The following is a 72089-nucleotide window of genomic DNA, read 5'->3' on the forward strand; positions in this document are numbered from 1 at the left end:
AATATGCAACTACTGTCCATTACGTGTGGAGGATATTACGGGTGGAATGGTGACGTTTACTTTCTGTTTCTGTGTGGAGAAAAGTAACACCATCGCAAATAATCAATTACAAATTGTTGAGCTCAACAAGAATATAGAAAACCGTTTTTAAAAGATGAAACTTCTGGTGAACTCATGTTCTTTTCGACGTGGGGTGGCATTTTTATTGAAAGAAATCGGAATGAAAAAACAGATAAGGGTGCTTTTTCTTGATAAAACAAGAACAGAAGCGTTTTAATATAACAGGCGTCATGTATTATTTAATTATCAATATTATCATAAACGTAACTTAATATTTTATACATTTAAACGTATTGCGGTACAAATTTACGGGGCCAGTTCCTATGGAACCTTAAGGAGACACGCTGAAAGCGTTTTGTTCGTAGAGAGATAAACAACATTTTTTGAAACGTCAAGTGTCAGAGGAGTTTACCTCCCCTCCCTTAGATGGCAGCTAGGAGTCCTTGGACCCTAGCGGCATCTTCGGCTTGCCTGATGACCTGTAGTTGGTCCTCGATGTTTGAGCTTAGCAGCGCGGTCTCCCACTACTCCGTATTCATATACGTGTTATTTGGCCCCTTCACGATGCAGATACTTATATGCAGGTGTCGCCTAGCCACACAATATGTAACATTCTCATGGGCAACGGAGAACCCGCTTTAATGATGCACTTGAAAGCATGGGCGTGCGCAGTGTTCCCCTTCAGGGGGGGGGGGGGGAAGGTTCGTCGCAGCACCACCCCCCTCCCAATTATGTCAATGTATGGCACCGACATTGCGCCCCCCCTCCCCGAGTCGCAGCACCCTCCTCCCTAATATGTCAATGTGCGGGGCTGACCTTGCGCCCCCCCCCCCCCGTGCGCACGCCTATGCTTGAAAGGATTGCTTGCAAAACATCGCTGTATAGATACGTCGGAAATTTTACGCTGTGTTACGCTTGCGAAAAAAAAAATGCCACAGTTTCACCAGAAGGGCGAAGGAGTCAATGCGAAAGAACAAATTGGAACGTTATACGAAGTAAGGCTAGCAGCTCACTCCTTTAGCGTGCGGCCTGGCGCAACCCAACAAAACAGTGACGTAAGGAAACGCGGCCGCTGCAGCAAGCGAAACGACTTTCATGCTGTTTATGGCTTCAACGCAAACTTCGCGATGAGAGCACAACACGTGCAATGGTATATGAGCCCTCTAGTGATCTTCTCTAAAGATACGGCGCGCGCGACTGCGGGCGCGCACGCCCGGCCGGTCAAAGTGCGCATTTCCTTCCGTGGTCATGCTGCGCCCCTCCATGCGCCTTTCGCGTGACGGAGATGGCCGGTGCGTTTCAACTCTGCTTGAGCCGCGACCGTCGGAAGCCCTCGCACGCTTTTGCTCGAACATAGAACATACGACGCCCGGGGCGTTGCTATCGATTTGGACTTTATCCGGAACATCACGGCGACGGCAAAAATGCGCCTGGAGTGTCCATATCATTGCTATGGAAATAAAAACCAAAATGTGCTAATGTTTCAGCAATATTACATCAGTTCAAGGATACATTCACCGGGCTAGACTTCCCGTCTCAACAGCGAAGTGAATCATCTTTAAAAAGTTCAAATATAGGATCAGAATGGGTTTTGAAAGGTGAATGCACCGTGAAAAAAGGGGTAAAAAAATAATGAAGTACATAAGACTGTGCATTCGAAGCTTGGAAAAAAAGAGGCGCCGGGATTTCTTGCGTAATGCACAGAGTAAATTTGCGCAGTGCTTGGATAATGATGTGCAACATCTAATCGTTCAAGTGCAAATACCTAAGAATGTTCAGTTCCATGACAGCGTGACTGCGTCAGTTCTGAGAAACTGTTACTGTTAAGGCGTTTATTGACGGCGGGATTGACGGCGACGATGCACAACGACAGAGCGCAGACTCGCAGACTCTCACGAGCACGAGCACGAAGGGCGTGCTCTCCGAGAAGAGGCGAAGAGGGCGACCCACTAGGAGGCGCTCGAGAAGACGACCCATTAGAGCGTTCCAATGCTTCTCTACAATTACCGCGGGTACGAAAAGGGAGCCGCCTGGCGACCTAACAGCTGGTCACTATGAGCGGGTCATGGTAGCGCTTGAGGCGCTCCACGTTGACAATGTCGCGCCCTCGACGGCGCATGTCCGAAGATGGTTCAACAGGTTCAATCAGGTATGACCGGGGATGTGCGTTCGACGACACGGTAGGGGCCTTCGTATTTGGGTAGTAGTTTGGAAGAGAGGCCAGTTCCAGTGGTAGAAACCGAGAGCCATACGAGCGCTCCAGCGAGGAACGTGAGTGCAGAAGTGTTGGTGGCACTGCGAATGCTCTTCTGACGCTCTTGGTGCTGCGTAGTAAAGGTCCTGGCAAGCTCGCGACACTCCTCAGCAAGTCTGGCTGTGGCAGAAATAGGTGCACACTCAGATCGATCCGGCTTGTATGGAAGGATTGTGTCGATTGTGTGCGACGGGTGCCTGCCGTACAATAAGAAAAAGGGTGAGAAACCAGTGGTGCTTTGAGGGGCGGTATTGTAGGCGTAGGTGACGAAAGGTAGAATGGAATCCCAATTTGTGTGATCGGCGGCGACATACATCGAGAGCATGTCGCCGAGCGTGCGGTTAAAGCGTTCCGTGAGCCCATTCGTCTGCGGGTGGTAAGCAGTAGTTTTGCGGTGAACAACGTTGCACTCTTTGAGGATGGCTTCGACGACTTCCGACAGGAAGACACGGCCTCGATCGCTGAGCAGCTCCTGGGGTGGACCGTGGCGCAGCATGAACCGGCGGAGCAGAAAGGAGGATACATCGCGCGCTGTAGCCGCTAGGAGGGCCGCAGTTTCGGCGTATCGCGTAAGGTGGTCTACAGCGACGATGGCCCAGCGGTTACCAGCCGACGTCAGAGGAAGTGGCCCATACAAATCGATGCCAACGCGCCCAAACGGCCGGTCAGGGCAAGGTAAAGGTTGTAGACCTGCTGGTGACTGATGCGTTGAAGTCTTACGGCGCTGACAATCGATACACGAGCGAACGAACTTCTGCACGTAGCGGTACATCCCTCGCCAAAAGTACCGTTGGCGAATGCGGTGGTATGTTTTCGATACCCCAGAGTGCGCACACTGCGGATCAGCGTGGAACGATTCGCATATGTCAGGCATATGCGAACGATTCGCATATGCCTTAACATTACTGTTAAGGAAAATGATCGGCAAAGAAAGAAGAAAATAAAATAAGTGAGGAAATGGCAAGTCCTGTCTTACTGCAGTACATAAAGTTTCGCACAGTCAAAAAAAAAACAAGAAAAAACATACTCAATGAGCAAAAACTCGAAGTAGTGTTTTCAACACCACATATGCCGATTGAATTGTGTAAGAAATGGAATAGTTGCAACGGACAAAGTGCGAAGGATCGTATTCTTCGAAAATTGAGTTAATTTATAACATTTCACTGTCTTGCGAGAGATTGTACAGTGGACAGACCGAAAGGTGCATTAACACAAGGCTCCAAGAACATCGAAATAACTGTCAACGGAAAAGCCACGTAGGTCCAGTTAAAAAAAAAGAAACGAAAACACTTTATCATCACATGTACTCCGTGTGCATGACCGCGACTGAAAGAATAATGAATAAGAGTAAGGCTTATGTAATTGTGTTGGCGATCGTGTACGAGAATACGTTAGCGTCTTGTCTAAAGCTTCCATAGAATACATGCTGGGAACGTAGCAAAAGCAACTGTTCATCATTCTCATATACTAGGCTCGGTAAAGCGATGTGCATTTGCACGGCACATGTACGTACCAATACATCTGTCTTCAAGTGCTCACATTTAATGCGAAATCGTTACATGCTCATCAAGCGGAAAATCTGGCGTTCGGCGTTAGCATCCGATGATGCCAAAACCCACATGACCAAGTGGTGATACCACGTTTCAACGTCAATACAAACGGACCTGGCTCACACCCAAAAACTTGACTTGGCCCACTCCCAAAGTTTGGGTGGTCCACACCCACAAAAATGACTGCCCAATTCTAGCACATGACCAAGTGATGACGTCGTGCGACAATGTCAAGTGTGATGACGGACGTCGATATATTCCAAAAATTGGGGGACGCTTAAGCTTCACCTTTAAGAGTTGAACGCGATAGCGATATCCTGCCCCTAGTGCGCACTTTAAACACTACGAGTGTTTAACAGAATGCGCGCACTAAGGTGTGTGCCTTAGTAATGGGTAGCATGCTTTAAACCAGGAGCAATTATGCGCGAGAAACTTTTTCGAAGTTGCGATGCGCCCACTACGTGATCTTGAGGGAGTACGCGCAGTAATGTGTGGGCCTTTTGTAATGGGAGGCTATCTTTAAACCACCAAGTCGTTATGATATTGACATGGCGTGACGCCCGATGGCAATGTACGCTTGTACCACGCAATATTACTGCGATATTACACTTCGTACTGTGACACCTGTATACAGGACGCGTATTTTTGGGAAGCATAAAAGTTACTTTCAGTGGAGCTCCAAGCAGAGGCGTGGCTGTGTGGTAGAACGCCTGCTTGGCAGGCAGACGGCCTGGGTTCGATTCTCACTCGGACCCAACATTTTTATTATTTTATTTGCAGCTGTTTCGATTTTTCGGTCACGGACAAGATGATGATTTTTCGCTCACAACCAACGGCGCCGACGCCGACGGCGGAATTTCTGCGATACGAGCTCTTTAACGCTATCGCGTTAATATAGTAGACTATGCCAGCACCCTGCAAAAAGGCGCAGTCGTGCGTACCGGACATCTGAAAGCGTCGTTTTCCCCGGAGGACCCGCGGCAACGAGGAAGAGAGTGCAACGACGGCCTTCCTGAGAGACACGAGGCTGATAGACACCTGGTGACACACCCCTACAATCAACTTATGACATTCTCAAGCGGAAAACATGCCAGTACTGGCTGCTGCACCACCACCACCACCCAGATACGCTGTGACCTCGCCAGCCGCGTCAGTCTGCTCCGTGTATATCCGTGTGCTCAGCACTGCTTTAGCATTCAATGCACGTTAGGAGACTTAAGTGGCTATGTAAGTTGTTTAACATGTCTGTTTGAATAAGTACCAACAAATCGCGCAAAATTTGTTTCAATCATTGAAACAAGTGATCCGTGAACTGTGTTAAAACAAGCGATCTTGCGCTTAATTCTCTTAATTATGAGGAGATATGCGTGGTGCGCCTCCAGCTTTGTTCCTTGACTTAATAGCGCGTTTATCTACACTTGCAGCTCTACTATAATTCACCTGTGCGGCTTTCAGCAATGATTTCGCCAACAACTATTTACATGCGTATGCGTACCATGCTGTTGAACCATACGAACATCAGCGTTCAGGTTCACGAAGATGAGCGTATGCAGTCAACGTACACAAGCAGTGTCGTAAGATCCCTTCAAGCGCATGCAAACGTTTGAAATCCTGAATGTGCGATCGGTTGAGCGCTTTCATAACTGAAGGTATATGTTAAATCCGGCGTGCAGGAACCTTCTGTATTTATTCTCACGAATGCATGACGGCACTGACATTCTTCATGGTAATCCCATCTTTTACACATTACATTAAAGTGGAGTTGGGCGAAAAATAAATGAAATTTAAGTTTAAAAAATATCTATGCCCTGCCTGCACCCCCTAAGTATCGCAGGCCAAAATCGGTAAATTAGATGAAAGAACAAAATGTACTAAAATTTCGATTAAAAAAGAGAAAATAAAAAAATAAAAAATGAGAAATTTGATCCCACCACCTAGCGAAACCACAGTAGAAACACCTTGCAATGTATAACATAGCACACGTATATAAACCACGCGTAAACATGCAAAATCAATGCAGAGAAGGGAGCTTCTCCTTATCCAAGCTATTAGTGAGGAGAAGCCAACTTTGACAAACAGCCTTCAGCAGTGATCTTTTTTTTTAACAGGTACATTTTCTTTCTTTGTAAGCATTGCTTGATTACCAAAAAAAAACAGAAATATTTAATACATTCTGATCACTTCATCAGCATACAATATGGCGCCATCTCCTAGATATAGGACATCAGGGGGCCTGGTGGTTGCTGCAAAAAGCAACAAGTAATATGAAGTAGCAATTTAGGTCTAGCTTGCTGACACAATCAGTTGTAGTAACACTCTAAATATACTAGACAGTTCTGCTTGCAACCACTGTGGCTGCGAAGAAACGATCGAACACGTTCTTTGTCGTTGTCCTCACTACAGCGCGCACAGACTGCCGCTAGCGGCTGTGTTGGCCCGCCTTGACGACAGGCCCCTGTCGGAGCAGTCAATACTATAGACTGTCGACCGGAACTTTCGTCACACCGGAAGTCTAGTAAGGCCTTACTGAATACTTACTAGTAAGGCCTTACTGAGCAATGTTATATTGGATAGGTTATAGTACTCCCGCTCTGCACCCTGCTCTTTTTTTATTTGTTTGTTTTCGTGCGCCTGCTCTTCTATCCGGTCTTCTTTCCATATTTCTTTCCCTTTGCCCCTCCCCTTAGCGTAAGGTAGCACACCGATGTTATAATTCTGGTCTACCTCCCTGCCTTTCCTTCTCGTTTTATCTCTCTCTCTCTCTCTCTCTACTATGACAGTGCATGACGATGATTAGACGTTAATTAGCGGGACTAAAAAAAGCCAGGCCTGCGCGGAAAGCGCAGCACAGTCACAGCGAAAGCTGGAAGAGCGGGATTTCTAGAGCCCGCTGTAAACTCACTTGGGGCTACTAATACAAGTACACTACTAGCAAGGTACCCACTAAGCCATAAATCATAATTTTTGTGAACTTGGGAAGCACCCACTATGCCATTGTTCTTCATTCTGTGGAGAAGCGGGGTACCAGCTACACATCTGTAAGGCATCATGTGTACTTTGTTGATGCGATGGCTTATGCCGATGAAGAATTATGGCTGATCCCTTTGTAATGGGTTGGAAGCTTTAAACGACCCACTAGTTACGTAATTCGCATTGTGTGATGCCCGGTCGTTATTTCACTCTCCCACCACGCTATATAACATATGTTAACGTGAGAAAGAGAGAGAAAGATGGAAAGAACTTCATTGAGACCCTGTGGAAATGGATCATGGGGGCCTTATGGGCTTCCTGGGCAACCAATACAAGGGCACTTGCGAGGAGCCCACTACGCTATAAATCATCAATTTTTCTGAAGTATAGGGAAGCAGCACTGTCATTTTTCGTCATTCTGCGGAGAACCGTGGTACACGCTAAGCACCTGTAAGGCATTATGCGCACTTTGTTGATGCTGTGACTGATGACGATGAAGAATTATGGCAGAGCCCTTTGTAATGGTTTGGAAGCATTTAACAGCCCCCTTGTTGCGCAATTCGTATTGTGCGACGCCTGATACAGAATGCGCGTTGTGTGATGCCTGGTTGATATTTTACTCTCCTACCGCGCTATGTTATACATATGTTAATGTGGTTCCTTCCCGACATGAAGCCTGTATAGGGTCTTTGTGCAAAGGAGTTTCAAGCACCGGCATGGCTCTGTAGTAGAATCCTTGGCTCCCACGCAGAGGGCCCAGGTTAGAACCCCGTTCTATCCTAGATATTTTTCGCTTATTTCGCGCGATAGCGGTTACGGACACCGGCGGCGGCGGACAACTACGGCGCCAAAAACGGCCTTGTGACCTCATAACAGCTTTCGCTGTAAAAAGTATAAAGCAATATTTTTGTGGAGTCATGCCCACACAATTTCTTATTGCACTTGAATGGCGATCCAGGGGGGGGGGGGGCACACCGGGCCCGTGCCCCCCCCCCCCGAAATTTTTTCCATGGCATACAAAGCACAAAATGACAATCACATCTGCCTGCCGGACCCCCACTTCAGATCAAGGAGGTGCCCCCCCCCCCCCCGAAAAAAATTTCTGGCTACGCCCCTGACTGGTGGAAGGGTCCTAGGTGGCTGAATCAGCCAAGATCGACATGGCCTACAGAACCAGGAGGACTTCCTATTTCCGGCAAAAACGTGGAGCCAACGCGTGAATCGCCAAGCGCTATTTTTCACGCACAACCACAAGAGGAGATCTTGACATCCCTAAGTTTAGCAGTCTGCGAAAGCTTCTGCGTGTCACAGCTTGGATCTTCTCATTTTTGAATCGAAGTCGAAGATTGTCTGTAGTGAATGCGGCCACGATATCACCAGAAGAGAAAGTCAACTTCGAAATGTTTTGGATTTGTCGCCTCCAACGAGAGGCTTTCTTTACGGACATAAAGCAGATCTTGAACGGAAAAGCTGCTCATAAACTCTCCGCTTTAAGAGACCTGCACCCTTTCGTCGATGAGCGTAAACAACTTCGACTCGGAGGGCGACTGGAACGAATGGACGCTACATATGAGGAGAAGCATCCCATTCTTTTACCAAGACGGAAGCACTTTACGGTGTTGGTAATTATGGAGGCGCACAGCAGAGCGTTACGTGGAGGCATTGCGAGTACCACGGTACAAGTTCGCCAGCGCTTCTGGATTATTCGTGCTCGTCAGGAAATCAGACGAGTTATAAACGCGTGTTCTCTGTGCAAGAGGTATCGCACGAATCCAGCGAAAGTGCAGTATGCTCCACTGCCACTCGATCGACTTGTCTCTTCAAGGCCGTTTGAAGTAACTGGGATTGACTTTGCAGGACCTCTTCATTTAAAGCAAAGGACCCTCACTGATACAACCTGGAAAGGATACATCTTATTGTTCACGTGCGCCACCACCCGAGCAGTGCACTTGGAATTGACGAACGGGCTTTCTACTGAAACCTTCCTTCTGGCATTCCGGCGATTTCTAGCTCGAAGAGGAGTACCGCTGACGCCACACTCGGACAACGCACTGACCTTCAAAGAAGCTTCACGAGACCTGAAAGAAGTATGGGAAGTCATGAAAAGTTCTCCTTTTGCGTCCTTCCTTGCCACGCACTGCATACAGTTGAAGTTCATTGTGCCAGGAGCGCCTTGGTGGGGAGGTTGGTGGGAGAGGTTAGTCCAGTCAGTCAAGTGTTCACTATGCAAAGTGCTTGGCAAGAGCTACCTCAACAGCGAAGAAGCCGATACAGTACTACTTGAAGTGGAAGCAGTGATTATTTTCCGACCTTTGACCTATTCGTATACTGACGCAGCAGAACCTTTGCCAATACGCCCCGTCGATTTTCTGGTCGGAAATTCGTTGGGGGCCACATAGCTCCGAGTATGAAGCCAGGTGCTCCATCGCGTACTAGCGAGGGCATAGAAGTGGACGACATCGTTCTTGTCGAGAAGGCCCGCGTTTCAAGGTGCATCGGGCCCCTTGGACGTGTGGTAGAAGTTTTTCCAGGTCAAGACGGTGTAGTACGGGCCTGTCGAGTCAAGACGCAAGACGGCAACTTTGTGCGGAGACCAGTGCAGAAGCTCTACAAACACGAGATAACCTGCAACTCTTTGGGACGGGAGGATGAAGAAAAATAATAAACGAGCGTATCCTAGGACTGCGAGAGAAGACGAAGTTAAGAATGCTTTGGGAAAGATGGCTTCGTGTCTGATTTATCGTGTTCGCTCATAGTTTTCTTTACAGATTATATACAATAAAACTGGAACCTGTTTTTTTTTTTTTTTTTTTGCGTTTATCATATAATTCCTTCTTATCGCAAGTTATATACGCCTCAACACGCGGAGAACGGTAATTTATGACCGCGGGAATTTTTTATTATTTTTTTTTTTTGTGAAGCAACGTTCGGTGCAGGTTTCTTGGCTGATTAGTGCCAGTATAAATTACGACAACCGGGGAGGTTAGATCAAGCAGAGTTCTCGTTATTGCGCTTCACGGCTTATATCTCAAGGCTCGGGCACGTAGGCGCACCTTCGTGGAGCTCCGATTTTTTTTTTTTTTGCGATAACACCGCGAACGGTGTACCAAACGTCAGCTTGATGTACGGACGCGACGCCATGCGAATTATAGTTGGAGTGGGGCGTGCGAGCTGGGAGATGTCCGATAGGGCGAGGGGAGCGAGCGACGTCCTCCCGAGCGCGGATAAACTTCCCAGAAGCTGCCCTTGGTAACGGGCGCGCGACAACGACGACGTCGGAAGTCGACGACGCGGCAACGCGCCGCTGCGGGGCCGGAAAACGCGTCGTAAGTTGGCCCCAAAGTGCGCAGACGGGGCGACCACATTTTACGGGTGCCCGGTTCCCGGAGCACGACAGGAGCGGGCTCATTTGTAACTCAAAACGCACTCGGCGCCCCGGAAAGAAGCAAAAGAGAAGCATCGGTGGCCCTGCGGGCCCCCGCGTATCGTGCCACAAAATTTACAGGCCTCCATGAACGAGGAGGAGGAGGCGCTTAAGCTCGCGCGTGCTCCCGACGAGCAGGGACTGGCCTGCAGGGAGCCAGCCTAGCGGAAAAGAGAAGAGATACACGGCACGGAACGGCAGTGCGAGAAACACACGTCCGCCTTAAGCTGCTCGTATATATTCATTCGTCATACAAAAGTGAGGAGGACCGCCTACACCCTCCTGGCCGAGTAGCGCGGAGGAAGCGAGGGCCGGGTCTTATAAATAAGCCAGGCTGCTGGATTTTCTTGACCGTTCCGCCATTCTGTACGGTCGTTTCACAGTGGCTTGCCTAGTTTACGCCCGCGCGCGCCATGGTTCTCACCCCGCCGCCGGTCGGTTTATCGGCTGTAAATATAAAATGTGGGGTGTATAAATATATATACAAGCCCAGACAGTGATGGCTGCATAACGCCGAGAAAGATCGGCGAGACGGGGGCTCCCGCGGGCGACGGTAAATTGCGTACAAAAGACAACTCGGACCGTTCCTCGTACGGCTCCATCTGCGGCAGTGCCGCGCGCGCATCGCGTGTGAGAAGGCCACGGCGGTGGACCCGTCACTCGAGGCCCTTTATGCCGCCTCCCGTCTTTAGTCGCTCATGTGTCCCGTCCTCGGCTCTTTGTTCCACTGCCGCTGAACACGGCTAGAGAAGGACGCTTGTTTCATGAGCCATGCGCGTATTTATCTACGCGGGAGCGGTAGGGCGGCCTCGTAGCAATTCCTTTGAAGCCACCCGGCTCCAGTGTTCCACCAAACGCGCGCCTCGGCCGAAGACGGCCATAAAGTTCCTCTGCCGCGATGGCCGGTCGAGAGTTTACTGTTTCCCTGAAGCACGGGGCGTGCAAATGCGCGCATGGGGCGCTGTCCACGCCTGCTCCGTGGTTCCTACTTGCGGACAAAGAACATAACAGTGTCGCTCAGCCGACTTTTATTGGCAGTTTGGACGGAGCCAGCGGCATCAGTGCCATCTCTATACACACCTCTCCTTCGCCGACAGACAGATATAACGCTTTCTGTTTCCCCGCTACAATCCCTCCCCTCCACCTCATTCCTGATTATACAAATTCTTGCTTGGTCGACGCATTATGTTTTCAAGTGCTTTGTTAAGCTGGCTAATCGTTTACCGAAGGCATACGTGCTTGAGCCGACAGATATGCGAGTTGATTACCCGTGCACTTGGCTTCGCCATTATACATGGTATGCCTCGCCAGAAGTCGAACGAGCATTGTTAAAAACGAAAGAGCCGAGTTTTGTAGTTTCGCGATAAAAAAAAGTTTACGCATGCCTTTCCTGCCACCGAAGCTTACGGTCACGTCACCCCCCCCCCCCCCCCCCCCCCCACAGCGCACCCTTGTTTAAAAAGCCCCTCGAGATTTTATTCGTGATAAAGCAAGTCTCAAGTTTTTACCAGTATAACTTATAGAACTCATCGACACTTACATGCGCTCTCTATTTGCAAACCTTCAATTCGCTGATTCACTTTACATGCCTTGGAGACGGGCAGAGGACGGTTGTAAGCTTGAATTCTTCCCCACTAAAATCAGTAAAGAGATTCTTGTTTGAATATTTCGCGTTTTCCTGCCAGCGTTGGTTAAATATACTCTCATCATTCTGCCAATCAACTGTCCGACAAGGACACCTATAAATATTCGTATAAGCCCATTGTAATGTGACCATGAGTAGTTGCACATTACCCTGTAAGCCTGCGCCTTTCCTCTGTTGCATGATAAAAAGCGAAATCTAACCACTATGCAGCTGTCCAGACATAATAAAACTTTTTGATAGATTACTGGATTACTTAGTACTTTATTTTTTCTTCATGCACGATCGACTTCATCGCTACAAGCCCCCACGACTTCCTCTAAGGCAGCTGCATGTCAGTACAGCGTTACGTGAACATGCCTTCACATTTAATTGAGCCTGCATGTGAGGCGAGTATACTGCTAAAGAAGCCCGCCGCAGTGGGTCAAAGCAGGCTGCCGGTTGTCTTGCTGTCACTCTTACAAATCTAAGAGAATTTCGCGCAAAATTCGGAGTTTGTTTCTCACTTCATTGTATTCTTTGACCTTGCACTTCTTTCACCGGTCGTCTTTTCTGTGTCCATAGCCGTTCTTACGCGCAGTTTCATAACGGATCCTCTTTTTAGCCAATAAAGGTTTCGCGGCTACTACATTCAGAGACCTGCCTGTAAAGCGCCTGTAGCGGAACTGGCGTCAGCTCTAACGCCCGTTCGAATCTAATAGTTTATGGGCAGCCGCACAATGGCAAACCGTTCTTACAGCCATCGCTGGCGCAGAATGAGCGCGTCAATGAGAGGCCCCTTACATTGTCTGCGCCGCCATTATAGCAATGTCTCCGCTGACGCAAATAACTGTTTTCAAAAATGTCTCGCGCCGGACTCCCTCGGTGGGGCGCCCTTGGAAGCCTTGTTGCACAACGGCGCGATCTCGGCGGCGCGCATGCCGTGTGCGCTCCATTGTCGCACCTTGTTAGCAGTTTTGTCGACTCGCGCGCCCGTGCGTCAGTGCATGCTCGCGAGGCTCCGGCGGTACGCGGCGGCATCCATAACCTCCGCGCTGCGCGCGGTCATCTATAAAGATGCTGCCTCGCCGAGGTTCAAAAGAGGAGAACTCGTTTTTCAAACTGGCGCTCCTGCCGCGCCGCCGTTTGTTGCTTTTTATCGTAGCCGATGAAAAATGATATTCCTACCGTCGAGCCGGGAGATAAATGCGGGTTCGTATAATGCAGCCCCGCAGAACGAGGCTGCCGCGCGCGATTCTTTTCGCCGTCGAGTTTGTTGGCGCGCTTTCCTTCTTCTCATTGCTCCGCGTTCATAGCGTTAAGCCAGCCGAGTCATGATCGATGGCAGCGCCGTAAAGGACTCTTCTCGGCGACGCCGCCACCGTCTAGTGTACGCCGGATGCAATATGATTTTTCAAAAAAAAAGCCTCGTTTCTTCTTTCGCCGTTCCGGAGTCTCGACGGGAGCGCTTCTCCCGCTGCTGCCTGCCGGGCGGCGTCGACTAATGCTCGACGTCACTCAAAACACAGGGTCCGAATATCTCTCTGACATCTCGGCGGTGCCCTGTCACAAAAAGTTGCCGCCGATGTCGGCGTATATATCCTGTCATCCATAACGCGCCCGCGGCTCGCCTGCTGCTCTTGCGCCCGTCTCCGGCGTCTTTGTTCTCTGGATGCGCACCGGGCTCGCCGAGGGCGGCCGCATTGTCCCGCGTCTCCAGCATAGCGCCACCGATGGCCACTGCCTGGGGCTTCGCGCCACTCGGCTCACGATGTTCGTGCCGACTGACACGGAAACCGGCCGTTTACAGCAACCCAGGCACGTAGGCAAGGGGGGGGGGGGGGGCGGGCCCCTCCACCGAAATTCGTCCGGCCTTCTATATTCCCGGCAACTTTTGTTTTATTTTTGTCATGGAAATACTTTCTTTCGAACAATTAGGCCTTGCCCCCCCCCCCCCCCCCGAAAACAAATTCTGGCTACGTGCCTGCAGCAACCCTAATAATAATTGCTGGGATTTAACGTCCAATAACCACGCTATGATAACTATAGGGACGCCGTAGTGGAGGGCTCCGGAAATTTCGACCACCTGGGGTTCTTTGACGTGCACCTAAATCTACGTACACGGGCCTGAAGCATTTTCACCTCCATCGAGAATGCGGCCGCCACGGCCGAGATACGGTCCCGCGACCTTCGGGTCAGCAGTCAAGCACCTTAACCACTAGACCACCGTGGCGGGTGTTACAGCACTCCTGCCCACCATACACATATATAGGTCACTCTTACACCATGAGCCAAAAGCACTTCGGGTAAAGCAGCCTATTGAGCAGAGCCTGTAGTCGTAAAAAACGTCTTACGCCAGAATTGTTCGTAAGGGAAATTTTCAGCCGACTCTGGGCATATAATCAGCGAAGCCTGCATGCTGGCCAATGGCGACCAGCACTTAGGAACAAAAGCTTTGTAAATTCAGCCGCAGATTATATCACTGATGTTCTCAAATATTGTGTACATTGCTTTTACATTGTGCGGGGTTTTCGCGCTCTGGAAAACGATGCTTTGGTGATAAACGCCTAGTTTCACCCTTTATGGGTCTACGCGACAGCTTCCCACGACGTCATAGCTCTTTGAACTTTATTTCAAGCAACAATAAGAAAGAACAGCGCCTGAATTCGCAATACCCTCGTCCCCTTGAACTGATTGTAAGACAAAATTTCTGCCAATCCTTACGCATATTAATAACAAAAGTAGCCAGCCAGTGGCTTATGTAAGTACAAAAAGCATTTACGAAAGAAGAGCTGCGTGAATTTGGCCCCAGGTGCTACAGGGAACCGGCGAAAAAGCATAAAGCCTGAGAATTTCCAGCTGGCATTATATAATCACAGACTATAGTTGTAACTTTCTTGCAGGAAATTCGCAATACACATCCTGACAATCAATCATCAGGATGGCTCAATGTTTATGGCGTTCTGTGGTTGAGCGCGAGGTCGCAGTTTCGATCTTCAACCGCATTCCATGGCGCCGAATTCAGAAACGCTTTCGTTCGTAAGTGCTCTTTTTTATTGACCAGCCGAATTGGGCTACAAGCAGATGGTATTCAAATAAATCCCTGTCACATGCGTCGCACACCTTTGAGCGCCTTGCCCAGCACGTGTTTTCAATATCTGCTTATATATGAGAAGGCGTTTGTCCGAAACCGTGTTACATAAAAAAGGAGGCAAAAATGATATCGCTAACTAAAGGCCAGTGTCATAATTACGGATATCTTCAAACAGTTTGGAACAGCAATTCTGTCAAGATTGTCTCGCTTTTGCGATAAGCACGAGATAATACATACTATGCAATTTGGTTTTAGGAAAAAAAAAAGCGCTCAACACAGCTCGGTCTATAAGAACCAAAGGAAAGGAGTTCATTTTGAATGCTTTTGACAACGGCATTTCGCACTGCGGATCTATGTGAATTTTACCAAAGCCTTCGTCTATTTTAAGCATATTATTTTTAAAAAATGCGAGAAAAATAGCGATTTCGCGGCAAAGCCTTGGCCCTTCTCTGTCCTTCCTAAATTCTAGGCACCAGTTCGTAAATAACACTAATTTCATTTGGTGTTCTACAGAGAAGCATGCTTGGCCCATTTCTCCTTATAACCTGTGTATAGATGACATTGTACACACAGATAAATCCGCAAAATTTCCAATTTACGTAGACGACGCTAATTTGATTTTCTCCGCCATATTATTTGGGAATGCTATCAATAAGGCAAATCGAACATTAATGCAGCTAGGTAAGTGGTCTGATTGCAATGCACTGAAGACTAATGTTGCCAAAGCAAAAGCTTTTTCCGGACTAAAAATAGGGAAGTGGTCACCGATACAGTTTTAATATGTGAAGCCTGACACAGATAAAAGACTGACACAGATAAAACAATTAGGATACTCGGTGTACTGTTTTCGGAAACAATGCCTTCGAACGAACACGTTAATATGTTACGCCGAAGTTATCCAGTATTATAGAGATAACTTATTTTAACAAAAAAACGAACTTTCCCAATGAACGTTAAACTTCTCATTTATAACTCGTTTTTAAATTTTTTTGTAAAAATTCTCATATATCTTATTATCATCTTGCATGGAGATCTACTACACATCCGCAAACTTACGACTGGTATACACTTCCTTTAGAAAAATTGCTAAGACTGGAACATAGCGCAGCTTTTGATCATCCCTCGATCAGCATCGCTTTTTTCATGCATGTTCCTTTACAAGTACCTTATCTATATTCTTATCGTCTTTCCATATAGTATACGCATTAGCAATAATAATAAAAAAATGGACTTTTTTACGCTCAGTTAGCCTGCTTCGACTGGAGGATTCACAAATATTCCGTTCGTTATGCAGAAGATACTCGAAAAGTACAATTACATGGAACCAATTGTGGGACACAAATGGTAAAACACAAGCTTCCGGAGTTATTAAACTTGCATTTAATACCAGTGCTCCGAAAGGGTCACCCAGAAAAGAATTGCGTGCTTTCTTTTCAAATTTCCAAATCATGTTTTAGAATATTAGTGTCGTAAGTTATTCTCCTATGATGTGTGTATTTTTTAAAATCTTCTTCAACATATTATGCATTTTAAGCATAAGTGCTCCATTTCTTCATAAGTGTGACGCATGCTACTCTGTTTTCAAGTTTTGAAGTTAAACACAACCTTCTGCAGTTATGAATATGGTTTATTTTTTGGTTGTAATCTCAGTGCGTTTTTAAACGTTTCTTTCCAATGAAGATGATTTGCATTGGTGTTGATAATGCTGTTTTTTATTTGTATTTTTGCTCCACTCTTATTCGCTTTTTGATTTCTCTTGTGTGCTCTTCAGTGTGCTGTACAAACGCCAGAGTGTTCTATCGCCGGAGCTAGTCTCAGCTTTTTGACCCGACATCCCTCATCTTCATATATGATGAAAAATAAATGTGCTACTGGGAATAAGGGTCCCGGCACCTTATTTCCAATTATTAATTGGAAATCCTAACGTCAAAATTATTGCGCTAGGATTGTTCGTAGCAAAACATTTCAGCCAGTCCAGAGACCGGTCATATAATCAACTAACGCGGTTGTCAATAGCTAATATCATTTACGAACTATAAGACCTGCTGTTTAGGCGCATTACTTGGACCGGGCAGACGATTGCGCAAACAACCGTCGGCGATACATGGCAATCTGTTTAACCGTTCGATAGGCAGTAATCTTGTCGCGCATTGTAGCAACTACTTCTGACAGCCAGATGCGCATATATAGGTGCGAAAATGTACGCAAATATCGAGAGCAGGGCACCTCGGAAATGTTTGAGGCCTACCCTTGATGCACAAGAAAAGTAGACATGTGCATCAGCACTTCGATATCACCTTCCGAATGAGAAGCAGGTATATATTCCAAGGATATGTCGATATAGGTGTATAATAAGTTTGCAACACCTGTTTACTGTCACACCTTTGCTATTATTTTTTTATGTATAAAGTCCAAAGGAAAAGGCAGTAAACTCATACGGCTGACAGAGATCGAGCGCAATAAATGGGCGTCGTTTCTGTGTCTAAGTGTAGTATCTCCACAATTTGATGAGTAGCAGCGTTGGCGAAAGGACTATATAAAAAAGAAGATACAGAGATAGGCAGATTATCAAGTGTAAGTCCCAGAAGTCCATCCCAAGCTGAGGAAATGGGCAACAGAATATCACACAAAGAGCGCCAACGTAAAAAAAAAATCATACTGGTTAATTGATTCTATAACTTCATGGTCGGCGACATGTGTTGCAGGGCTCCTTTGATCCAAACCGCGACAACGCGTATGCAGATCTGCTGCGATGAAGACGGCGAGAGCCGTATTCGTATATTGTAGCAGAATGCAAAAGTTGTAGAGGCTACACAGTGTACTTAGGTTTCAACATGCGTCAAGCAACACACGAGACCGAAACGTATCCGGAAGCCTCTACATCCCCTTCTTGGACCATTGTGCAGCTTTGGGACGCAAGATGTCGTTCACACAAATCACCCTAACGACCGCCACTGAGGGCAATCCCCGGGGGTGTGCAGTGGCACGCCGTTTTTCATCTGCTTGTGTTCGCGTACCTGACGATGTCGACACGTTTCTCTGTTGACACCGTCGTCACTTTCACGTATCGTCAATGAATGGAACCAAATGTTCGCCGAGTTGTCATAAGAGAGTATGATGGACGCATTCGTCTTCCATCCTCCGCTGGCGTTTATACAGGCGCACAGTGACGCTGGCGACGTGCATTTCGCTTCACCTCTCTTTCCCAGCTAGGCCAACCGCCTTCCCAGCTGCGTTCCCTAATTGCCTCCGGTGTCAGCATAGAAATGGACGCTCCCTGGACGCGGTTGTGCAGCTGCACTTTTATAGCCTCACCCGTCGCTCTTTCCATCTCACGGGCCGTGCCTCTTGCCCCGCGCTTCTTCCGTCGTAAACCAACGGACTGCTCGCGCCGTTCATTTCTGCAGGAACATTACACGCGACATGGCTGCCCCGCGGACGGGCACAATGCAGTATACGTACCGAACGCTATTAACGACACTAAAAGCAGAGCTCGGTGCTCCAAATAAGGGGTCAGTGCTATTTAATGATGCTTTTTTTTTTACTCACTCTCGCTCCATCAGCATTGCTGCGGAATTCATTGAAGTCAGCAGTGATACAGCTTTGAGCGTTTGGCCAAGTGGCAAAACAAACGGACATCAGCGATCAGTTTGAAGACTCGCGTATTGTACTGTATGCTTTTTTAAATCCACAATCTAACGTCGACCTGAAGGTGCATTTTGCGAGCGTGTTAAATAATAAGGGCGCAAAGGCTAAGAAAAAAAAGAAGAAACGTCACCACTGGAAATTTGAACTGTAAACATAATGAGCACGTAGATACAGAAACAATAAATGCTGCTGCCAGTGTTCGTAGCATCCGTCCCTATATAAACTGCTTCTGTCCAGTTGACACAAGCATTCACACGCAAGCACTGCGACAGGCGTCGCAATGCTTGCAAGGAACTGAATCGGTCAACGTCGTCAGTTATAATACCTGCGAGAAGTCATTCCGCAACATGGGAACGTCGAGAAGCTTTTTCTATAGTTTGTTGTGGAGGGCTCTCTGCACACGGAGGCGCAGTTCACTGGTCGGTATGAGAAAATAACTTATACGAAGATGGGCCTACACCTAACAAAAAAAAAAAAAAATTAACGACTTCCAAAGTGTTTCTTTTTAATATAAGAATTGTCTAGAAACATTTGGCTAGATAGGGTCAATTAGGGTAATGGCTTCGGCGTGCTTTATGAAGGTGAAATAAAGTTTAATAAATTCAGGGCCAGGTCAGTAATCTTCATACGATTAAGGCTGGAAATTGATGGAGCGTTTCGAGTCTGCACAAGATCACTCGGTTGCATTTACGCATGCTTACAATACGTGAGAATCGGAAAATATGTCAGTGTAATACCAGAATGAATCCTACTATACTATTCAAATCGGCGTTCAAGAACGGCGCAATATGTGCACTAGTACACTTATCTGTAGGCCAATTACACACATGGGACATTAATCATGCATGAGCAGGATATTTACAAAATAATGAAAAAAATTTTTAAAACTAGCTTGGAACGCGTTCGACAAGCGTTACCAAATAACGATGGGCAGCTTCCCGCTGCCATTGAAAAGAAGAGTGTGCAGTCATTGCATTCAACCGGTGTTAACATATGGATCAGAAACTCGAGACGGAAATAATTAGGAACCGATGGAAAGAATAATGCCAGGCGTCACTTTGAGATACAGAAATGCAGCGGTGTGAATTAGGGAGCGCGATATCCTAGCCGATATCCTAGTTTACATTAAGAGGGGGGGGGGGGGGGATGGAACTGAGAAAGCCATGTAATGCAAAGGGCGTAACGACGGTCTCTTAGAAATTACTGCATACTGGAGACGAGAGAAGGAAAGCACAGTTGAGATTTGCAGAAAGCTAAGTGGTGCGATGAAGCTAGAAAATGTGCAGGCATAAGAAGTGGCCAGTTGATCCAAGGCAGGGGTAACTGTACATCCCTGGCAAATGCCCTCATCTTGCAGTGTACATAAATAAAGGGAGGACTTTGGATGAAAATAGTGGTAGTGATGGCACTCCAACAGCTGTTATACGTCCTCGAGAGCGAAGAATACCGCTTATTGAAAACAAAATTTAGTTTCAGAGATAACTCAGTTTTGACAGTTGATTTTGGAGGTATTAATGCAGTGTTTTACTTTGCAGTGCGTCGTCCTAACTTCATGAATATCAACCCATGTGTGCATGTGCTCGAAAAGTGAAGAAATGTTTACGCCCAACTCCCAACTGGCAAAGTAGATAGCAGCAGAGTTGCAGTACTCCTCTCCAAAAGACAGTATTGTGCAGGTTACATAAAAACTAGAGACCGATTAGAGTTAGAGTTGCGCAAATAAAATGTAATTGATTAGAGTGACCGGTTAGTGTCCCAAGAATGCAATTGAGCGTTTAATAAAACGTGATCGATCTCTTACACCTTGCTTTGTTTCCGACATTTTAGCATTGCGCAAACACAGTATGCAAGAGAAGAATAAAGGGAAAAGCAGACAGTTTAACCAGAACGCCGTGTTCTGTTCGCTACCCGTATTTGACGGAGAGACAAACTGAGAATACAAGAAAAAGAAATGCGGGAAGGTTGCATCTGTCCCGACGTGGGAGCGGCCCGCTACGTGCCATATAGTTCGCGCCCAGACGGAACTGAATAAAGTTTTTTTCCATTCCATTCCATCCGTTTTACCTCGAGCTTTAACAACTTCGCAGTTAAAAAAGCGGATAATAGGAGTGCACGAAATGAGGGGGTCCAAACACATGCGCGAAATGAAAAACGCGCTGAAGTGTGTATAGTTGCTCAACCAAGCAGTAGACCGCAGGCAACGCACGATTTTCTGCATTGACGATCGGTGAAGGCGTCTTTTTTTTTTTTTTTTTTTTTGCCAGAATGATGAAAGATACTGGAGCATTGCTGTAACATTGGAATATATGCACTGTATACTCTACATTCGGCGCATCAAGCTTTGAGCAGACGTTGCGTGCTGGTTGCATAAAAGGGGGCACGTATATGATATCCGCTAACGACATATTGCGGATATCACCGGTCGATCTGCAGCTGGTACCCCATTACTATGTGTAGTGCGTGCTAAGGTAGCAACAGTATGCTCCGAATCATTGACATTCTGTGAGTACGATCGTGCAGGCCGTTCTTCTGGAGAGTTAGCGTCGCTTGCATTGGTCTCCCATACGCCCTCACGCTCGGATGTGTGCAGCGCTGTACTGGTATCGGAAGTACAGGAGGTGTAGAAGTCCCCTTGGCAGCAGCCGTAATCTGCCTTTAGGCCGTCAGTGGTGACGTCCGCGACACCGGATGATTTCAGTGGCTTGTATTAGTCAGATTTCCTTTGACCATTTCAGTGATGACAACATACTCGTTCCTAATTTGTATACACAGTCATTGAAAGTGCCGTCGTGAGAAATTCAGCAGTTCGAACACTTTTGATTATTGCACAAGCGTATTTCGTGTGCTTCTCCGAAGACCGGGCGCATGCCACTTGGACATATCATCGCCCTGTGTGCTGATAAATGTACCGCAAGTAGAACCACAGCCACCGCATAGAAAGGCACACGATGTGGTTTCTACCCAGCGGCGAGACAAAACTATGGATGGTCTAGCTCTTTCAGCATCTCGTGGAGCACTGAGATGGAAAAACGAACATTGAGCGCCAGGGCTTGAAAACCTAAACGTATAAACCGTATGCGCATCCGCAAGGCTGCTGCGTGACACGACCACAGGACCGGGGGCTCTCTCCTGGTGAGCCCCAGGTCTGGCGGCAGAGTAAATAGTTCCAACCTGACCAATGTGTGGCCAGGTTGGAACTACTTTGACCGGGGGCTCTCCAACAGGGAGCGTTCCCACCTCTTATCGCTCGGGTGGTGGACGACATTTTCAAAACAAACCTGCCTTGCGCACACGTTGCGTTCTTTGTGTTCTATGTTAAGTGAACGGAACTCCGAAATTGTCTTCCTAATTCATCGTAGAGGAAGTAAGGCGTGCAAACACGGACACAATGTAAGAAAAATAGACAACACAGGTGCCTCCTGCTTCTCTTCTCTTGTATTCGTGCATTTCTTCCTTTTTTATTCTACGATGAATCCCTACCAATCAGCTCAACATTCCATCGTTCCAAATCTGTCCCCGATTCCTTTTTTAAGGGCAGTCAGTATGATTACACCGTAAATTCATCATATGAAATGTATTCGCTGCATACGTGACCTATTCGAGTGATGTGTGGCGCATGAGGTATGAAAGCGTCTCTTTTCTATTTTCCCTTTTTTTTTTTTTTTACATGGAGCGAATCTAAAAAGAAGATGTAACGTTAGTTGAACCTCTTAAATTTTGACGATGAGGCTCACACAGCTAAGACGCAAGCCTAGAAGCGGCAAGCAAAAACCACCCGCGCGATGGATTCGCTATTACAGAGCCACTGCTTCCCGGCAAAAGCAAGTGCGATACCCCGCGCGCGTGACCGGTGGCTTGCGGCGCACGTCACCTATAGGCGGCTCTAGAGGAAGCCGCTTGATGCGAGCGTGTTCTTCCGGCGTGGCGTCAGCGCGCTGTCGGCACCGCAGGTCGGAGGCCAGCGCGACCTCCTGGCGTCAATCAGAAGGAGCTGTCACTGCCACTCGTTCTGCGCTTGCTTGCCTGCTTCCGCCCCCGGCGGGCAGCCACGACCACCTCACGGCGCCGCCGAAGTGCAGCCCGCAATCGACGCACGGTGCGCTGGCGGCTTCGCGCTGGGCTTTGCAACTCGACGTTAGATCACCGCGTATGGCTGGCCGGCATCGCTGCACACAGTTCCAGGCACGGCAACTGTGTAACGAGTTTCCTTAACGGATGTGATGCGTACGCGAACCGAATTATGGAAGTCATAAGGGGTCATATAATGGTGTGCTGAGTACTTTCCCGTTAATTACGGTTTAAGGCGAAAGGCGTGAGAATGCATGCACATATATTGCAGTTCTGAGGCCGACGATGTTTCTGTTTTCAGGTCGATGAGCGCCGATGATAGTTAACATATCAATAACGATGACGCTGGCGTAGCCGGGCGGGGGAGGGGGAAGGGGGAGGGAGGAGGTTGAACCTTTCTACCTCCGAAATTGTTCAATTTTACATGTGTATATATACACGCACGAACATGCATAAAGTATAAAAAAGGTATGGCTACGCTACTGGCTGATATGTTTAGTATATGTTTAGTATGGGGATTTTGTGAAACATTCCCTTGCGAACTTTTTTTTAGCGTATGGCGCTTTCCTGAATATAGGCTCAGATTCGCGCAAAATACAACATACGTGCAATTTATGTAGGCTGGCGCACACACGTTTCAAGAAGTTTCGCAACCACTTCACTGAAGAAGTCTGGCGCTGGCCCCTGTTGCAAAGCTACCTGCATGGTGCTCCAAAGTTAGTAAAGAGAAACGTACTGGTTTTTTCACATTTTCGATAGCTGGAGTTTTAAAGCAACAAGACTTTTTTTTTAATGTCCCTTACGCAGCTCAGCAACAGGACGAGTTGCGCTGCACTGCGGCTCTCATACGGCCTTCCTGAGAATCACATGAGTGGGGTTTATAAACTTTGAACAGCGAAGCTGTTTAGCAAATCGTTCCTTGTGAGTCGATCGCAGAAAACTATCATCATCTTAACGGGTGTGTGCCACCGTGCGGCTACCTGAGAACGAGTACAGAGACATAAAGAGAGAAACAAACAGAGAGACGGAAAGGAAGATATAAAGAAAGAGAGAGAAAAAAATTCTTGCCGGAAAAAAATTATTCACGAGGCGGGATTCGAACCCGCGTACCCTCGATCCGAAGGCGAGCGCCCTAACCTTTCGGCTATCCAGGCACGCTAGCATAGCATAGCATAGCCTTGTAAAGTATAGTGTAGCAAGGGGGTGCGAAAGGGAAGTGAGCGTGAGCAGGAGAGATGTAACGGTGAGTAGAGAGTAAAGCGTAGCACAGAAAGAATGAGAAAGAGGGAAATAGCGAGAAATAAATGCAGATAGAAAAAGAGAGACAGAGAGAACATCTACGAAAGAGAAAGAACTAGAAAGAGGAAAAAAAGATAGAAAGAAAGAGTAAGCAAGCATCGCGTCGTCTAGCGACCAGATACCGCACCACTTGGCCAAGCCGCGCATGCGCTGTAGCTAAGCCACACCGCCACACCGCGCGCAACCTCCGCTCAATAGTGAATAGCCTGGCCGAGTACTCCCGCGGAGGAAGCCGCGCACGTGTCAGTCGACGGGGAGTACCAGCGGCGACGGGTCGATGCTTCGCTGTGCCACGCTTTGCGCGACTTAGTGCAAACTGCACGCATTTTTTTTAAGGGGCTCACATGCGTATCTACTTCGATGCACATATAATCTTTAGATTGGATGGATGAAACTTTCCTTCATCTATTATATACTCCTTGCACAGCGAGTTGGTTAATACTGCCCTGATTGATGTCCGAAACGAAGACGAGGACTACATCTGTATACATAGGCGTGTTCAGGGTTCTCCATTAGGGTGGAGGGAGGCAAGTTTCACTGCATCGCCCCCCCCCCTTTGGTCGACCAAAGGGGGGGGGGGGCGATGCAGTGAAATTTCCCCTCCCCCCCTTCGGTCGAGTCCGAAAGAAAACAAGCTCCGCAATTGATGCAAAAATGAAAATGAAGCGATGACTTGCTTCTCACAATAGCCTGTTCTTGGCCCCTGGCTTTCCGGGAGTAAAGATGCCAAGCAAACAGTTCTTTGGATTCAACATCAGGGGTCCTTGGTTGCCATTATCGTCAAAAAACATTCATAGCCATAACCCTGCGCATTAAAAATGGCATGGACGGTCCGACTGAGTAAAGGTATGGGGCAGAATTGGCACCCCCTTTAGATCATAAGGGGGGCGGGTGCTGCCCCTGCCCCCTCGGGCGCACGCCTATGTCTGTATGCTTGTTAGTACATGCGGTCAACGACGGTCCTCATTTAGCGTTAATTCAATCTTTTTCTGTACGCCCAACTCAGTCGGAAAAGCCTTCAGGTAGTATTAAACGCACAAATGCGAAAATCAACAGCTTAAAAGAACCCATATAGACCCTGCCCAAAGGGGTGTTCGCCTTCCGACTGCTGACACAGAACTGTCGACACCTGCCATTTCACACTAGATTGGTGATTAGTGGTGTTTTGTGGCGCAAGGGCCATGGGTGGCCAAAGAGCGCCATGTCTTTGATGCAGTGTTAGCGATGACCGAGGGTTGCAGTGATGGTATATTTTCGCTGTATAGGGGCCTAAAATCACGCGCTATAAAGAAGCGTAAAAGGTTTGTATAGAGTATTAAATTATGGCAGAATGACACTAGTTTGTGTATACACACACTAGATTCAGGGGCGTAGCCAAGGGGGGGGGGGTTGGGGGGTTCAAACCCCCCCCACGAAATTTTTCAATTTTGCTTGCGTATATATACACGCACACATACAAACGCACGCACGAACAAACATAAAGTATGGTTGAACCCCCCCCCGAAAAAAATTTCTGGCTACGCCCCTGACTAGATTGGCTTCGCATGAACACCCTAATGTCAGTGGGCGAAAGTGACTTGTGTTTCATTGGTTTGCATTCAGTATCGCTCGTGCTAGCAGATATAGAGGGACCTTGGCAAACTATATGCCCACGTCGAAAAAGGCATATAGACATTTTCAACATGAGAAATGAAATCTTTGAGCCGCTTCCTGGTCCGTAAGTGAATGAGCCGAAGCGCTCTGTAGGCGGTATTAGTACAGAAAGGTTGATCACGAAGGGGGTGGGCGAGAAGGATGTATGCGTTTAGGCAAGGGAGGCAGGATATTATACAGACAAATGCTTTCAGACGCTGCAGTCAACGCTGCGGGCTGAAACGCAATGAGATCAAATCGTGTGTGGGCAGCTAACGATTGTATGCGAAAGATAAGTCGGCATCCCAGTTCGTTTTCTTTCTTTACGCGTTTTGAGCGTCTGTATACGTATAGCACACGTAAAGGCGTTATTCAGATGCGGAAATACAAGGCGTCTCATTCAAAGCCGTTTGCATGCGCGTTTCGCCGGGCACACGGGAGCCTCAAGTTGAGTGATTCAACGTCCGCTTAGCGTATACAGAAATGATAATCGGGGATTAAGAGCGACGTGCCTCTCACGCTGGCGGTCTGAGCGTCTTGACGCTGGAAACTTATACAAATAGCGCAATAGTCAGTCCTATCTACGTTCCGCCATGCTTTACTGCATCGACCTTGCGTGCACGCACGAAACCGGCTTTTTATAGGGAAATGAACGATCTGCAAGTGATAGCGAGTATACGACGGTGGATCCCCTCCTATACTATATTGTCTCCTGGCAGGTTATTGAGGCTAACCTCAATAACGTATTCATCTCGCGTGCGTACTCTTTTTAGAGTTTATACGTGCACACGGCATATAGCGCATGCGGTTTGGCTCTTCTTTTCTCCTTCGATTCCCTTGGTTGCGCCCAAACAGATATCGCTTTGTACAGCTCAATGTGCAGGGGTACTACAGAAAGAATCGACACGCCAGAGTTCTCGTCGCATATTTTTGTAGTTTTATTCGCTTTGTGAACTTAATAATAATTGTTGGGGTTTAACGTCCCAAAATCACGATATGAATATGAGAGACACCGTAGTGGAAGGCTCCGGAAATTTCGACCGCCTGGGGTTCTTTAACGTGCACCTAAATCTAAGCACACGGGCCTCGAGCATTTTCGCCTCCATCGAAAATGCGGCCGCCGCGGCCGGGACTCGATCGCGCGACCTGCGGGTCAGCAGTCGAGCGCCATATACCACTATAACCCCGTGGCGGGTCCCTTTGTGACCTTCCCTCCCCCTCTCTCTCTCTTTATCGGCAATGATTCATCACGTTTGCTTGTTCAACTTGTGCTCTGTCGAATATATTTACAGAAAGTATACAGGCGAAGGGTCATATTTGTATATCGCAACGAACTACTGGCAATAAGCTAAATTATTTACGGTTTTCTAACGATTCGATTACCTCTATTTTTTGCTCGGTAACGCTCACTGTAACTTAATTTTCTGAGCACTCGAATTTGACGTGAACTAAACGCAACATAGACTCCACCAAAGCGACCTTGCCATGAAGGAGCCTTGCAGTTGTACACACGTTGTTACGTGGAAGCAGACAAAGGCCCAAAGTGTATTTACAATGCATTTTCGGCCAAGCGTGAACAAGATGTTTGAACAAGAAGCCCCAAATCACGTCGTCTTTCTCGACGCCGCTCTCTGTACTTCACTGTGAGAGTAATACAGCAATATATACACGACGCATATGTATTTCGAATGTAAGGGCCGTTTGAATATATTTAACTATTGATGGGCCAGAACAAAGCTGTACACATGCAAAGTCATGTATACTAGTTCCTTCTGCGGGAGCTAAGGTTTTTGTTAGTATCCAGTTGTCAGGTTCTCGATGAATGAAGACGACGATGTCCGCGGAATTCGCCATTCCCGCCAGTTGCCGCGGATGCGTGCTGTGCTTCGATATTTGTGTGCGAAAGAACCACCAGCCGTCGAAATTCGTCGAGAGTAGTCTAGCTTATGAGCTTACAGCAAAGAGTGCAGGAAGATTTACACAAAGACTGTAGAAATGGCAGCGCGAAAGCCTACTATCAGCAATACTCAGTTCGCCAAACTTATGAGCAACATTTTGGCGAAAATAATGAATTATTTCCGCTGTGAAAATGCCGGAATATGTTCATCAATAAATTCATATTCAAAAGTAACCAGTTACACCTTAGAATGAACAGACTTAGTTCTTGATATTTTTATTTTGAAATCACAAAATGCAATGTAAGTTTGAAGCCGCGCAGTTCCGCCGCGGGAACGACTTCCTTTCCGCTAAAGATGAACAGTTTAACTTACTCATCATGTGTCAGCCAAGCATTCTGTTGGAGGAACACAGGCGTGTCAGCTTTCTTGCCCTTCAGCATATATATACCACTATACTGCTCCGCCATACGTATGCCACTTACTCGGGGAACCAAGTTTATGCTGCAATGAGTTCGCGTGGTTGGTTTTATACTATTGATAGTGCTATCGAGTTTACTATCGCTAGCGCTATCGATAGTTCGATAATGACTCGGCTATCGATAGTATTGATAGTGTAGTGAAGAGAGGACGACGACGAAGCACACGAGCAAGCTAGCAACATCATAGATAGTTCTGCATCACTAATCGCTATACCAATATGTGGATTTCTTAGCGGACTTGTGATTGTATGGAAAATGAGCAGTGTAATAGCGTGACAAAATACCATGGCGATTCTTTTTATTTCCCTTTTCTTCTTTTCACCCTGCGTCAGCGGATCGCATGACAGCTGCTCCGGTGGGCGGGACGAGTGAACTAAAATGAATGGAATACAACTGAATTGAATTAAACACAACTTTATTCGGTCCTGCGCAACGCGACAGGGTCGCGCACCCGGCTCAAATAGAATCGCAGAAAAGGTATCCTGACAAAATATGGACCCTGGCTCCCTAACGGCGATGCACGCGGTCTGTTACTGTCAGCATGTCACAAGGTTAGACCACGAAATAGTTCAGGAAGAACGTCATAAAGGCTAGCTCGTTCACTTAATAAAGAATAAAGAGAGGGTCGTACAAGCAGAAGATAGCCTGCTCCATTCACAGGGACGTATGTATACACCATTTTCCGCCTTTTCCCGCAAATGCTTATCATCCGTGCGTGCTGCCAGAATCGGAAATCGGCTGGGCGCGCCTACAACGTCCGTTTCCACTTTCACTAAAGAGTAGTCCGCGAGTGAACTTACACTGCACTGCTGACGCCGCATCGCGCACTTCCCAAGTTTGTACGGAGAAAGTAAGAGCAAACAACAACAACAAAAATGTTGCCGGCTTTCGGTGTGGCCACGCCGTGAGGAGCCCTACGCGGAGTCGTCAGTGGGCTTGTCCAACGTTCTCAAATTCTGTCAGGCAGTCGAAAGGAGGAAAATGGCTTGATTCATTTGCCCGTAACGCGAACTTTCTATCGTGACGCGGCTCGAACTCTAAATGCCGACTATCGAGGCACCACCGTTGTTCGCGGCGCTTGTCGTCGAGATAGAAAAATACAACGTGCAAAGGAATCGGAAAGCGAGGGTTGCGGTCATTTGCAGTTTCCCCGCGGCCGGCACTCGCCGCACGCGCAGCTGGCGTATCTCTTGCCACCGCAGCGTGGGAGATAATTAGGGCGACTCGCGCTTGTCGCGACACGACTTCCTGACGGCGCGGGCCGAGCGAATTGAAAAGTTCGCGACGGGATGGCGCACGCGGTTCGATTGTGTTGTCGCGTCCCGATCGACGTTTTCGAAAAAGCAATCAAGCGGTCATTACGCTTTTTTGGCTAATCACCGCGGGAAACGCGAGTGTATAAAGGAAGGGGAAAAAAATGTATAGAGGAAGGGGAGTGGAGGATAGGGAGAAGAAATATCGCCGTTTCCGTCGGCGCTCTCGTGCGACTCGTCAAAGCCCCTCTTTCCCGGTTCCGTATCTTAATTCATCCGCGCGGCGGTCCTTCCAGCGCCCCTGAGCGACGGCTTCCTTTGAAAATTGGTCGCTTTGTCCTCTCGCGCGCTGTAAGCGGGCGCGACGACGCGGAGAAAGGTCCTCCCGAAGCGCCTGCGTGCGATAATCGTTACCGTGCGCGTCCTGATAACTGAGCTAGACATAGTTCATGTGGCATCTCTGCACGTTTGGAGGGGAAAGGAAACGGAGAAGGAAAATGCTCCGCAGCGAAACGTTATGCCCATGGGTACAAACCAATCAACGTTTGGACACAAAAAAGTCGAGAAAGAGTGCGCCAGTTCGGTTCACTCGCTTCTAGATTCGTTTTTCATTTTTTTATCTCTTATTTTCCCTCTCTGTATGCGTTTATCTATTGCGACCCAGTTTTAACCACTAGAGAAGTCCTAATTTGGTGTAGGTAACGATCGTTCGCAGTGTCTGATGAATGCTTATTGTTGTTTGTTGTGTACTTCCCGGTTCGCTTACTAAAGTCAGGAGCACAATACGGGAAAACACATGCGCAAGTAACACACGCGTGCGTGCACGCAGACATACGTGTGCCTGTACGCGCACGTTAAAGTGTTATCTATTAGATGCGAAACAGCTTTTGCTCGGGGCTGTGTCCGGTGGCGGTGGTGGCGTCCGCGCTCCACTGCGCATGCGCCTACTCTCTCTCCCACTTTCCTCCTTTACGCAGGTGTGCGGTCGCCTTCTCCCCTCTCCTCCCCCGTGCTGCAGCCGCGGCGCAGCCTCTCCTCCCACGTGATGCAGCTGCGCCGCAGCCAAATGCAGCCTGCAACCCGCTCTCCTCTCTGTCCCCCATTTCATGTGTATATAAGCGCGTGCGCTCGGTCGGCTTCCGTCATTCTCGCTTCGCTCCCGTTCAGATGAGTTCTAACGTCAACGTCGGCGCCACTCGTTCACTCGGCGCTAACGGAAAGCAATGCACAAACACAACGTGATGATAACACAAACTCTAAATACAAACCTCACACACTAACGGAAACGCCGAGTGAACGTAACAGAAACTTGGTGTGCGCCCCCAATGCTGCTTCGCATCCCCTCATGGTTCCCTTGAGTGGGAGATGGTGTAATTTTCTCTAAACTTTCATTTCGCCAATAATAGCATAAACTGCAACCAATTATACTTCTCTATTGTACCATCCACGTGCAAGGTACGATACCTTGTACGATACCTTGTACGTAGGGATGACCACTAATCACTAATCTGAACCATCACCGCCCTTTACTAATCTGAACCATCACAGCCAGCGCTATGGTTTATCGCGTAAAACACGCCACACGATCGTAAATCCTATTACACTGATGCGGCATTTTATCTTACTTGCAGTTAAGAGATATTTTTGCGAGTGAGCAAAGTCGGCGCATGCCGCACTACGCGATAACGAAACTATACATGAAGGCGACCGAGCGGGCAGAGCAGAGCTGGATGAAAACGAAACTTTTCGACCACCCGGGTTGTTGTAAAGGGTAACGACCCAATGTTCCGTTTTTCAAGAAATTGATAGAGATGCAGAGGTGCCATATCTTCCGTCTTACGATACAATGCAATGATTATTAGGAGCGGTTGTGTACTAAGGTGACAGGATTATACTGTTGACTTGTACGGTATCGGGATCGTATACTATACTTGTTGGTCCCGCTGTAATCGCAAGTAGCGTACCGCAATTACCTTAATTTCTCGATCACCAAAGCGTTGTTGTCGATAATACTGACGTTTGCGACGTTCTGAAGCTTCAGTCTTTCACTGCAATCTAAATTGCTTTTATTTTTTGCTTTTTTGTACCTATATGAATCACTTGAATTACCTCGCCGTCTCGCCGATTCCAGGCTACTCTTAGGTAATTCCGTGATACCCCACTGCTATCGAATGAATGAATATAATACTTTCAGTGGGAGTTTCTGTTTCGGGAGTTTGGACATCCGTGTCGTGTCTGTGACTGTCTGTGGTTTAAGTCGAACCTCTCTGCGCTGAGAATCAACGTAGAAACAACTTAGCATTACCTAGCTAAAGCCTAGCAACAAAGCAACCCAAAAACAAAACTCATAACCTAGGCCTAGAAACAACTTAAAAGCAACCAGAAAAGTCTTCAGAATCGTCCAGTTTCGCTGTTTGAAGCCTTGCGCGGCTTAGTGCAAACTTCGCCAATTTTTTTTCGTTCACTTTTATTTCCGTGAAGGCTATAATTCCTACAATCTACGCCTCAATTAAAAATCAACTTCGTTCATGCTTTATTTAGCTCGGTTACTTGTTCACTTAGTGTGATGTTGATGCCGTTATGTGGGCTAATTCTAACTTTTCTATCCAGAAGAAATGCTTTCGAGCTTTCTTCCCTGTTTTATACAGTTATTGTTTACTTTATTTTGTGTCATAACTATCGCTATTTGTCACACTACGCCTGCCTAACTTAAAACGGGCCCTCTAACAATATTCAAGCCTCCATTTTTTTACTTCCGGGCTGCGTAGACTAAAGGACGGACAGCTTAATGCAGGAAGAACGTCAGCAACGCAGTCCGAAGTACGTTATTCACCTAGAAAATTGAAAATACAAAAAAAGCTTCCCCTCAATTAGGTCTTAGCGGGTCCCATGACCACATTTCGCTCGCCACTGATGTTGCGCGGCGCCGCCAATAGAATGAGCTGAAAGCTATATATGTTGGGGAAGCTTGCACACTATTGTTGCCTGTTCTACCCAACGTAATGATGACGCTTCGCCAATGTAACAAACAACGTGGTGCCTCACCACGCCGCTTTGTTTACACAGTCGAACAGGTAAGGCTGTTGTCAGAAATGAGCTTCCCTGAGAAAAAGTAAACCTAATAATAATCTCTTTTTCGAAGTAATGCCCCTTGTAACGTTGCATTTATCCAATCATAGTCTTGCGCTGCTTGCCGTCACTTTCGCCCTCAGTATATAGAAGTTCTGGCTAGCGCCAATGCGGTTGGTGCGGTTGCAAAGATGTAGTAATTTCATAGGGTGATTAAATATTAAGTCTGTTGATATCTGTGCGTTGACCTTTGCTAAAATTATCCCCAGCCATCAGTCTGTGTTACCTAATATTAAACAAAAATACTTGCTGCATACTTACTAACCATGCTCCTATATAGTCTGTCTGTGCCAATGGTAGAAGAGCCAGGGCCACGCTTGTGTTGTCCCTGTTGTCCCGTATCGTTCTTTCCTCGTCCACTCTTATCCTTGTAGCGCGCAAAGTTTACACTTTGTGCCAATGGGAATCTAGATCTTTTTTTATGCACGAAACACCATTTACAAATTTGAGCCACGGCCAGTGTCACCATTGCTCCTTACACACTCCGTTGGCTGCTTCCCCACCTGTTATGTCCCCATAATTTCATGCGCTTAATTACATTTGCGTTTCTCTTGCCTCTTGTGTTAAGTGCGTTGTTCAGTATTCCATTTACGCTCCCAGATTGCTGTACTCATTTGCTGAGATAATTGAGAAACCCTGATCTGCACTGGCACTAAAAATACTGAGACCTGATTAACGTGCCCTGAATGCTCATTCCCCTGTCGAGATAACGCAAGCTGTTTCATATCCCTCCAGCTATGTGCTAACAAAACAATGTCGCACACGTACACTATAAGCCTGGTAACCGTCACTTACCAACACTCCATTCTGTTTATGCGGAACCTGTATAGTGCTCTCTAACTTCCTCTCCCTGCCGTTTATAAGGATCATCAAAAGCGGTGACAATGGGAGGCCGTAACGCGAACCTTTGTTAACATGTACTGTGTCCTTGAAATTAAAGCCTTGCAATTATATTCGCACTTTATTCTTCCTGTATATTCTGCTTTAGTACAAAGTTCTACAATTCTTTCAAAAAGTGGCGTCTCGAGGGATTGTATAACTGCACGAAAAAGCACCCTTTCGGAACCGAACCCCCAACATTCGAATTACGCGTGGTTGTGGAATCGGATCACGCCGACGGAAAGGGTGCTTTTTCGTCCACTTTAATTCCTTGCAATTTATGTCATAATTACTACATTACAGTTAAAAACCACAAATAGTATCCCCTGTGCTTTCTTTGGCTTAATTCTCTGTTGGACTCATTTGGCTGTTGTCTAGTATAGAGAGGAATGCTACACTAATCGTGATAATTTCATGCCCAGAAAACTTCGGACCACTGCTTAGACGAACAACTACAAACTTCAGCTTGTCTTTGACCTCTCACATGCGCTTTAGACTCCCTGGAAGTCTTGTTTACATTGTTTTCCTCCCACTTTATTCTTTATCCTCTCTTTTTTCCTACCTCCCAACGCAGGATGCCAAACCAGATTCCCCCTGTCTCTCTTCCTTCACAGCCTTGCATCTTAAATCATTCCAGCAAACACTGCTATTAATATTGTTATATGCATCACTTATGCCCGGGAAAGATTTGTAAAGTAGCGTAGTTTCATCCTTTGCCATTTCTATTCACCCCCCCCCCCCCCCCCCCGTGTTAGCACAGATAGGTCTTATTGCCCGCATACCGTCTCTAAAACACTTGTCTTACTTCGTTACGTTCCACTCACGTCTCAAGCTAGAACTTTCTTGGCTGCATTGCAACCCCATGCAGGGTGTTCAAAGCTGTAAGGGTAATCTTAATAGAAACACAATTCCGGCTATACGCAAAATATGCTTGCCTTCAGGTTTTATGCGCTCTGGAGCACTATCGTCGCGAACAATTAGTTATCAAAACGCATTAATACCAAAATTTCTTAATTAGGTGCTTGCTATCGCGATTAAAGTATATGTTTATATTTGAAACGTCAAGAACAATCATAAGGACAACTTCAGTTTGATTCAGCTTCGAGAGATGCATCGTGAAGCTAGGCACTTAATCATTTCAACTCGCATTCAGGGGCGTGGATATCGATACAACGTCAATCAGCGAATGCACGTCAACACGAGGCCACTGGAAAAAGTTAATCGTTGTTTATGCCCGCGAGCCGGAATAAAAAGAGCGCAGCATCCTCCCAGCTTAGAGACGATGTGTCACGCACGTGTAGTAACGTAGTTGCTACGTCACAAGAATGGCGTGACGGGCTAGTTGGTGCGTATTCGTAAGAACTTTTCTGCGCAAACAAGACGATACAGGACAGATTCCTACCTTCTGTCGTCATCTATGGACTCGAAAACAATTATCTAGAAACTACGTCACAAGGGGGCTTAACATACATATGGGATCCATGCTCCTGTATGTAAAACTGGCTGAAAAAAGAAGTAAAATTTGATTATTATTATTATTATTATTATTATTATTATTATTATTATTATTATTATTATTATTATTATTATTATTATTATTATTATTATTATTATCTCAGAACAAAAGCGCCACGCAAGAGAATAAAAGTGAAGTAAGGATAATAAACTGAGCAAGCGTTATAGAAACATCTAGAACTCGCTATCTTCAATAGAACTTACTATCTTCAAGTTCTATTTCTATCCCCCTCTTTCGTAAAGAATAGGCAGGCGCTGTACTTCTCTCGCTAGCTGTTGCCCGCCTTTCGCCTCCTTCATTTCCCTCTGTGTTCACGGTATATACCGTATTTACACGATTATAAGGTGAACAAGAATATAACGCTAAGGGGAATAGTTTGCGCTTTTTAGAAAATAAGAAAATAAAAGAATCTACGCCGAATCTCTTTTTGGGAGTTGTATAAGTGACACGTGAGATATTTGCCGTAGGAAAGTCGATGGTTGCGGCAAGCTTCCCTGGAACGTTGTTTTCAGACGGCATCGGCATGGCGTCTTGTTTCTGTAGCGTTCGTCATCGTCTGGATCGGTCCTAGACGGAAAGCCCAACCCGCGATCATAGAAAAACGCGCTTTTGTCATTAAATGTTCGCAAAGCCAAAATTCTCCTAATGTGCACAACAATCCATGTCGCCTTTACATGTCGTCCTAGACAATGGCTTTCATTCCACCAGCACGAAATACTTCAACATAGCCTTCAAAGAAAGTGTTCACCCTCTGCATTTATTTTTGTGTCGCCGGTACAACGCATTAATGTGGTGCAGATATATTCACATTCTACGAACGTCGATGTGTAGCCCAGTTGGTATGAGACACTCGCCTTCTGAGCGTGGAGTCCTAGGCTCGAAACCAAGCCCCGTCAAGAAAATTGATTTTTTAATACATTTATTTCTTAATAGCAATTCGTCTATTACTACTGTTGCTGCTATATACTGCTAATAATAAAAACTCCCGGGGTCCCTTGTGTATTCGCCTAAGACTACTCGAAGGCGAAAGCCATCTTCTCCTTCTTTTTCTTCTCAGTTGATGTATTGATGCTCCCCCGCCCCCTTCCGGAAGCTTGCTGCATCTATAACGTGGTTTTGCACTGCCTTCAGGATCGGATGCAATGTAAGCTTTCTGCACCTCACCTGCTTTTGCCCTGCCTCCGTGATCAGCCCACCTTTGACCAAGCGATGATTGCGATGACGTCATGATGACCTCACAAATTTCGGCGATCTATGACGTCAATTGGCGACGTCATCACGTGATGATTTTTTGCATCACTCGTGGTGACGACGCCGACGGTCAGTTTTCGCGTTTGATGAGACATCTAAGGCGTTCGCCTTAATAATAATGCGTGCGTGAATTACACACCGAACAGGAGATTAGGTAGATTTCACCCAGTGCCCTTCCCGCGCCCACTCAATGTGACGGTTCTTTTCTAAAGAAGTTACAGTTAAATTCCGTTACCTATGTAGTACACTGTTTGCGATGTAATTTGTATGCGTTGTGGCCACAATGACTAGTAATATAATTCTGTTTAATTTGCCTCGTAGATCGGTCCCGTATGCATGCGTGTCTAGGAATTCTAGACCTCCAAGCTTCTGTTGCACTTCACCACAAAGCACCAACGTAATTCGATCAACAGCATATTCAAACAAAGAGGGGAAAAAAAAACCAAGGAATTTCCCAGGATAATCTAAGTTTCAGCAACGCGCCGAGAGTGCTATAGTGTAGTGTTTATTGCACTGACAAAAACAATGATATAATTAAGGAGACCGTATGACTAAGTACAGTAAATGTACATTACATGAGAAGGGAGTGCCCTCGCGACGTTGATAACACGTTGATAAGTTATCGTTGCTCAAGTCCGGCTCATCTTTTCAAATGCGATTTGAATGCTGCGCTTTCAGTTACTGTGGTACATTCAATTTCAGAAGGTAGAAGGGTAGTCCAGAGTTCCTAGACATGGCGACATGCCTTCTTTTCTTCTTCAATTTTTTTTTCACAAATCAACTTCTTCCAAGCTCTTATCATGCCACATTTATTTCTCATAGGCCTTCGTGGCCCCTGCCGCCCTTCTCGAATGGGATTGCATGCGTAGGTCTGTTATAACTCGGTCTGCGCTTTGAGAACACTGTCAAAATTGTCGCTAAGTTCATGGTTCCCTGAGCTTATTAATCTAGGGCTTGTTATACTTCATCTTCGAAACACGAAAGGACACATTCACAAAGTTGTGGCCAAACACGTATACGTAGAAATAACGCACTGATAGCAGTAGAGTTATTGCGGTGGTTCAGCAGATAAGGCGTTTTCTCGAAATCTCAGCGTGGGTGTATTAATTATTACAGAAGGAAAGCTGCCATGCCTTCCTTCTGTAACCTGTGTGCCGAAGTTTTCAAAGATTTTAAAGGGCCCTTAACAGGTGTCGTTGCAAACTTCCGTCTATTACAGCTAAACATTGGCAAGATAGTGACGTTGTCAAGTCTGCGATAAAAACCTCAGAAACACGGCAAAGGTGTCAGTGGCAGCAAGTTCTACGAGTGTGGTTGTACATCGGCATATATTCCCCAACTTGGCTTATACGGTGTCGTATAACGTTCGTTAAAAATCGTCAAAGCGTTTTAACAAGCGTTTTCCGCTTGTTAAATTCGACCTCAACGTTTATTGGCCATTTCGTTCAAGGACTTTAGAGGGTTTGTTGACAGTTGTAGAGAGCGTGCCAGAAATTTTACAGCCCCTGCCATCTCCCCGTCCTCACACACATGCAGGGGCAAAAATAATAAGAAAAATGTAACGGTGGCAAGGTGCGCCGTAAACGAACGTACCCGGTCCTCGATCGTACACCGGAAAGGCATGAGAGACAGCATCCGAGAGGATGTGGAAGTAAAAAGGCGTAAGCAAGGGAAATAAACCCATCCGATTTGCGAGAGCTCCTTTCGCATTTCGAAGTCTGCTCATATCCGAGAGCCGGAGAAGAGGAAAAAAAACAAGCGAGATAAAGAAGGCAATAGAGAGCGTGGCCCCGCTCGAGCACCAAGAAGACCTTTACGGCGCCATTATTTTGGACGCCATAATTCCTTATCCGACAAATGTTTAAAACAGGGCGTTCGCCGCGGCCGGCTCAACGCGCGTTAAAAAAACGCGCGCCGAGTGGGACGACGCGCCTATAGTGTATGCGGCGAACGCGCGAGCGCTGAATCGCAGACAGTTCGCCGGCCGGGAGCAGACGACAACACGTCCCGGTGGAGCGCCATAACGACGGCACTTTTACGACCCGGGGTTATAAAATGTCCCTCCCGCCTCGGCGTATATATCCGTGCGCACATATATATTTCATCCGCCGGTATCTATCGGCCGCAGCAGCATACGGTGCATATGTTTCCAAGTTATAAACAGGGCCGTTTGCCAAAACTCACGCTACAACCTCGAGCAAACCAGTAGGCAACGCTCTCGCCTGCCGCCGCGCACCTGGCATCGAGAGAGAGAAAGAACTTGGCCTCGTTTCTAGCGCCCACCCGTAGATGGCGCGACGCGTCCTGCGCCGCGCGCAAAACGACACTCGGCGGCGCCATTACGGGCGCTCGCGGCGACGCAGCAACAACTATACGTACTCTCCGGCGGCGTGCGGACTCTTAATTCGAGATTTATAACCGTGTTCTCACCAATCGCGGCGGCTTTGATGCCCGCGCTGCTCCGGCAGCGCGCCCTCTCCCTCTCCTCGCTCTTCATGGCACCATAAATTACGGCATTCCCGGGCTGCAGATATGACTTACATCGAAACCCCTAAGTTGTATATATCGCTGATAATAATCCCTGCCTCGGTGCGGCAATAAAGCGCCAGATTTATGTCTCCATTATATTTCACTCTCGTTTCCTTTTCTCGCGCGCCCGTATGTGTTCCATAAAAGGGAGGAGGGCCGGCCGTGTCTGGCTTGTTTTTGAGCATCGCTGCCTGTGTGTGTCTCGGGGCGACGGACGGTGCGAGCAGCCCAAGACGTTATGTGGACGTGCCCTCTGGGTCCCCGCGGACATACGCCGTTTTCGCGTGCTCTCTCCCCTTTACGGCCGGCATAAACTGCGCCGGCGACGGGCAAGCACGCATTTACATAACAGTCGGCGGGCAAGGTATACTGGACGAGTTTATGTTACGGCGTCGCCTTTCCGGCGAGAAAAACAGGCGCGCTCGCTGTCAGTGAGGCGGCCGTTAAAGTCTGCGCCGCCACTGCTCCTGCTATCTATCGTCGCGTTGTTGTACCTCGCCCTTCAAATCCCGGCGCAATGTCAATAGTGGCTTGTTTCGCCAGCCCTGCTCTCGTGATTACGCCATTGGTGCCGTATACATTGCGGAGGACTGACACGCCTACTCAAGCAGGGAAACAGAGTGGACAGGAAGATAAAGAGAACGTAGTCGCTCAGTATTTGTAAATATGAATGTGGTACACGCCTTTGTAGTAATGCAATGTGCGTGTCATAAATAATTATGAAGAAAGTATTAAGAATGCCCCTGGATTAGACCCTACTCGTAGCGTGCTGCCCAAAAACTTAACCGTTTTTATGGCAGAGAGCGGGATGCCGTGCCGGCTAGACCTGCCCGGTACATAATAGGTAGCTCAAAAAAAAAAAAAAAAAGAAAAACGCAAGGTGCTACTGCATTGGGGCGTGCGTCCATTTACATATCCAGTTCTTGCTTACCCTTCGTTTGTCGAAGAGGTTTATCACACCCTCAATACAAGGTTTATGTTACTGATAATAATAGAACTACTACGTGTGCACATCAGCTTCATTAGAAAAAAAAAATAAACGGCGACGTTTCTACGTACCACTGAATTCGCCTTACATTAATGGTTAGCTTGATTTAAAAGGTGCACGTCAGCAACGTATACTCGGAACAGACTAGCCTGATTTTGATTTACGTGTATTTCCCATGTTTACAAAGCCTGTACACTTGTCATTATGATTGATACGCTCATTCATATAGCAAGGCAACCAGTTTGTTACTGCCGTCGTTTTCAACGGTATTCGGCAAGGTTTTACCTACGACCTAGACGCACGTTGAATGATTAAAAAAAAATAAAAGCTTTTTAGATGTATGTACGTAAGCAGGATTGGAGTGTGCAATCTTCAGATTAAAAAAAAAAAAAGAAACAAGGATAGTCACAAGAATCAGTTCTATACAAAAAGATATATATACGCATTTTAGCAGTTGACGTATAGTCTAACGACTCACACGTATCTGCTCTGGGCTCGCACAGCGTCCCCATGCCTTAGGTGCAAGTATAACGGTCTGTGAATGAAAACTGTACGGACTGTCGCTGTCTTTCCTTACAAAAGAGGACGCGGCAACGAATCACATAAAGCAAAATGGCACTTCAATACAAGTGAAGTGGCAAGGCGCCTTATTCTCTGCAACATGATGTCATGAGGGTATCTACATACACTCGCCTTGTTATGTATCTTAAATCTTGTGAATTTTCGAATGGCGTCGCACATTTCACTTTTGTAGCGTTAGCTACACTTGCCTAGCCGGAGCCGATTTCGCGTGGATCCTCATGAGCCGTGCTGCGCATGCGCGAGGATCAGTGATGTCATGCAGCTGGCTCACCGAAGCCGGCATCTCACGCGCTCTCCGCCACCGCCGCGCGCGACTCGTCGCTGCTGGTATGCGCGTTCGGGAGGAGCGGCGTCGTAGCCGCGCCAGACACACTGGCGCCGGCGCGCGCGACTCGCCGCTGCTGGTCTGCGCATTCGAGAAGGGTGACGTCGTAGCCATGGCAGACACACTGGCGTCGGCGCGTGCAGCTATTCGCCTTCGCTGCGCAGTCGCCGCCTGACACTGTGCTAGAGCCGCTTGATAGCGCCTCTGACTGGCGTTTGCAGGTGGGTAACGCTATGGAGAAGGAGAGCACAAATGCTGCTCAACGGCGCAGAAGAGCCGAGAAGCTTATCTCATCGGATCCCGAAGTAGTTGCCTGGCAATTAGTGGTTCAGCGTACGAAGAATGAACAGAAGAAGGCTAATAATCCTACGCAATCTGGAAAGCCAAGAATAATCAGCTGAACCTTTGCTAACGCTACGTATATCCTGGCATAGCCGAGCTAAGCTACTGCAAATGTTTTCCACTGTGCGTGAGTCAACGCTCTTCCTATACAAATACCGAAATACTTCCTCTGCCCATACTGTCATTTACATTCTTCAGTCTCGCTTCGAACCTACTTTTGCTCTAAGCTTCTCTCACCTCAACACTTGCGCAACCCATGTCCCCGTTTGGTTACAGTAAATCCCCATTTGGTTACAGTAAATCCTGTTCATAGAGCTCTACCTTCCCGTCCGCATACATCAGCCAGACGCTGTATATGAAGTTGTTACGCCGCCATCTAGGAGCGATTTACCGAAAGAATGTTTCTTTATCAAAGCCGTACATTACTAGAGGAGTTCGATAAAAATGAACTGCCCTGTAGCCATGTCACCAGGAAGGGAGACACTGTGAGCAGAGACTTTTCTTCCTTTGTTTGCGTACGCAAGCGGTGTAAGTTCCCTTCGTGATCCGTGACGAACCCCGCTTCGTTTCGTTCTTTTTTCCCATCCCTATATATTTTGCTTCGCAGCGAATCTGCAGTGGCGGCATTAGACGCTCCGCATTGGGCCATGGTCCGGGATCTTCCAATAACGCCTGTGGAGGAGGGCACGCGTGCATGCCACTTTCACCCTCTCGTGAAGGGAGTGCGACCTTTCATTTGAAATTTCGGCCGTTTTCTTATACCATGTAGTCATTTGATAGTTTGCAACACAATGACCTCCGAGCGATCTACGCGCTGGGAAGTTTTCGATGCGCCAACCTAACGAGAGGCCTTTAAGCGGACGGTGAGCGAATTTTCCATAGCTCGAAGGATGCGATGGACAATGTTCGCCCGTTTTTACCACCACAAAATGCCTAAAAAGTGCCTCTTCGTGACAGGATTCGAGAGAAAGCGGTTTTGTATATAAGAAACGTCTCGGTACTAGCACAGTATCGCACAATGACTTCAGTTGAGTTCATATTTCTCAAAAACATTATCAATATTCGTCCATTGGACCGAAAAGAACTCAAGAAGACACCACAACGCCACAACGTATTGAACACAACAATGACGCCACAACGTATTTGTTGTGTTCAAATAATTGTTTACGATGACGACGACGACTAAACGAACTTCGATAAGTAAAATGAAAGGTTTCAAAGTCAAGATAGAATAATACCAGCAGCTACATATAATGCTACTCTAGGGGGCGAAAGTGTCTGAGAGACGACGCTGATCTGTTGCGGAACAAAAGTGCCGTGTGGGCGCGGTCTAAGCAGGGTGCTCACCGACCCTCTGTCACAAGGACAGCGATCACACGCACCGAGGGTGATCCCCCGGATCACGAGACCGACACAGGAAGGTCTGCTTATCCCGCTAATCCGCGACTAACCACCGCGTCCGGCGGGGCCGGAAAAGCGCGCGCGCGCGGTCATTAGGCGCGCGCACAAAGGACACCTTGCCGGCGCGCGAGACAGCGCCGCGTGCTCAAAGGAGACGGGTGGATCGTCTCCGGTGGTCCGGCGCGTCGCGCCCAGCCAGCGAGGGTCACCCTTCGCTTCGGAGCAACGGTGCGCCTTTTCCTCCGGCCACTCGATCGTCGCCATGACAGTCGCGTCTGGTTCTTTCTTCTCCGGCGCGAATGATGCGATTCTGAAAGATTAGCGTGACCGAAGAGGAATACCCGGAGAGCGGACAACTCTCTTTCTCAATTCGACGCATTCATCCGCGAAAGAGAGGAGCAGCCGCGGCGGCTGTAGACACTCTCCTCCTTGCCCACGGGGAAAGAGAGAAAGAAAAGCTCCTCTCCCCTCCTCTGCCACAACTCGCCAAAGAAAGACCGCCCCGGCTCTGACAACAAAAGCTGACATAAATCATGCCTGATTGGCAGCTCTGACAACGGGCTGATGGATAGCGTTGTAAAAGTTGACAGCTGGCCCGACGCCAGATCATTAGCTCGACCGGGCTTCCATTGGCCGCGCCGACCGCGGGGAACCACGAGGGGAAAGGAGAAACCGGAAATTGATGGGCGTGACGTCACGCGTTCGCTCCTCCTTCGGCACACCGGATGTTGGGGCTCCGCGCGCACGTGACGTCCCCGCCATCCCCGCCCGGAGAGGCGCGATCCGGCGAACGCGTCGCACGCGCAGAACTCGTCGCGACTCGCTGGTGTACGGAGCGCAGTCGACTTCGCTGTACGACTTCGCGATCTCGTAGCTCTCGCGCCGTTTTTTGCTCAGCTGAGGCGCATCGTAGAGCACGTATCTTCTGACTGAAGCACCGCTCGCCAGGACACTCGCCTCCACGGAGGCTGGATTACTTGGCATTACAGCCGCGGATTACTCTACACCGTCGGCAACCGCTCATCGCGTTTGGACCAAGTTGCTCATTGCTTTCGTCTGGGTTCCATGACCCATCACCATGCTGACCTCAAGTAATCAGTACCTGAGGCCAGAGTTCCTGTCTCCACTTCCGACTACGGTAAGTGACATTCGAAAATTACCAAGTGTCTTTAGTTGATAGTCGGTCTCCTACGGGCCATTCTCGTTGTGGCAACATCATCAGGTGTGCCGACCCGATGACGTTGACACGGTCCGTTTTGCTTGCATCGCCAGTGTCAGTCAGATAATTTTAATCGACGAACACAGTGGCGCATTCTAGCTGTATTATCACGTTATTTGTCATGAGTCCTAATTCGAGTTTTCCTAACGATCACTCGAATTACGACCATACGAATTTACGTCCCCAACTGGTTTCGTTCATGACGCTGTGCCTTCGTGATGTTCTCCCGGATAGGTATATGCTGGTTCTGGCTCTACTGCTATGACCGTCGCTGATGTCAAGTGCACATTTAAAGATCACAGCGTGCACATTCTGACTAAATTAGCACCGGTGAGGTGACGGCACGCCGGCGTTTGCGAAGACCGCGCCGTGACCGTCTGGTGGCGCCGTCGTGCGGTGGCAAATAGTACTACGCAATGTTCTTTCGCTGTGTGCGCGTGCCTTCAGCATTCGGCTTATTTGTCGACAGTATCATGATTCACTTATGTAAAGATGTAGACTGCCCCCTGCGCTACACCGTGTGCTGATAATGTTGCCCAGAATTTCCAGCAATTAAAAACAGCGTTTGCTTGGCTGGGTTACATATATTGTCGGGATACCCCGACGCCTTTTAGACGTTGAGAGTAAGTACAAATGGTGTCAAACCACAAGAAGAATAAAATTTTTCCGCGTCCTGGAATATACTTAAAGGTATGATATTAAAAATAGCAGTGTCCCAGCATTGGCGAGAAAATTTTTAGATCGTGATGAACGTTATCTACTTTAGCAACGCTAGTGCGGTTGTTGCTAACATAGAAAATATGGTATGCCGGTTATGTAGCAAATTGCGGCACTTATGCAGTAAAAGAATGAACAAAAAATGCACACAGGGCTGTCGGTGCCAGAAATGCCTCGCAACTTGCATCAAATTTAATCGCCGGAACTTCGGCAAACACGGCTCTTCTTCTTCTCCTCCTCCTCCTTTTGTTTATTTATTTATTTTTTTTAAAGGCGCGCTGTCTGAGCGCTGAGTAGCTACGCGGACAGCATTGGCGCACTGATTTGCGTTAACCGTCATTTAACAATGTTCTGCAAAAAAAAAAAAAAAAATGTGGCGCCTCTGACAACATATTTTGCATGGCATTGTTAATGGCGACGACATTACGGGCTGATGCGGCGTTGGTGCACGTTGGTACTCCTACGCTTCAGTCTGCGAATGAAAGATGTGAAAGTTCATGCGCGGTCCGGTTGTAGTCGTAGCCTCGTACTGTATTTAGCAGCCCGGTCATCACGCGTCCCTGCAGAGGCGTGAAACTGAGCGTTATACGGAGACGTTCGTACGACGTTCGCAAGCGCCATCGCATGAATCAAGCTACCGCGCATGGTTTTAAGCCACGTACCAAGAGCACGCCGCGCCTGTCGCAGTTATTGCGTCCCTTTTTATCCCTACTGTTTGCGTACAGCGTGGACTCTGTGCGTTCTCGCGAGGCTTTGCGCGGTTCTCGTCGATTACTTGGACCTGTCCCTAATTTACTTACGCTCTCGCTAACCGTCAGCTTCGTTACGCTAGTCACGTGGTCACAGCCAAGCGGGGAATGTTCGTTATGTTGAACAAACATTGCCCGACGAGTTCGGAGGTCTGTAATAGCCAAGAAGCCCATTGTCCCGTTTGCGATCAGGGTTGTGGGTCACAACTGAGACACTGGAGGTTGCTGTATTCTATAGAGCGCGACTTCTAAAGCGTTCGAACGGCATCTCGAGCGAGCTCGGCAGTTTGTCGCTCAAGACAGCGTCGAGCCCGTTGACGTCACGCGCGCTGACGGAGGTTGCGTATTTTTCGCCGGTCGACGTCCGATTATGCCGCGCTCAGTCGGTGCGCACGAACCTGTCGTGGCTGAATTACTGCCGGCTGCGGAGCAGCAGGCGCGAAAGGGTGAGCAGCGCCTTTTCGCGAGCCGTCTGTAACGACGCCTTTTGATGGCGCCTGTTGTACCCCCATCTCGGGCGACTGAGTGTGTGCCCGAATAGGCGAAGCTCTGTGGAAGATCGCGCCCACAGAATGATACGCTCCATCTTGGTGCGACAAAGAGAGGGAAAATATAACACTGGAACGGCTGTCAACCACACTATTGACCCGCCCAAACGCGCTGGGAGACGCGTTCGAAGCGTTCGTCGAGCACACGTAGTGCTGTGGGCGAGCGCATATGTCTGCTAACAAGGCGCATGTATCTTTGCTAGTGCATGACTGGAAATATTTGCACACACTTGAATTTTAGAACGACCAATAACAGATATCGTCGCCGTTGCTCTAAAGAGTCCGCCTCTCCGTTCTGTAGCATTATTTGTAAGAGGACGAACGCTGCTTGTTTAGGAGGTAAGTGGGGCGCATCAATGGAAACTATGCGTATGGACTATGTCGCGATACGCATGAATAGTGAAACGTTATCAAGTATGTAAATTCCCTTGTTTAACGGACGCATAGTGAGCGGCATCATCTATGGTGCTGGGACCTCGCATGTGCTATGAAAGATCCCAACAAGGCCCAACACCAAAATTGCTGCTATACGAGATATCAACTGAAGACTATCTAATGATACTTTGGTACGTGTACCACGGCTATGAAGGTATTTTACTTGTTGACGTAGACAGCTGAACGACTACAAGTGCAGGGCCTATCGCCGTTGAAAACTAAAGTCGGTTATCGTTCCTTTTGTACCGACGAGGTGAGCGATGCCTGCATGTAGTATTGAAACGGCGGCCGGGTGGGTGAGTCACAGGCCATTCGCGTTCAAGGATTGAAAGCAAATGAACTCTGAGCTTATGCATGCCAGTTCTCGAGAAGCTCCCAAAGGACGTGAAAGCGGCAGTCGCTGCTGCCTTGTGCGTCGGTGTCACATTTAGATTTATCCGTTCTTGAAAGTCTAAAACAGCGCTTACAAATGCGCACTAGAGAGCGGCACCCATCTGTATTCCTGCTTGCACCTCGCGCAGACCAGCTTAGCCAATGAGACTCACGATAACACCAGACGCATGCATTTTAGGGCGCGTAAGTCAAATGTTTGACTTCTACGAAAGCGACTTTCTAAATCTATTATCTTTCGTCTAAAGTGTAAGGACATAAGCGTCGCATGAGGATGACGCGTAGTTTTGTGACAGCGCTGGTTAAGAAATGGGGCGTTCAAAGTTATTGAGTTCAGAAAAGTAAATGCCACATGCTCTCCGCGTTTCCGAGTATGAGACAGCATATCACATTATACTCAGAAGAGCGAACAACGCTATTTTGGGCGTTCCGACCGCAGTCCTTCTCATGCTTTTTACTTGCCGTGCTCGCGTAGCTCAACTGTTTGTACGAGAAACCGCAGCTCTTGTCGCACGATGTTGGGGGCACTCGTTCCTTTTATGTTTCTTGTATCGTATCAGGAATTTATCATTAAGCTACCTTGAACGAACACTTTGTGTCAATTGTCGCGCGAAATAATTTGACGGGTTGTATTGCGAATGGCAGGAAACCTTCATTTATTTTTTATTTTTTTATTTTAATTTTTTTTTTATTCGCGTGAGTTTGCCCTGCGGCATCAATACACGTTACACAAAATGGTGCAGCTGTGTTTCCTCCATGAAGTCCAGGAGGGACCTATGGTTCGGACCGTATATCCATAGCTGCAGATCCGGTGGCCTGGTGTGCTGAAGTCCTGCACGCCGCAGATGGCGTCGACGAGCCGCTTGTAGCCCAGGGCATGTCCATAAGAGGTGGTTCAGGTCTGCGTCCCGCACCGGCGCAGGACAAAATGGGCAGCTTGAAGACCTTCATTTATATAGCGTAGGCGTATACGCGCACTGCACTAAGTTCTAGGATTGCCCTAAGTGCGCTGCGATTCCTCGGTCCCCGCGAGATGCGGACATTTTTCACTTTTTTCTCACCTAATAGCGCGCGAAAAAATGCACGTGTTTGGGACATTCGGCGATTTGCGCGTACGTATGTGCTTCCTATATCTGACAGAATCTGCGTGTCTATGAAGAGGTTAGTCCTGGAACTGCTAGCGGTGAATCCATTTTTCGTAATGAAATGTCCCGCGTGTTGGCCGAACACGCACCGCAGCCGCCCACGGTAGCACTTCGGCTAATGCATTACTATGCGCTGCTTACAGCTTGTATCTTGACCAATGGTGATAGTTTCCGGTTTCAACTAAATACGACTAACGCGTGTTAAGAAGATATAAAATCTGCGAGGCGCATCTTGTTTTCTTGGTGGCCATTTTTCGACATCGGGAAATAGAAAAGAAACGAGTCCGTGCTAAGTTCCTTTTGTCGTGCGCACAGCCCATATTTTTCTAAAAATATCAATAGTTCTCTGCACGCTCTAGTGGTTTGGCACCGCATTATATGGAACTTTATTCGGGCTCCTTCGCTCGTATATATGAGCGGTTGACCAGACAGCGAACGTGGATGCCTTTAACGTCGTGGCTGAGGTCGGCAACGTGGACAGAGAAGGGGCCAAGGCAGGAAGCGACTCGTAGTATAGTGTAAAAAAGCAAACGAATCGTCGAGCGCAGGACGATTAAGCCGCGGGGGCGTCGCGCAAATTAATCGGGGGGCTCCCTCTTCTTCCTGCAGCCGGGGTCCGCGCTTTGAATAAATTGTCGCTGCTTGGCGCCACTCGATTTTTCTTGTTGGCGCGCTCGCGTTGTCGACGCGCGGTCCGAGGAAACCCATCGCCCGACCGCGCTCGGAGCGCCTCAGGCCGCCGCCGGCTTGTCGGTGGGCAAAAGAAAGAGGGCATACCGCGTGTTACCACGTCACTCAATGGGGCCATCCGCGCGTGTTAATTCCTTTAGCGCCGAAGCTCCCCTCTCTAGACTTGACGCCCAAATACTCCGGGAATACCTCATTCTTCATGGAGTAGCTGTGCGTCGGGTCTCCGAGAATTCAAAACACCGAGGTGTTTTATTTGTTCGTTTGTTCATTTCCTTTCCTCGTTTATTCGCTTCTTGCTCTCTCACAGACTGCGACCTCCTTTTCGTACTGGAACCGTGTAAAAAATTGTGTTCCGCGTTTCTTCAGAACAGACCTCCGTAAGACATCGAAACGGAGAATAGTGACGCATTGACTTCTGCTTACAAAAACAACCGTTAAAAGAGCATTGAGGCCCATTGTGGAGCCACCCTCCTGAGCAGGACGCTTGTGGCGAGTTTGTAATGCGCACTCATGAGCATAAAGTACACGGATCAAAATATCGCCGACAATAGCTGAACTTATTCGTAATTCTGACGCGCAAAGCGAAATTATCGAGCGCAGCGGAAAGCTGGCGATTCAGGTCAGCACTGTGAGGATACTAAGTTTCAAGTTCCGCTAATAGGCAAAGTCTAAGATCGGCTTCACGGCGAAATTCCCGATCCGTATACTCGGGGGAGTGAGTACCTTACAAAAGTACAATGGACCAGAACTTCTCTAGTAGCCTCGTAGCCCCATAGTTGTGAAGAGGACCGCGTTTGCCTCGGAAAGAGACGACCCGACTTTCCCGCAGGTCGACTCCGCCACCGTTTGGGTACCGAGGCACGTCCTTGCGTTGTAAACGTGCGCTTACAGAATGTGGTCATTTTCTTTTACTCATTTCTTCCACTCGTCGAAGATCAGTTCGGAACCCGCCATAACCCCGAAAACGGCTTCCCGTCATTGCGGCGATCGTCGCGAAAGTGGCTGCCCCGTGTCCGTGTGCTCCCTCGCTGCAGCGAGCGGCAGGCCTCGAAAGGACATTTGCTCTGCCTACAAGGAATGTGTACTCGCCCTGTTACGGCTACATCATGTACATGGTGAAAGATACGATAGTAAATACCTTGCATCGTACGTCATGTGTGCGAAATCGCGTACGTTTGTCCATGAGGTCCGGGTATACGTGTGCGGGGACGAAACGTGCAGCGGGAATACTGCGCGGCGCGGCCGTGCGCGATTAATATAACCTGGAGATCGAACGCTTCCAAGCAAAATTTTGCAAGTCACCGTTGAACGCCCACGAACCGCACACGCCATCTCAACGCCTGGCAAGAGATGGCGCTCGCGCCTCGGGGTGAGCGACGCCGTCCGCTGATGTGGGACTAAGTCGGGCACATTGTTAGCGTTATTGTACGCCGTTTCGCTAATAACTACCGGTGGGACACATGTAGCGCGCGTCTGGTTCACTGGAATTCAGAAATCAGATTTTTTTTTTCTTCAGTTTTCCAGGCGCATACGCATGCGTCTTTCGCACACGTTTTTATTGTAGTCGCGTATGCTCAGGTTATCAGTCTTTCAACTCGACGAATCGTTTCGTTCTTTACAAAGGCTGGAGAGCCCTTAGTTTTGTTTTTTCGCGTGCCACCACGATGACTGAAACAAGATGGCATAAGTCGGTTTTTACGTGCGCGCTTTATCAGTTGATTGGAAGGCTCACGCGGTGTTATCGCCCGTGTTCTGTATATATAAAAACTCTCACCGGACGCTCTTTCCGGTTATTACGCTCGCTGTACAGTACTAGTTTCCCGCAGCACAGGGGATATATTGCACGTTTTTCTTTCTTTTTTAAACACATCGAGTGACTAAAGCTTTCGCAACAGCCCGTCATGACACGAAGCTCACGAACAGGAGCTATATACAGCGCACGCTGAAATATATCTGCTGCGTTATTTTTGCACGAAAATTGCTAAATATGTGCGTTAGGAGCTTGCACCTGGAGCTTTGTTCCCGATAAAAATAGACGAGACGTCACACATGCCACCTCCCCCTCTCCCACTACACACGGTGTGCGAGCGATCGAGCGAAACAAGAAAAAATAATGATAAAAATCACAGCTGGCCATCATTTAAGCTTATGGAATCCGCCGGTGTATTGTCGCGATCATCCGTCGGCGTTTTCTTATTATATTAATTTGGTTTTACTGGTGCTGAATTCATGATGGAGCGATGCGGCGGTATTTCATTGGGAGTATGGCGGCGCTCAAACCGGTGTAGGCGCTGCAAACTAGTGCTCCAGGTGTGGAGTAAACGAGTGCGTATCGAACTTAATTGTTCGATATCCTGCTCTATGTCACAGTCGTGGCAGTTGTTGAAATCCTTCCCAAAGCTGTGCAAAACAAAAAGAAGAAATGTATTCGCGCTGAGCTATATAAAAGTAAAACGCATTGACGCGTTCTCCCGAAAAATGCGGTGATAGACTCATTATTCCCAGCTATGATGAAAGGGGTTGTCATCAAACGTCGCATCGTGCGATGTATATAACTCGAGATGCCGTTTCGTTGTCAAACATTGAAGCGGTATACGGTAAATATAGCGTATTATAGTCTCTGTTCACTGATGAGATGCTTCATTCAATCGCATCGTTTGTTCTTTCTTTTCTTTTGTTCGTGCGTTTCCATTCATTATTCCGTTTAACATATATTGAAGTTTTTTTGTTGCACGGAAGAAAATGATTCTTAACTGCCCCGTCTACGCGCCACAGCGAGAGAGCTGTACACTCTTATCAGGTCCTGGCTAAATGCTCGCTCTATCCAGGAAACCAGATGAAAAATGCACGGTTTCCTGGTTATATCTAGCACTTTAAGCGGGACCTGATTAAGAGTGTATATCGAGTTTTTCGCAAGCTTTGTTCCTTCTAAATCTATTTTTGCGTTTTCAGAATTTCGATGATTCCTACGATCACGTGCCGAAAGGCGTGGAGACAACGACAATCACAGCGCGCGGTACCATGGGCCGCGAAAGGCGAATAACCGTGTTTCTATATTCAGTTTGTGTGTGTGTGAACGCACATACATACATACATACATACATACATACATACATACATACATACATACATACATACATACATACATACATACATACATACATACATACATACATACAGACAGAGCCCATCAATGCGCGCGCGCGCATTGATAGGCTCTGTATGGACTTCCGGCGCTGTTTCTCGAGCCCGCTTACGTGTTTGGTACTTGACGGATTTGAGTACCACTACTGCAGACAAATGGCAATATCAAAATGCGTGCAACCCGATTGCTCTGTCGCCGATTCATCTGCTTGTTAAAATAAGGCATGCAGCTGGATGTTTTGCGGCGTTCAGCCTAGTCCCATTTTAGAAGCAGCAGAGAGAGCTGATGACAGTGTTTATACTCCTGAATGTCTGCACGTACGCTAGAGGCGTGGAAGCCAGCATCCATGTATCTTTACGCTTCGATCTAAAGAATGGCTGTAGTTTCGTGTTTCTTACTGCGAATTTCGTTATCCGTAATCTGTTGCGTCGCGTTTAGTCTGCAATTCAAATAGTAGCAAGCCCAATCCAGCAGCCAAGTGCCATAGCCGTTGTTCCTTATTTCTATAATAAAGCAGTACTTATGATTACGTTGTTATTGGCATCTTTGCCTCGGCACATTTGAGTAGCACATAGCCCGTTGCTTCAAATAATAGTTTAACGCACTCTAATAAACTCGAGAGTCGCTACATCGTGTCACGATTGCTGTTGCTACGATATGTCTTAAATGTCTGTACAGGGTGATGGAAAGAAACTCGAACAGCAGGGCGCGCTGGTTTCGTCGCGCTCTGACCTTGGTGACAATAAAAAGATGCTAAAGTGGTCCTTGATTGTATCATGGTTGGCTTTAGTGGATATTGATTACCATCCATGCTACAACCGCTTTCAAAGAAATGCGAAACTGCAGAGACCGTAGATGCCGCACTGTTTGCGTTACTTTCCGTCGCGATAGTACATTTACGCTGTTCCTCGACTTTTGCGGGCGTGGTCTGCGATTTTCGTGTCTGCGTTGTTCTTTTATTCTGGATATCCCTTGTACTCCAACAGCGTAAGGCGTACTTACATCTACTTAATGTCAATCGTTCTACATTGACACGCGTCTGTACCTGTCTATACGCCGAGACATCCGGTTTGGTGGTTGAGGCGTGGGCGCGATGGAAATTCGTCGACGGTATTCGCGCAGTTATGACGTTTATTGCGCGCGTTTGCTGGCTGTTATGTTCCCTCCGTTTCCCACGGCCGACCGGGTGTCAATGTCTGTAAAAGATGGGACGATTGCATTTCGAATGCATCGTGTCGCGTTAAGCGACAGGATATATCGCTTAAATCACTTCGCAATAGCTCGCCCTATCTTTTGTGGCTGCGTGCGCGGTCGCTTGCAGCCGTTAAGTGCGCCTCTGTGCTGGGCATATGCGCTGCGCAAACTGCACCGTTACGTGGCGCATTGTGCGACGAAGTAGCTCGCTGACTGCTCGACGGAGGCGCTCGCGGCGTTATATTGTTCCCCATATATCACGATCATGCGTCATGAATCGCGAGCTCTGCCTATTCGGGTCTATTTTGTGATCTAAATTTCCAAGAACTAAAGCTGCGCGCCACTTCGCGCTATAGAAAGCGTGCGTCTTTGTGGGCGGTGGACCGAGTCGTTTTTGTCGCAATGCGCGCGGTAATTCCGAACTGCGAATGGCGCCGCGCCGTTAACAGTTTAACGATTTGTCCGCTGCTGTCGCGTGCAAGGTTGAAGGGACAAAAGGGGCGCAATATGACGGACGGCTTCCGAGAATCGAACGCAGCCGACTTGTTCGCGCTTGGGGTGATGGAGTGTCTTCTGCTTTCTCTTACCTTTCGGGACCGCGGTGCGCATCTTGCGCGATTCCTGCCTCTCGCAAGGTGGAAGAACAACGGTCGAATTTCTCAGTGCGCTACCAGCTTTGTCATCGCCTCATCCCCCGGCCAGTCTGTGACAAGGCGCGAGAGACAACAGGCGCTGCTACGCTCCTTGTCTATATGTTCTCGTTGAAGTTGTCCTCTGCGTGGGCTGCCTCATCCGAGCTGACCTCGCTCTGTGACTTTTGCCCATTTTCCTCGTCTCTACAATAAATAGACATTCCGACGTCCACTCCTTTTCGCCTCACGTCCCTTCCTGGCATTGTTTAAAATACGCGTTGAGAGTCGCAGGCACTGTGTGTAACCGCATAAGGCACTCTCGTTTACGTTTCATGAGCTTTCAGCTGTATGCTTATTTAAATTCTTTGAGGCGAACATACAGGAAGATGAGCAATGACAAACTAGTAATAACCGGCATTAACCTAGATAATGCGATGATTCCGTTCACTCCAGTTCTATTCCTTGTCGTCCATCGTTCACTGCCGGCTGGTCCCAGTGATAATGTATGCGGAGCATCGCTTCCACCACGGACGAAACGCGAAAACAAAGAGGTTAGCATAATCGCTACATCATCTCGCCCCATACATCCGCCTTGCGAGTCACCACGTAAGCACATATGGCTTTGACTCTAACCAATCCCGGTAACGTGTCGTCGTAGTTGGCGTGACTTTCAGCCTGGGCTTTGCAGTATGTTTCATCCGGTGACTTAAGGCCTATTGCCTTCCGTCTTAATAATTTGGAAGGCTTACGTACAAGCGTTATTCCAATGCCAACATACCCCTGCAATTATTATGTTATTACGTAATAGGGATCAAGATTTATCCCTAGCAGGACGCAGTCGTCAGTTTACATTGGTATCTGAGCAGTTAAGGATTTCCTCTCTTAGTTTAATGATATTCTTTGGATAGAGGTGAGTGCCCTCTGCCGGAGAAACATCCTGTGTGATGGCGGCACTTGGCGTAACAAGGCGTTTGGCCTTGTAATCTTATTGAACGTATAATTATGGGGACAAGTGGTCACGACGTTTCCACCGCACGCCCTGGGAAACAGTCCCCGCTTCCGATCTGATTCCGATAACGTGGACGTAAGTGCAAATGACAATGTAATTCTGATATTTCGATAACGGACGCGCGCGCCATTGTCTCAAGCACTACTTTTCGCGCCTATCGAACGTAGCGACCGAACAGGCCTGACACTTGTAGAAAAGGTGTCTCAGGATGGTTGCGTTGTCGAGTACTTGCGCTTCATTGTCTCGGCGGATGCGCACTAAGGCTCCCGACGTGCCCACTGACAGGAGCGGGACATTTCTACGGCCTAGACAAAACGTTCCGCACCAAGACGATGCACATATGTTACAAAGCGTGCGCAAATATTGCCCGCTTCCGAGAAGCCGATGATAGATTGGGTTGACGGACATGGTTTGAGCTTTTATTATTCGCGCCTTCAAAAGAGCAAGCCAGTAGAGGACGCCACCATATTTGCTCCCTTTCCTGGCGCTGAGATCATATGCGACAGGCGAGCTCGTTTGGTTCGCACACGCCGCCTCCACTCATAGCAGTTTCTTCCTCGGCTTCGAGCGCCGTCATGTGACTCTCGTGGTATGTTAACGCAGGACCGCGTGAATTTGATTAGCGCTTAAGGAAAGCAGCAACTGCTCCACTCGACATTTGGAAGGATGGATAGCATTCAGGTATTGTGCTTCCTTGTGCGGCGCACTCGTACGTGTTCATTCTGACGGACTATTAATCATATCGAGCCGTACATGCCAACTGCCTAGCATGGCGTTTCGCTCGTTCAGCTGCAAAATCAGTCGTTTTTATTCCACAATCGCTGGATTCTTTCACTCGCCCTCACTCGAGAATTTCCTTTCGTGGTGTAGCAACAAAGCAAGAGACTGGAACGATTTCGAGCGAGGACGGAAGCTAAACCCCAAGACTTCGTGTTTTGACCACGTTATTTAGACATGTTGCACTTAGTCTGGTGCTAACACTACACGACATATATTTGTCTCGTTATCCTGTGTCCTTGTACGTCGCCGACTAAATTGTGTTCGGCAGTTTCATTATGTTGCTACTGTGAGACATCGGCAAGCCATTGGCGTCCTGATTTATGTTTTCCTTTCACCTTCTCGCAGCTCGACGCCAAGAAGAGTCCTCTGGCATTGCTGGCGCAGACATGCAGCAACATTGGTGCCGACAACCCCAACATCAAGCCCATAATACCACCTCTGGAGAAGCCCAAGGACCAAGACAAGAGCAAGGGCAAGTCATCGTCGCTCTCTTCTTCTTCGACGTCCTCATCGAGCCAGCTGGACGACAAGCCGTCCTTCAAGCCCTACGAGTCGGCGAAGAAGGAGGACTCCACATCCAATGGTGACGTGGGCGGCGGCAAGAAGTCCCCTTCCTCATCGTCTAAATCCCCGCCGCGGGTTCCCAGCTCTTCTCCCGCTGCGTCCATTGCATCCAGCGGCAAGGCATCGCCGGCGGCTTCCGAAGGCGGTCACTCCAAGTCAGACGCTTCTTCGGGCTCGGCGACGGCCATAACGACTACCACGTCGTCCTCTTCATCCTCGACGCCGTCATCGCAGAACACTCTGAGCGGCCTTGGCTACGGTGGTGCAGCGGCTCTCGGCTTGGACCTGGCGCGCGACAAGGACGCACTGTCGCAGTTGACCTCTCTGAGCGCGGCATACAAGGGTCTGAACCCCCTAAACTGCTGTTCGCCGCTGCTGGCTGGCCATCTGCCGGGAGCTATGGATGGCACATTCCCCGGCGCGGCGCTAGCGAGCCAAGCACTGAAACTGGGCGGCTACCCCGTCGGCTCGCCTCTGTCGCCGTACGTGGGCTACGCTCGTGTGAAGACAGCCGGTGGTGGCACCTCGCTGGTGCCCGTTTGCCGAGACCCGTTCTGCACCAACTGCCAGATGAGCATGCAGAGCGCACAGCTAGGTGTCTGTCCTAGCGGCTGCACACAGTGCTCACACGACCGGCTGGCTCCGGGACTGGGACTGAATCCGGCGCTGATGCCTCCTGGACTGGGCTCAGCCGCTGGCGGCCTCGGTTCGCCTCTGTACCCAGGCGCGGCTGCAGCGCACTCAATGCTGACGCGGCCGAACGTATGTAGCTGGATGGTGGGTGACACATACTGCGGCAAGCGGTTCTCCACCTCTGAGGAGCTGCTACAGCACCTGCGCACCCACACCAATCTCTCGGTGACGGACTCTAGTGCGCTTCCACTGCTGTCGCCCAGCCTGTCGGTGCCGTCGGCGGCGCCCAGCGGCTTGAGTGCCGCAGCCGCTGCCTGCCACCTGCACTACAGCACGGCGCCATCACTGACCACGCCGGCTGGACTACGCAGGACCTACCCAACAAGCCTGAGCCCCGTCGGCTCGCTCTCGGCGCGGTACCACCCGTACAAGCCGCCAGTGCCGACCTTCCCTGGTACACCATTCGCTCCTCTACCTCACCCTTCGCTCGGCATGTACTACTCGCCATACGGACTCTATGGACAGAGGCTAGGACCCCCTGTGCACCCTTGAACGCGCACTGTCTTACCTTTGCGTGGCCTGTGGACACTCGCCAGTGCAGTGCCATTGTCTCTCTCCCACCTGCCCTCTCTCTCCGCGGCTGCTCACTTGTAAGAAAGTTCTTCACGTGGACTCTTGTGTGCGCGCATGCGTTGAAGCTCACTTGGACTCTTGAGCGGCTTTCCTGTCATCCCGAGCGTAGTTTGTAACCATCTTTGCCGAGCCTTTCATGGCTTTGTGCACCGCGTTGCTCGGCAGTGTTTGTCTTTCGTTGGTCTCCCTGTTCATTATTACTTTTTTAACGTGTTGTTTAGGCCCCAATAGAAGTTTGTTCGAAACACATCGCAATGGAAATACTTACCACTAGGCCTTGTTATGCAGGAAACATATGCAAGCAGTATGCAGTTCTTCCTCTTTGGTGAATTTGCTGCTCTAGAATGAACCGGAAATGCACAGGCATGCATCTGATGGGCTGTTCTGGCTCTGTTTAAAGCACGGTCGTTTGCAATAATGTGATGCCTGTTGGCATTTATGCACTCGAAAGCGTCGTGTGATTTTGGGATGTATTCCGCGTCACTTGCACCTTGTCACAGTTTCTAACCTTTATCTTTTTTTTTCGAGGCTGACTTCGCGCACATTTGCAATTCCACACCCGTCACTTGTGGGGCTGGGCTTCACCGCAATGGCTCAACTAAAGAATTAACTGATGTTTGAAACACTTCATGTCGTTGGTCACGCGCCTCTCAATGCGTCAGTGGACATTTATTTCATTGGCTATTGTCGATGTACGCTCTATCCGCTTGCCGTTTTCTCCCTTGTCAACCTTTCCCTGTCGGCGGCGTGCTTGTACAGGCGACGCATCGATTCTCATTCACTCGGTGATGTGTTTATGGGATGGGAGATCTCAGGTCAGTTTGAATGCACGCACTTATCGCATTCGCATTATTTCGATTAACCTCGATGGGGCAAACGAAATGCGCGTTGGCAAGGGACGCCACTTACTCTTTGAAAACCACGTCACAAAATGAGCGACGAGGTCCTTCTTACGAAAGGCACAAACTATACTCATGTGTACGTCGTCCACGGTCTATTTCCGACTCAGTCGGGCACCGATTCTCATACATCGGCTCTAGCTTAACGACGCTCGCGCTGCGCTATCCGCTTGAGTTTTCTTTTGCCCCCGCCCCCCCCCCCCCTTTTTTTTTTTTCAGCGTATTCGTTTCCAAGATGCGGCTCTCATAATTTCTCCGTAGCTGGGTGCATTGGCTGTCGAGGCTTTATTTTCGCAGACGTTCTGTTCGCTTGCGGACAAGAAAAAAAAAAAGATCGTGATGTGTGTTTGCTGGGGACGCATGCCGCACGCAACCTTTACTTCTTCACAGGCCGCATCAAATTTGCACAAATTTATGTCGATGCTAAGACTTGAGGCGCTCAATTTATATACTTGTTCACTGCCAGCGATGGCGTCGCTCCTAAACGTGTCACACTTTGTGTCGCTTTGCCAGCTCTATAATGTTATATCCCGGTCACCGACTCATCCCAACGTGGCAGAGATTTCATGCACGTTCCAAACGGTGTATATGTAGGACTGTAGAGTACAAACTCTAGAGGTAATACGCGCGGCAGCGGGGGAGGGAAAAAAAAAGGAGAAAGATAAGCAATGCTTCCAGTTGCCACATGTCTCGGTGAAGAAAACAAAGAAAGAAGCAGCGAGGGGCATCTTCGGGATTGCCCCATCGATCAGGTTGACGAATGGTGCCTAGCTCGGCGCGACGCGGCGGCCTTGCTAATCTAAATGTAGCGTTTCTTTGGAAAGGGGAGAGGGGGATTAGCATACGCGAGGGGATCGCGTGATCCGAATGGCAGATTGTGTGCCAGCCGAGCGCTGCAGGCGCGCGATTTATAAATATTCGTCGCGCCGCCGCGTTTTACCACTCGCTGGGAGTTCGGCCTCTTTTCTCCGTGTGACCGCTCTCGATGCTTATCTTGAGCAATGAGCCCGCGGCTGTGACTGCGCGCCCCCCTACGTAGTGCGGTCCCTCGCGGCGCACACCGTTACGACAAAACAGCAAGGGTCCTACATTGGTTGACCGGTCCTCGATCCGGTGTCGTTACTTTACTGAAAAGAAAAAAAAAACAAATTTCCGGTGATACGTGCGGCCTTACTGATCAGCGGGTATTCAGGAAGAAGTCGCAGTGCAACATTTACGATATGCAAAGATAGATAGAGAGAAAGAAAAAAAAAGCAGTGACCAGTTAAGTTTGTTAAATATCGGAACTGTCGACCGGCCCGGCCCGCAAGGTTCCCCTGCTTCTGCAGTGTGTCATAGTCGAGCGGAGGCAATTTACGACTTCGCGTCTTTAACGGCTCGCTACGTATTCACAGAAAAATATGAAATCCGGTGACCTAAAAAGTAAGGAGTGAGTAGATCACCGTGAAACCTACAAAAACTAACTATAGAGTGCCGCGTTTTTATAACTAAGCAGCTGCCTTAGTAGTTTCCCCCGGATAATTTTTTTTTTTTTGCTTCTACTTCGGCTACGCTTGTGACCAAAACCGCGCCTAGCCTCCTGTTGGGATGCACGTGCGTCTGTTCAACAGGAAAACTTTGAAAACTGTACGCGCGTGCGACCGATTGGTGTACAGTGCCGTACATCCCACGCACACAAAGGTACAGCGGTTATTTCTCGTTACTTGAGAATGTTGTTATTGGTGCGTGATCTTTTACCTTCCATCTGGGGCTTAAACGGGGAAGTGTTTTCCAAGGGAGAATACATGCTCGACCTGCACTAAAGCATCTCAAAACGCGGTGTGATCTCTCCTGGCGTCAAATGCTAAGTCAAGGGTGTCCAAAGCGTGTTGCCAAAATGACACTAAGTTTTCTTTATCTTTTTTTTTTTCGTTTGAGACGTGTTTGAATTGCGCCGTCTCGTGTCTTTATTCTTGTGGGAGGATTGTAACATAAAACATTGTACAGAAATATGTCCGTTCGCGTTTTTGTCTTGTGTTGCGTAATTTTTTGGAAAGTTTGTGGTTAACTTTCATTGTTTTCGCTTGCGTGTGATGATCGAGTCGTGTACATTAATAATATATTTGAAGTCGGCGCGTGCGAAACGCGCACGCGATAGTCTTTGTTTGTATTATTTTGTTTATTGTTGTACATACTCCTTGATGCCGATGATCCTGCAAATACATGACACTGATGAAACCTGGAACATCGTCGTCTCTCTCTTCTCGGCTGTAAGCGAGAAATAAGCGGTGCACCACTCGCACGTGCCTACACGCGGCGACGTGGGGCATTGCCTTTCCGTGTAGAATGACCAGGAGTTCCTGCAAAACATAAGGTGTCTTTAATTATAGGCTAGAACGAGGGGCCCTGCACTCACCTTACAATATTGCTGTAACGTTAGGCGCGCCCTCTCCATAGAAAGGCCCAAATGCATCCAGCTTATGACCACGTGGACGTCTGCGGACTTATGACTTGATCTATGGATTAACGTGAGCGTTTGGGCGAGTTGGTAATTCACCGTCGAGGAAAAATTTTACAATGCGGAAGAAGCCGTTCGTGTTTTTTTTCGCGCTGTAAAATTTTTCGTTGATCTAGGGATCATGTGACTAAACGTAATAAAGCGACCGCACATATTGCGCATAAAACAACGCAGTTACCCTGAACACATTTTTCTCTGAAAGGAAGTCTGTAAGTATTCTCAAGGAAATGACGTTGGCTTATAGTTTGATCAGGTAATGAGGCTTAGTCTTAATCGAAGGCGTTAGACAGGGTGAGTGTCAGCGCTAGCGGGAATGGGATGGATGTGACAGTTGTGTACACTTTCAACTCGTGCCGTTACATTTTGGACTTAATGGTGTTGTCGGCTCGTATTTGACACCGAAAGAATTGTTCTACGTGCAAAACTGAAGCATCCTCTATAGCTCCCATGCCTCGTGGCTACATGTACCTACGGCTCCCCCAACATTTACTAATGCCACGTGATCTCGGGACTGCTGCACCACACAATCCGGCATTTAGTGGTACGCATAAACTGTCACTCACTGAGACAATTTCAAGATGTTCGAAAAGGTAAGTGACTGTTATTTGCAGAAATTCGATTGCCTTCAACCAAGATCAAGAACAGTTACTAAACTACTAAACTGTGGCCTAACTGCAGATAGTTCCTGTTTTAATTAAAAAAGAAAGCCAATATTTGCCTACTGCGTGAACCAGAGAGCGAGGGATGGAATGAAGGAAGAGGGAAGAACATTATATAGCTTTTTCCAGTCGACTGCCTAAACACGTGAGGAGGAAGTGAAACAGAAAAATTTGTCTACGATCACGGGAACTTATCCGTGTAATAGCCCAAGAGGAAAGACAAACATAATTAATAAGCGGAACATTGTTGCTTCACTGACGGCAGGGCATGGCATTCCAGGTGCTGAGAGAATGCGCTGCCACCAGTCAGGAAGTGCTCATGTGGCTTTGTGGGCTAGAGGGGGTGTGGGAGGGGCCAACTTCGCAGGAATAAAGCCTCGGTAGACGGCTGACCGTCCCATCTGTTCACAGCACACCGAGGCACATCGTTCGTTGGATCTGTAATGGTGGCCTAGGGGCCGTTCCGAAGTGTTTTCGTATCTGTATTGAGCGCACGTATGGGAATGAGCCATTCCAACGCGATAGCCTGCATGCATCGGTGAACGCACGCTGACCCACAACGGTATGGCGTCATACTGAGAGAAAGTATCTGTTGCAACGGCAATCGTAAATGATAGATCGAGGATGTGTAAGTGCCAGTATAAAAGATCTGTGGTGTATTCCAGCGAGCCGACGTGATAAAACGCCGTCTTGGCGAATCTCTATTGCAGCGCACCCAAGTGCACGTCGGTGCTGTGATGTGAGCGCGTCGGCTGGCGTTATCGGCTGAGTGATTATTATTGATGCTGCTGTGACTTTAAGAGATAGTGCAAGCGAATAAAAAAGTATGGAGTCTAGCTGGCTTCCATGTGATGAAGCCAGGGACTTAAGCGAATTAAATGTCATGGGAGCAAAAGAAAAAGGAAAATGCACTGAAAAAGAACTGTATAGGCAGATACGACTTAGCACGCGACAATTCTCAAACGCCTGGAATGGAACTTTCGACAGATTGGACAACCACCCTTTGTATGAAAACAATTCTCACCCACTGATCCAGGCCGCCCTCAGCATAATATGCGCCGTTGCGCTTCTTAAATAATGTTGACTGAGCGGTTGTCGGACATAATTTTTCCAGCCGTTGGAAAATTATGCCCTCCATCAGCATGGTCACATCAGGAATCTCATATATTCATACTTACGAGCATGTCGCTTCTGGAAATCTCAACTCGCCGATGGTGAACATGCAGGCTTGGGGTATGTTGGATGCGAACTCGAGTGGCGGAAACTTGGCACAGATAAACGTTCGCCGGCATGCAGGCTCAATTTCGCACAACTACGCAGCTGCTTTTACGATCACTCTCGAGTGCAGATTTTCCAAAGCATACAGACATTCCGTCTGCACTCATAGTGCTCGATCCACCGAGGTGGCCTGTGAACACGTCATGCACCAGTGCGATATATTAGCCGTTGTATTTTTTCTTTGCAGTGTAAATTCTGCAGTTGTGTCAATCTCTGTACAGAAGAGGAAGAAAATAAGGTGGGTATTAAGGAATCATCAACATAGTTTCGCACAAGAACTGTTTTTTTAAAATTATATACTGTTTAGGAGATGTTAGCGCTTTTACATAGCATCCACTACTCCTATTCACATATCACAGAAGTCCTGAAAATCACAGGAACGAAAAAACAAATTACATAAAAGAGTACTTAGGGACCAGTTCACGTTAGTCAGTCAAGCCATTAAAAAAATCACATGATGATGAAGTCCATTCATATAGCAACCCGAAAAACAACACATAATAGAGTCCAATGCAGTGCCACAAACACCAAATATGTTGAAAATAACACTACACACAACGTCCAGGGACAATGAAATTGGCATATATATATCAAACAATCGGAGATGAACGAGATCCCGAATACTTCAGGGACGTATCAACAATGTGAGCGGAAATTTCTGTAGGCCGTTTCTACATGGGGTGAGTTTTGTACAAACGACATGACATGCTTTCTTGCTCCGCTCACCGCGCCGTAGGGCAAGCCATCTGGCTATCTTTCTCTAGTGTCGCTTCTCTTGTTTTCCCGCTCTATCAGTTACTTGCCTCAGCGTCCGAAGTCGATGCGCGTTAAAACTCCCATGTTCCGCCAATTAACCCGGTCCTGGGCTTTCTGCTTCCACGTTATACCTACAAACTTCTTAATATCATCTACCCACTTAATCTTCTGTCTCCCCCTCACGCGTTTGCCATCTCTTGGAGTCCAGTCAATTACCCTTAATGACCACCGGTTATCCTGCCGACGTGCTACGTGCCCGGCCCATATCCATTTCTTCTTCTTGATTTCAACTATGATGTCCTTAACACCCGTTTGTTCCCTGACCCACTCTGCTCTCTTCCTGTCTCTTAAGGTTACACCTATCATTTTTCTTTCCATCGCTCGCTGCGTCGTCCTGAATTTAAGTTGAACCCTCTTTGTAAGTCTCCAGGTTTCTGCTCCGTAGGTAAGTACCGGTAAGATGCAGCTGTTATATACTTTCTTCTTGAGGGATAGTGGTAGATTACCATCTTCTCAATACGTGGCCATAAAGTGCTACGTCCGCGACTCTATACCATTCTCAACGAGTGCTTGTCATGACCTTACTCCGTGTTTGTCATGAGCTTACTGCCTAACCAAACGTCAGCACACATATTCACCGCGGGCGGTGAAATTCGACCGCCGTCGCTGTCTGTGGGACATCGAGCCGGCGACAACGGTGAGGACAGCGGCGCGACGCTCCGAGTAGCTGCAAGATGAGCGGGAAAACAGCGGTACAACCACCGGCGGCGCCTAGAGACGCGTTCGCCACGGCACAAGAGGAGCAGAACATAGCTGGAGAGACACGCCTGTCAAAGCGTGGACAGGCTCAAACGGGGGAAAAATGACACCGGGAAGCGATCAGCGGACGCGCGCGCGCTCAGCCAGGGGACACACGGTCGCCAGAGGAGACCTGACAGCCGGGGCCAGGACTCCCGCGAACATCTCTCGGTCGTCGCCGTAACGACAGGGCTCGCCGCGACCAGACAATGGGCCTTTTGCGCCGCGTGACTGACAGGCCCGGGTCTGCTGGCCGACGCAGCGCTTCCAGGTGCCTTTTGTTTGACCCGGAGACGAGAGCGAGAGAGAGAGAGAGAGAAAAAAAGCGGGTGCCCGACAGACAGCGACGGGCGGTACATAACCGAAAGAAAAAAAAAATTGGAATACACGACGCGCACAGTTTGCCGTCGAACACAGGAGCAATGTGCGCGCGGCGATCCTCGTCGCATGGTTGGCTCTGCGTGAGCGCGCGCGCGTTTCTCGTTGTTACACTCGCTGGGTGTCCTTCCTCCTCTTGTTGCTGTCTTCCCGTCGCCTATCCGCCGCCGCTCTTGTGTGTATACGCCACCGAGCAAAACCCGTGTTTGCGAATGACAACAAGCGGAAAGTAATTCCGCCCTGAATGGCCGCCGCCATATTGAGAGCGCTTCCGTCGCGTCCGCGTAGTTTTCCCTTTTTCTCTTTTGTGAAGGGACTGCCTTCGCTTTCCAATTCCAGCACGTCTCCCCCCCCCCTCCCCCCTTCATGCTCCTTCTCTTTACGCAGTAGGGAGAGCTGATTCTCTGTCGCTCACCGGCGTCTACACTCTGCAACAGGGCGACGAGCGCGCACGATACAGTCACGCAATGTGGACTTAACGAGGCTGACGTGGGAGCAACTCCTTGGCCGCTCTTTTTCTGCCCTCCCTGCGGTCTTCGCCAGCTTGCGTGCACTGCTGCCGCGGGAAAAAACTCCGTTGTTCGGCCCTACGAGAAGAGCGCCGCGAGCCAGATTGACAAGCGGCGCCCACAGTTCCTCTTTTTTCTCCCTCGCCGCTTTGTAGCGTCATTTTCGGCAGCGCGCGGGCGTTTTTCGTTCCGCCAACCGGCCCTGATTGTCAGATGAAGAGCCGCTCGACCGCGACCGCGACGTGCTGTACTCGTACAAAGATCACTCGTCGAACGACCGGCGCAGATCCAACCCCTGGACTGCCGCTTCCCATTTCTCGCTATCCGGAACCAGGAGGCGACGACAGCGGTGCGACTTTGACGTGTTTCTGAAACGAGCACCACCGACAACTGCCTCCAAGTGACAGCCGCCTGTCTGGCGTGAATTTCCTGCCCGTCACGTTATCAAAGTTCTCGAGTGACTCGCTCCGTCGGGAACGGCCCTGGAGCGGACGAAAAGGAGCAGGGTCTGTCACAAAAACCATGCTTGAGTACTCGGCGGCGGTATAGCTCAGAACAAGCGGAGTTTATCAAAGCCATTGTTGCAGATGTTCCAAGAGGTCTTGAAGAGCTCGGCGGTGCAAACGAGCCCATTGGCGCTGGCAGTCGAGGTGTCACGGCAGCGCATCCTCTATAAAAGGTTATTCGGTACGCGTTTGCCTAAGATCGCTTTTATTATCTTGATTCTGTCTCCGAGTTTCCTTCTTCGCTCGCTATAGGGCAGGCACGTCATTTCAGACTAAAAGTACACGTTTTATTCTGATTTTTTTTTTTTCGTGCTTTCAGCATGTCAAAGAACCCCAGGTGGTCGATATTTCTGGAGCCCTCCACTACGGCGTCTCCCATAATCATATCGTAGTTTTGGGACGTAAAACCCCAACAATTATTATTATTTTCTTGGTTTCAATTTTATAATTTGCTGACCAACTACATTTTTTTTCACACTTAACCATGCTTTACTCTGTCAAGTGATGATAAGACAAAGCGATTCTGATTAATACTCTGTCCATTGAAGGATTGTTTCTGCCGTTGCTTTAACTTTCGAGTGTGCCTTGGCTCTCCTTATCACACTTTTTAGGGTGATTTTTATTCAGCCCAACGAAAGTTAACGTCGACACCTCGAACGATTTCACAGGTACGCAATGGATAACGTGAGCCGTGCAACGTGACACTTCGCACGGTGTTCAATAGTGTTTAGGGGTTCTATAATATTCATAACCTTCAGATTCAAGAAGCTTTTGGCTGGTGTAAGCGACCTTTGCAATCGACTGCCTACCTTTACTAAGGTATGTCCTATAGGACATAACCCAGGATTAGTTAATCTTTCCTCGCACAAACACTTCCAGCGTAACAGGACTTTCCGGGGGCCTAGTTGTTTTTGTCCAGCGTAACAGTTTTTCTCTATAGGGCTCAGGTCACTTGATATCGACGTCGCATTTGCGAAATCGGTCCGTTTGACTCTGCGTAAAGAAGCCGCCATATGCTCAATGTAATCTCGTTAGGTTAGAGATAACTGCTTTTGAGAGCGAAAACGTAGCGGCAGCGTTATATCATGGGCCGCCCGCATCTATGGGCAGGATTTCAGAAGACAGGAGGACCGACGTCGTTAGGATCAACTGGCTCATGGTAGCGCGAAGTCGGGCAGTATAGTAACCACCTAAGAGCGGGTCACCTGAAGAGCAGCAATCAAAATTGTGTGTAGTTGACAGTTATTTGCTCATTCGCCCAGATCAGCTGACTGCTAGTGCTTCGTTTCGATAGTTCCAGCTGCCACATACACGTGGCGCGATGTGCTCCCAAGCTTCTAACATTCGCTGTCCCGGCTACTAGTCTGCCAGCAACTAGAACCGTAGTGCTTCGTATGGAGAACGTTTGGGAAATCTCAACTGAAGGCCTCCTTAATGTATCATACAATATAGCCGCCTTTGAAAGTTGATCAAACATCTGTATGTGCGCGACTATCATGGTTCTCAGTTAGATAGCGATACATGTCTTACTGCGACAGGACTTATAAAGCTCTGAAATGGGTTTACTTTGCCCTTCAGCGCTGAAAAAAGATCACAACGTCCTCTCAAGTGGCCGTCGTTATCATTTCATTATTGGGTAGGCTACCCCCACCCTCACCCTATTGTCGCCATACAGCTGAGCAGCAGCAAACATATACAGGGTGTTTCAGATAAAAAGCACCAAGTGCTAAAAAATTAAGCATAGGCGCTACGCGTCTCGATTTAGCGCAGTATTGTTCTGAGCCATATAGAAGAATATCTTTTCTTTCCAGTCCGCAAAGCGCAGCAATTAACAAAGATTGCTTAATGAGCTTTTTAAATAGTAACTCTAGAAAAAGATCTCAATACGAAAGTTGTAACGCTTGTACAGAAACATCGAATTTTTTAATATATGGTAAGATAACTCCCCTGCTTAATTTTTTTTTGCGGCCTTTCTTTAAAGCGCGCGAACTTTAAAAAATACTACGTGACTGCCGCATAACGCGCGGCGCTTTTAGTGCCCTCAAATATAAGTTGAACAAATTATCAAAGGCTGCTTCGCGCACGAAGGTGGTGTTGATTGAGTAGGCTACCGGTGACTGCGATGGACGCTAAATGATGGTATAGGGCATACCGTCTAAAAAAATATACGAAAGAGCAGCCACCACGTGTGAGTGAATTTTTCATCTCAGTCCTTCATCGCGTTGTCACCCTCGGCCCTTCCAATGTGTTTCTTCATTGGTGCGAAAAGAAAAGAAAAAATGCCTACACTGCATCAAATGCTGCCTACGGTCTCATGTGGCATTTGCTCCGTGGCTGCCGCTTTTTCGCCGAAGAACTATTTGCTGGTGTTGTTGTTCAAATGGTATGCCCCTTATGTCGCTTAACGTCCATCGCAGACACCGATAGCCTGTTCAATCGATGTCCGTGCGCGAAGCAGCTTTTGATAATTTGTTCAACTTACATTTGAGGGCACTAAAAGCGCCGCGAGTTAGGCGGCAGTCACGTAGTATTTTTTAAAGTTCGCGCGCTTTAAAGAAAGGCCGGAAAAAAAATTTAGCAGGTGAGTTATCTTACCACACAGATTGAAAAACTGGGCGTTTCTCAACAAGCGCTACAACTTTTGTATGGAAGGTTTTTCTCTAGAGTTGCTATTTAAAAAGTTCATTAAGTAATCATTTTTAATTGCCGAGCTTGGTGGATTGGAAACAATATTCCGACGTGCTTTGAGAATTTGAGATGCGTAGAGCCTATGCTTAATTTTTTAATACTTCATGCTTTTAATCTGAAACACCATTATATATATATATATATATATATATATATATATATATATATATATATATATATATATATATATATATATATATATATATATATATATATATATATAAACTACAAATTTATGTGGCTCTGTTCTCTGTTGCTGGGAGGCCGTATACGGAATAGTGATGAGCAAAGGCATTCAAAGAACGATACCAAACAGGCAAACAGGACAGACATGCTCAAACGTTTACGCCCATCTCTGTGCGTCGGAAGTTGTGTGTCACGTCAAATATCCTGTCATCGCGCGTTCAATGACCGGGGCAAAAATGCTGCTCAATTATTCATGCCGAGTTGGGACAGTTGCTGCGACCCTTAAGCTCGAGAATATATACAAGAAAAGGGAAGGGAAAAAATGCTGATGTTGCAGAGGGCTGGCGCTTCTGGAGTACCTTATTTTGGCTTTTCGGAAAACAAGCACCTATATGGCAGCTCTAGGGAAAACGGCAGGCTCTTGCAAATCCGTCTCGCAATTGCGGTCGCACTTGAACGCTTTGGTGTTTCATGCATCGTTCGCGCGCGGGCATTTGGAAGACTACACAATGCCCTAGCTAACTCTCCTTTCTTTTTCTCCGCAGTTTATTTAGCAGCATAGCTTATTTAGCGGCACCAGCTATCCGAACGCTCAACTTATGAAATGAATTATCTTTGACGTTCGCCGCAGCTTAGCACGCTACAGCACATGGCACGAGCAGGAACTGCGAAGTGCTTCAGAAGCGTTAACTTATGCTTAGTGTTTTTTAGCAGCAAACGATGCTTCACGTAACCTACCGAGCGACTATGGCGTTCTGCTGCGAAGCAGAGGTCGCTGAATCAATTTCCATGCGCTTATTCGGATTTAGACGTTCGTCAAAGACACCAGGTTCAGCAAAATTATTCGGATACCTATACTAAGGCTTAACTCATAGCCAAAGTTTTGCTTTCGTACAACTCCATGAATCATTTTTAGGGTACTTCACATAATCATACTACATATTTTACCTGCGCAGCGTACGCACATATAGGACCGCGCCTGCCCTTAACCTCGCAGCCTTTCGCCGAGTGGGAGTACTGCGTTACCCTCATAGCTACATTACACTGAGATGATTGGACGCGCGTCGCTAGCTTGCGTTGATCCCATACCATCGTCAGTTTGAAACATCTTACCACAGTTACATGCATCCGCTAAATTTGAGTGCAGCAGTAACAGTCCTCGCGAAAACTCGGCTGAAGTTAATTAAACGAAGAGAGTTGACAGGCTACAAGAGCGCGCATAGCCCATAGCGGCCAGGGAGAACAGCGAACACGACTGTGGCTTTCAGACGCAGAACGAATAATGCCCGATGCGTGACGTGTATGCGCCATATAGGCTGGCGCGGGTTTCCGTTTCGGTCGGACATGAAGGAGGGGGGGGGGGGGAGGCAGAACGGCGCGCCCCCTCACGCTCTCATCGAGCTTGAGTCGTCGACAGGCGGCTGACAAGGGAACGACAGGGGCTGGCCGAGTTCCGCTTCACGTGCGGCCCGCCGGACACCGGCGGCGACAAGCGCGGCGAATCGCTTTGTTCCGGGGGCACGCCGACCGGCCGCCGATGGTGGTGGTGCTGCGCCGACGGCCGTCTCTAGGTACGGGTATCGCGCAGAAGTGTGGCGCCCCACACCGGCGCCCCGTTCTTCGTGAAGCAGACCACACGTATGCTTCCGTGGGAGACAATTTGGCTTATTAGACGAACCACAAGAGGCAAGCCGTTTAGCACCGAGCTTGTAAGCATTGCGCTGTCTTGGACGGGACAGAACTTATGTAAAGAACTTTCGACAGACATGCTGCGTTGCAAAGCTACTTTTCCAAGTAACCATCGAATGGAGAGTCAACCAGACGCGCGTCCGGTTTGCTGCTCTACACTGGAGGGGGAGGGGGGGATAGCTATATTAAAGGAGTTTATTGCCTCACGAATGGACCGCCGCAAAAATTGTTAATGTCCGTCAAGGACGAGCGATGTTTCATCGTCAGGCCGCCGCTGTCGTTAGATGGTGTCATGTCTTCTGCAAGATCATATCGACAATAATTTGCCCACTTCTCCTTCATTACTGCGTACGTGATATCGGCGTGCTGCAATTATCGGCCAATACAACAGAATGAATGCACCAACGGGGCACGAATGGTGCGTATACCCTTAAATACAATAAAGATATAGCATCTCATTTAGCACAGACGCCTCCGCGCCGATCGCAGCTGTTTGATAAAGCCATGGGAGCAAAGTTGTAGGTATAGGATACCAGGAACATTATCGAGCATTTACTGGGGATGAGCATTTACTGGGGATATCTGGAGAGAGCAGGTTCAAGTGGTAGGAAACTGAAACTTCGGGCTCAGATAAGTTGCGATGCAATTAGCGATAACAGGGTATACTGTGCCGTGGTGTCATTTGGAATTGATGTTAGCAGCGAGGTTGCCACTTCATGTGTCTCTGGTAATAGGCTACATTGCTTTCTCGCTTATAGCACTATACCGTTAATATTCATGGTGAGATGGGACCTGCGGGGATTTTTTGATTGTGTGAGCGGCTGAGGCCCTGTATGCGGCCGGAAGTACGAAGAAAACCGGAGATCACTAAAATGTGTTTGGAAGTCGTCGCATAACTTTGTCTCCATATTCTAACGAGGCATATGCTTGGAGAAAAGAAAAGTCGCCAGCCCGACAATGAGCTCTCAAATCATCAAGACCACGCTGGCACTTGCATGCATATACAGAAAGGTGACGGCGCACGCGCATTTCAGGGGTGACATGTTCTCATGAAGCCACAAAATGGAAGTTAAGTGCAATTCGATGACCTTCCTTGACAAATGCCAATTGTTCCAAACTCGTGACTTGTCAGTTAGCTCCGTTAACACTTGACGGATGATTTATAGGGCAGTGCACGACAGACAATGATTACATCAAAGACATGGCTATGCCCCGAAAACAAAGGAATCACAGCGGTGGCCAATAGACGTGCACGATCCAAGCGGAGTGGGGAGGACATCGATTACGTGTATACGGCAGTCAGGTGGCAGGCGCGGCACAGGCGCTGTTGTAAGAACATGTGCTGAGCGACAACGCCACTCATTAACAATAACAAGTACACGGCTGTTTATTTGTCGTTATTGTTATAGCGTCAGTAAATTGTTGCAATACGAGGGTGAAGCGGATTATTATTATTATTATTATTATTATTATTATTATTATTATTATTATTATTATTATTATTATTATTATTACGACACCAGTAGTACCAGTAGCACATTTTATTATTATTGCCGTCGTGGCTAGTGCTGCATATGGCTTTCGTAGATTTCCCGCCAGATATCAGGACTACTGAAAGGCAAAATCGTTTGAAATCTTGATTTGAAGAATTTCTATGTCGCGAAGCGTGATTACTACAAATGTCACCATTGGCTGGGGGAAACCCCTTTCAAGTGCAGGTGTGTGAACGCATTCGTGTGACGTCGTTTTCCTGAAGGTTGAAGGCCTATGACCTATCATTAATGGAGGGGGGGGGGGGGGGTTAAAGTGATCACTGCTACTGAAGTAAGTCACAAAGCAAGGATTCTACGGGCAAGGGCGAAAGCGTACGTCTGACATTACGCACGCGTGCGCACGTGTCTGCTCTAGCGAGAAGCATTTATTTATTTATTTATTTATTTATTTATTTATTTATTTGTTTATTTATTTATTTATTTATTTGGGACAAACTGCTAATTCCATTAAGGTTTATTGCAGGAGGAACAGAATGTTAAGAATGAACGTGGTGAAGTCAGACATAAAGAAGAAAATCACAGAAAGTTTTCAAAGTACAAATATCTATCTATCTATCTATCTATCTATCTATCTATCTATCTATCTATCTATCTATCTATCTATCTATCTATCTATCTATCTATCTATCTATCTATCTATCTATCTATCTATCTATCTATCTATCTATCTATCTATCTATCTATCTATCTATCTATCTAGCCGCCTTGCTCTCGTGGTCGTCTGCTTAACTAATTGGCTTAGGAAGACACGAGTTTATGACAAACATGACTGACAGGTCATGAAATAACATGAGATACCTGTCGCGCACCTCACGAAACCCTTTCCCTCCCGTCACGTGTGGTGCATACCCGCATACCACGGCCCGTATTATGCGTGTATGAGCTACACGTATAATAATTATTCCAGTTTAACACGTGATTCATACCATATCAACCAGCGAAAAGAGACATTGAAAATTTTATAAGACACTTAGTGTGGGTTAAACAAGAGCAAGATATACCGCTTGTTGACTATTTT

At 47.9% G+C, this 72089-nt stretch overlaps 1 protein-coding gene across 1 annotated transcript; it reads left to right on the forward strand.

The window, feature by feature from the left end:
- The first annotated feature begins 42983 nt into the window (after window positions 1-42983).
- Window positions 42984-59798, forward strand: LOC119401500 (zinc finger protein Noc). Its single transcript, XM_037668355.2, has 2 exons — window positions 42984-43330; window positions 55191-59798. Exons 1-2 carry the CDS (start codon window positions 43271-43273, stop codon window positions 56592-56594), a joined length of 1464 nt encoding a protein of 487 aa, XP_037524283.1. The 5' UTR covers window positions 42984-43270; the 3' UTR covers window positions 56595-59798.
- Window positions 59799-72089: the final 12291 nt, after the last annotated feature.

This window comes from Rhipicephalus sanguineus, chromosome 1 (assembly GCF_013339695.2).
Source record: "Rhipicephalus sanguineus isolate Rsan-2018 chromosome 1, BIME_Rsan_1.4, whole genome shotgun sequence".
Lineage (NCBI taxonomy): Eukaryota > Metazoa > Arthropoda > Arachnida > Ixodida > Ixodidae > Rhipicephalus > Rhipicephalus sanguineus.

What these genes read in the sequence shown, in the direction of transcription:
- LOC119401500 (XM_037668355.2), top strand. Translation starts at nt 43,271, where the DNA reads ATGCTGACCTCAAGTAATCAGTACCTGAGGCCAGAGTTCCTGTCTCCA. An exon ending in TGTCTCCACTTCCGACTACG is followed by an intron (nt 43,331 to 55,190) that starts GTAAGTGACATT and finishes ACCTTCTCGCAG; the next exon opens with CTCGACGCCAAGAAGAGTCC.